General features: G+C 41.6%; 1 long non-coding RNA gene across 1 annotated transcript; it reads right to left on the reverse strand.

The window, feature by feature from the left end:
* Positions 1–7216: 7216 nt before the first annotated feature.
* Positions 7217–57607, reverse strand: LOC141991385 (uncharacterized). The gene is made up of 3 exons (XR_012640359.1): positions 57483–57607; positions 16925–17018; positions 7217–8304 (listed from the first exon to the last, which is right to left on the reverse strand). It is a non-coding gene; the product is annotated as an uncharacterized LOC141991385 (long non-coding RNA).
* Between the last annotated feature and the right edge of the window lie 14482 nt (positions 57608–72089).

Raw genomic sequence — 72089 nt, forward strand, 5'->3', positions numbered from 1 at the left:
CCACAAGAGGGCTTGTTTTGTTATATAACAAAAGAGGGATGATACACCACTGTGACAGTCTATACTATAATGGTCACCACTTTTACAAGACTCTGATAAATTGTGTACAAAGTATGCCTTGTGAGGTGGTATTTTAAAAGTCAAAATCTGCTGGATATCATTGTCCTGGAAAAATATGTGTATCAACATTGTATGTAAAGTTATAAGGTTATTTATTAGTCTCGAAGGTGCCACAAGTACGCCTGTTCTTTTTGCAGATACAGACTAACACGGCTGCTACTCTGAAACTTTAAGACTGTTACTGAAATATGTTGTAATTCAAGGTAACACCCACAAACCAGTTTCTCAGACACAGAAACACTAGCACACCAGACAAGTGTTAAATGGCCATCACCTACGTAAGCGGCCATTCTCCAGCAATGGGAAGTTGTAAACAAGAACTTTACATTGCATCACAGGAATGTTTGAAACCTCACATCCACAAGAGACTGCTTGTTGCCTACACCCCAGCTGGGGTGATCCTCAAAGAAGGGAGAGGGATATAAATATGAGCGACAGTAACCTCCAACTCACCCTCTCCTCCTCCTGTGTCTCTGCTCATGACATCAACAACTCTCAACAAGCTACTAATGGGGGAATGGGTCCCAGGCTGGAAGAAGACCCAGCCCGTGAAATTTACAGCAGTATGGTGAGACAAAAAATCTTTGCTTTCAAGGCTACATAGCTTGTTAAGTTAGGTAATAGCTTGTGTATTTCTTTTATTTTGCAACCAATCCTGACTTTTATGCACCAATATTTCTAATCACTTAAAATCTATCTTATTTTTTATCTTAATCAGTGTGTTCAGCCTAAAGTGTGTGGGAAACTCCATTTGGGTTAAGCAAGGCTGGTACATATATCATCTTCCCATGATGAAATGACAGACTTTCTATGAGGGTGCATTGTTCAGTAGTGTGCTAGACAGCATGAGACACACATTTCTGGAGGAACTAAGAATTTGCAGGGGTCGCCCTGTATGTAATTCAGAGTGCTCATGGTCCAAGTTCTCATGTATTTAGCTGGGAGTGGATTTATACGCCAAAGGCTGTGTGATCAGACCGGGGTGGCTGTTCTGATAGCAAAGCAGTATAAAAGGCACCCCAGGTTAGAGAGTTAAGGAGACACCACCGTGCAGTCCAGTTTGTACTCTGAGGAATGTCAGAACCACCAATTCACACTATGAAACCAGTCTGAGGTAACTGCCTCAATGCACCAACCAAAATTGGTTGCGTAACTGAAGTGGGTTTCCAAATAAAGATGAAGCAGTTATATATAAGCAGATAAGTAAGTTGGAGAAATGTGGAACTACCATTAAATGGATACATAATTGGTTAAACAACTGCAAACAAACCGTAACTATTAACGGAATGATGTCAGATTGGAGAGAGGTCTCAAGTGGGGTTCCACAGGGCTCTGTTCTGGGTCCAGTGTTGTTTAACATGTTTATTAATGACCTAGATGCAGGAATAGAGAACACACTGATCAAGTTTGCAGATGACAGAAAGCTGGGGGGCAGAGAGGTTGCCAACACTTTGGAGGATAAAGCTAAAGTTTGGAGGGATCTTGATAAATTGGAGAATTGGGCTCTAGCCAACAGAATTGAAATTCAACAAAGACAACCGTCATATGCTACACTGAGGGAAGAAGAACCAAATGCACAAATACAGAATGGGGGATAACTGCAGTGCTGCTGCCAAGACAGAGAAGAATCTGGGAGTTGTGGTGGATCACAGCATCAACATGAATCAGCAATGTGATGCTGTTGCAAAAAAAGCAAATACAATTTTAGGTTGCATTAACAGAGGCATATCATGCAAGTCCCGGGAACTGATAGTACCACTTACTTGGCACTGGTTAGGTACTAAATAATGTGTCCAATTTTGGTCACCATCATATAGAAAGGATCCAGAGGTGAGCAACAAAGATGATTAAAGGGATGGAATGCAGCCATATGAGCAAAGGCTGAAGGAAGTGGGTAGGTTTAGTTTGGAAGAGAGGAGACCATGATAGTGGTCTTCAGATATTAGAAAGGCTACATTAAAAAAAAAAGATGGAGGGCAGGGCAAGAGGCAGTGGGTTCAAACTAGAACACAGAAGATTTAGCTTAAATCTCAGGAAAAACTTCCTTACTAAGAACAGTTGGACAATGGAACAGACTGCCTCCAGAGGTTGTGGAAGCTCCTTTGCTGGAGGTTTTCAAAAAGGAGACTGGATAGACATTTGTCTTGGATGGGTTAAACACAACAAACCCTGCATCTTGGCAGAGTGTTACACTAGATGATCCTTGAGGTCCCTTCTAACCCTGTGTTTCTATTATTCCATATTCTGTTACATGGAGGGATACATCCCAACTGGTTGTGTTTCACTGTATTTACATGCAGTTCCAGAATAGAGGCAGGCTGAGAGATTAAACCATATGTCTAAATGGCAGCTAAATCTAAAAAGGAAGAGTGAAACATATGAAAGGATGAAGGAATTTATTCAAGAGAAAACAAACCCTAGGTAAAAGCTTCATATACAGTAAAGGAAGAATGCTCCAGGGCAAGTCTTCCTTACACATAGAGCAATTACTGCACAGAGGAGTTTGCTACAAATAGTTTTTATAGTAACCCTAGTTTTGCATAGCATTCAATACCTTAAATTTACTGGTAAATCTCCTCTAATGATAATTAATCCAATCTCTTCATATTGTACTTTGTGAATATCTTCCACTCCCCACTCCAATTCACCCTCCCCAATTCAAACAATTAACATATGGATGGAATTAAATTGCTGAGCTAAGGGTTGTCTAAATAATCCTCAGGTTCCTTAAAGAGTTTAAGAATCTTTCATGCATAAGAATATCCTAATGTCCAATGTTTCTGGAGAATATTCCAAAACCATCATGAAGCAGATGATGTTGATGGAAAATAAACAGTACAACAATAAAGGAAAAATCAATTAATGATTTTTTAATTATCTTTCCAAAACCTCTTAACTTTGCGCAGAAAAGTATCGAAGTTTTATTGAGCCATCAAACAAGTCATATTGTAATATTCATTACCTTTCAGCACTTCTTGTTTTATTCATCCTAAAATTGAAGGAAGAAGAGGTGACTTCTTTGGGAGATGCCAAGGTTTTCTTTTGGTGGTGCAGCAGAGGAAGTGGACAGGGAAGCAGATATTTTGGTTGACCTTGGTCCAGATTAACCTCAATGCAACCTTAATAAATAGAAGCTGTGGCATTGGCAGTAGAAAGTAATCAACCATATATTTTCAGCAACCAAAATGCTGATTTTCTTAAATAGAGCTCATCCCACTCACCCAAATGGTTTGGGGCTTCGGTTGTGGATACAAAATGGTGCGATGCTATCCTCCTGAGTTCTGTCACTTTCTTCCTATGACACAATTGCCATGAGGAAGACGGGTCAATCCTGGAGAGATCTGCCTGGTCATTTATAACAAGAACAGTTGTAACAAATGAACTTGAGTTATAGCCATGAAATAATGATTTGGCATGTATGAGTTTCCCTTTGGAACTAATAGAGGGCAAGGATTACAGGGAGATTTTTTGTGGATAAGAAATACTCAGTTCACATATTCCTAAGTACAAGACTGGGGAGGGTTGCCCAGTGAGCAACAAGTGTTTTGGCAGTATCTACAGGATGGGGAGCAAGTTAAGTCTTTTGATGATATTTCACCTCTCCCAAGTGAGCTCATAATTAAAGAATAGCTGCTATGGTTAAGTAGTAATATATAGGGAAATTTTGTTTTCAAGAGGTGCTGAAGGTTAGGTTCATAATAAGGTATTTAGAACAGACTTAAGTGACCTGATTTTCAAAAATGCAGAGTACCCAACAGCTCCCTTGTGGGTTTTGAAGCCTTATTTTAGGCATCCATTTTCTGAAATCTTGACAATAACAGATAACTCCAGTTGCCATGTAATTAATTTTAGGTTACATAAGTTGGTAATGCATAAGCATTATTTTCCATATATTAAGCTTGCAAAGACAGGTTTCAGGATGGAACTGGTACTAAGTGAGGTAGTCACAGGAAATGATCAGTTAATACTCCTTGACATTTAATAAGGATGTTAACTGATATGTAATCTACTGCAGCTAACTTTGCATATGATAACTAAGAGAACTAGTCAGATACCAAAGATTTATGCAGTTCAGTGACATTAGGTTTGCTTTTTTATTATCTTCTTGAGACAGTGTGTATTGTGTTTGTGATACATAAGATAAATGTACACATAAAACATGCAATTACTTCAACAGGCACACACTATCTTATTTATGACAAAATGCAGGGGCTTAACATTCCATAGAGCCTACAGTAAATGAAGTAAGTAAATCATTATAAGCCCATGAGCCAGATTACAACAAGAAGGTATCATGGTTTGCTACCATCCTGCCAAGTTAACAAGTTGCATGATTCTTTCTAAGGGATATCCAGCAGCTACTGTTAGGTAAACAGTAAAAGCAATGGCTGGATTCAGAGTTACTTACTGTTCATAAATGACAATAAATACAACAAGGACACATTGCTCTGCTGCTTAATGTGAGGCCTGCACTGACAGATGTCTTCAATAAAGTCCCCACCCCAAAGGCCAGAAGGAGGCAACAGGAAATTTATGCATGTGTAGGGGCTGCTAGTCCTTCCATTACCCCACTTCCTACCAGCCCTGGCCCCAGCACCCCTCAAGCCCCACCCATCCAAACAGCCAGGACTTTGGTCTGTTTGTAGGAATATACAAGCCCTGCCCCCAAAGAGCTTACAGTTTAAAAAGACAACAATATACAAGCTTGATCCAACACCCACTGAATTCAATGGGAGTCTCTCCTTTCCTTTATGATAGCAGTGACAGGTTACACCCCGCCCCCATCTGGGGTATTACCTGATGTGCTGGGGTCTCACTGAGCCCGCCCATTCCACCAGCCTGGGCTTACTAACCCTGCCTATGCTGTGCCAGGGCAGCAGGGCCTCAAGCCTTCTCTAGCACACAAACACAGGTAAGACCACACCCAGAGACACTGACTGAAGTCAGCTCTGTGTGAGAGGATTCAGCTCAGAGATTCACCCAGCACTCATGTGCACACCCCCTTTGGGGAGTAAACCAAAATAATATTGTCTTGTACTATATAGCAAAATCTGCACGGCGCAAGCTCATAAAAATCACCCTCTCCCTCAATGTGGAGAGAAAAGGAGTACTTGTGGCACCTTAAAGACTAATCAATTTATTTGAGCATAAGCTTTCGTGAGCTACAGCTCACCTCACAAAAGCTTTTGCTCAAATAAATTGGTTAGTCTCTAAAGTGCCATAAGTACTCCTTTTCTTTTTGTGAATACAGACTAACACGGCTGTTACTCTGAAATGTGGAGATAGATATGCACAGCTTCTTGCCCCTCCCCAAGATATGAATTGAACTAACTGGGTTATGTTATAAACAAGAAATAAGTTTATTAACTACAAAAGGTACATTTTAAGTGATAAGGGATAGTAAACAGTACAAAGCAGATTACTGAGCAAATAAAACAAAACACGCAAACTAAGCTTAATACACTCAAGAAACAGGTTAAAAATGTAATTTATCACCCTAAATGTTGTTTTAGGCAAGTTGCAGAGTTTCTGTATCATCGAGTTCCAGTTATTTCTCTTTACAGACTGGACCCCTATCTCAGCCTGGACTCAACCCTGCCTTTTCCTTCAGGCGTTTTTAGTCATCTTCCTTCCTGGGCAGACAATGGAGGAGAGTCCTGAATGCCTTCCTTCCCAGCCTTAAATAAAATTTACATAAGGCAGGAAGCCTTCATTTCCAGTGGAAAAGTACCAGCGGTGTCCAAGGTGGTATTTTGTACAAGGTGACATCACCACATCACCTTGCACTGTCAGGGCAACCACGAGACAAGGTTTATTTGCAAGGTCTACAGGAAGGAACTCCTGGGAAGATGGGGGATCCACACCTTTTGAAGACTCACTGTCTTTAAGGCTGATTGCTTACTGTATGGTGGGCGTTTCCCAAGCACATAACAACACAGTAGTAATTGTTACATAGACAATATTCCTCACTTTAGATACAGAAATGATACATGCATACAAATTGGATAAATACATTCAGTAAATCATAACCTTTCAATGATACCTCACATGACCCTTTTTGCATAAAATATATCTTAGTTATGCCATATTTATATCATAACAATATTTCTATGAAGAATATGGGGTGTAACATCACAATAGCTCTCTGTTTGTACAGCACTTTGCAGAATGGGGCCTAGATCCACAATATTGAATAATGATAAAGGACAATTAATAAGTTTGTGCAGGGGAAAAAAGCATTCCATTTTGGTTTTGCAAGTGCCTTATCCAACAGTTCATCTAAACAAGCATTTTCTTTCCCACTGAACTGCTGGCAGCCTACATTTTTAGCTACTCACAACTGAAGAAGAAGTTGCATTTCCTAATGCTGGCTCAGATTCTTACTTATACTAAGACCTCTTTATACAGCCAGAGCAGGCAAAGGGTTAGTTTTAGCTTGAAAGATGAAAATTCAGTCCCTTTAAATGCATCTACCTCCCATGGCAAGCGGCTGTTTGGAACAGATCATAACAAGCATATTTGCAAGGAACTGGCATAAATATTAGGGTAAATACAAATGACATGCCAGCATATTTGGCAAGGAAAGTGTTTATGTCCGATGCTGAGCACACACACAGCACTGTTCCAAGTAGTCTGCTTGTGCTCCCAATTATGGGAGCTAAACTCAATATAAATCTGAACATGACCCTTTCAGCATGAAATGCAAAGGGAACGTGCCAAAATATCTGACGCACGTTGCTTGGTGCTCTCAGTAAAATCCTGCCCAACTAGAAGTGCTCCAGAATCAGCTGCTGAAGGGATGAAAAGAAAATTAGCAATTTGGCGACCTGAAGATAAGCAGCAATATCTATAACCAAAAGAATCAGGGGATATGGAGCAGAGGGAGAGTGTTCCCTCTTCAGCAGTGCAGACAAGGGAGGCAGAGTTTGTCCCTGAGATGCTACACAGCTTGGTGAAGTCACAGGAAGGAAATGCCTTGTTGGGGGCTGCCCACCAGGCTTTTACCCACCTTCCCAAAGCTCCAATGGGGCACGCAGCAGCCAAGGAATAAACAGGCATGCAGGACCAAGCCAGCCACTCCCCACCTTTCCCCCTTATCCTTGACACACCCAGAAATACCAGTGCTGTGGCTCTTGTGGTGGAGGTGTGGCAGACTTGTTGGGACAGGCCTTCTCCTCTAAGGGTATCCTCTGGGATGGGAGGGTTATGATAATTGGGCCTACAAATTTATAGTAATTCTGAGCTCAACTGTGAAAAGTGTGTGAAAATTCACAAGATGTCTATAGTTGGGGCAGACACTACCCTCTCGTGAGCATTTCCTGTCAGCTGGGTGAAATCATGCACTCTTTCCTATTTCTGTTCCTGGCACCCCTTGTTGGTGGTTGTAATCATCAGACAGGTCTTCAATGGCTCAGCCCTCAGCCTAAGTCACAAATAGTTTAAACACACATGAAGGAACCCCTTCTGGGGTAACACAGTCCAACAAATGGTTGGCCATCTCCAGGGTCTTCAGCCCTGGCTCTGGGCCTGTTTAAACTCTAGCCCCTTTCTTGGGCTCCAAAATGGAAGTTGTTCTCTTCTCAGGACTTTGGGCACTCCACCAGTGGAGGGACCCACGCCTGCCCACTACTCCGGATCCCAACTCAGGGACCCTACAAGTAGCAGTCACATGCTGCTTTCTTTACTAGCTGCTATTGCTGCATTCCTTGGGCTTCTTCACACTCTGTCCCATCACCTTCTTGGCTTCTTCTTGCCTGGAGAGCTTCTCAGTCTCTGTCCTGGTTTCTCAGGATCTTATCTCAGGCCTCTTTGCCTGGAGAGCTTGTAACAGTCTCTTCCCCCTTTTAGCCGTGGTTCGCTCTCCTAGGCCTCTGCATCTGGAAAGCTTTACCAGTCCTATCCCTTCTTGAGCAGGGCTTCTCCCCAGTCTCTTTACCTGTGGAGTCTCACAGCCTTCCACTCCTTCTTCACCCTTCTGGTTCTAGCCAGCAACTACCCTGCTTAGGCCCGATGGCGCACTTTAACTGAGCCTGCTGAGCTCTGTTTGGCTGCTTCCCTTCAGCTTTTCTAGGCAGGCCTGGAGGACTCAACCTCACTGCTCCTTTTCCTGGGCTGGGGTATGGTAGGACCACAAGGCCTTCAGCAGGGGGCCTAAAAGGGCCTGGAACACTCCATCACAATAACCTATAACCACAAATGTTGATGGGAAAAGGTATTTAGAGGAGACAGAAAGACTGAATTAGTCCAAACAAAAACGCCTACTCATATAACTCAAGAACTGTGTTAAAATCATTCTTGGCCAACAAGAAAATCCATGTCCAGAAATTAATGAACCAAAATTGGTATGTTAGATATTAGGCCTGTTTGGTAGGCAAAGTAATGAGGGGATGGGCTAGTCTACCCATCACTGCCTTTTGGGTCCTTGAAAAAAGACTCTGGGGAGAAAAACTGGCTATTTGTGTGAACTTCACCATCATGTCTGACACCCCCACCATCTTCTGGGACTCCAGACCTTCAGCCTAATCTTGAGAGACAGTCCTGATTAAACTGAGTTAGAGAAAGGGACCCAGATGACATCATCACTTTTACCAGCTCTAGCTGAATTCCAGATACCACCAGAGATGAAAAAGGATCATACTTCAACAACAGCTCCAACCATCTCAACCAATTTCTTGTCTTTTCCCCAAAAAAACAGTTATTACCATCTTTGATACATCTAAGAGTCAGTCAAACAAGGGTTTTTTCCTTCTAGAAACTGTCTCCAGCAAAAGGGAAAGGGGAACAAGAGATGTTGTTAAAATGAAAGCCCTATTCAACAAATTCGAAAAGCTTCGACTGTTTTTCTTTCTTTTATGCATCTTTAATAAAAGGTTAAAAGGGATTTTTAATAGTGTTTCCCATGGTACTGAGCAGGCTGAAGTCTCTGTACACCAAACCCCAGGCCTTGTTTAACACCATTAAATGTTGGACAGTGACTGACTTATGTTAATGCCTTTGGCCCGTTTATTCCATCTAAATGAATACAACAGGTGGCGGTGATGGTTCAAAGACACCACTGGGCAACTGTGACTCAGGCCCCAGGAAAGGCTCTTTATCGTTGTGGTGTCAGAATATAAGGCTGGGAGGTCAGGGTACGTATCATTCAAAAGGTAATGTTTGGACTTTGAACTACAGCCTTGATATGTTGATTTGGATATTCTTAGTAAACCCATTCCTTTAATGGGTTCCTCCACTACACAGAGACAATGTTGACTGTAGCTTTAAGAGTTTTGTATAGTCTGATTAATCCTGAACGTGAGTAGTTATTTTGGGAAAAAATATCACCTGTAGAGATAAAACTTGCAGAAATTAGTGATAAATAACTTACACAAATATTCTGAAAACTCAAAGAGGAACAATGCCAGACCTAGAAGAAACTGAGGTGCAGTTTGGTAAGGCACCATTTAGAGAGGGGAAGGAGAGGTAGGAACCTCGGGGCCTGTATAATCTGTAGGTTTCGAAGAGTTTTATTATGGCAGCTCCCACTAGTGCCATTCTACAGCTGTGAAGTATAAAATCAATAGTGAAGCATCAACATTCCATTATAAATCCCATTTTGTTCAGGGGGTTTATAACTCAGCCCTGAAAATGTGTGTTGTGCTGCAGCTTGGCAAAAAAAGTTTTACGATTAACCTAGCAGGAAACTTCTCAAAACACACTTTGGAACTTGTGTACCCAAAATTGGTTTTGAATTTTTAGAAAATTGTGATTTAGTAGATAATTGGCCCATGATGTAGTGCTGCTCTGGGAAACCATTAAACTTTCAGTATATGGAGATTGATTCTGATCAGATTCATGCTAGTGCATTATTACTTGTATTAATGTAGCATCTAATGGCTAGCTGAGATTTGGACTTCATTTTGCTAGGCACTGTATAAACCAGAGTAAGAGACAATTCTTGCCTCAAAGAGTTTACAGTTTAAATAGACAAGACAGACAAAGGATGGGAAGGGAGACAGAAAGAGAGAGAAGTGGAATGGCTTGTCCAAAGTCACAAAGAAGGTCAGTTGCGCAGGCTGGGAATGAGAAGCCAGGTCTCCTGGGTCACGGTCCAGTGCCCCATCCACTAGCCAATGCTGCCTCTGGTGGAAAATAGGTGTAATTCCATTAAAGTCAAGGAAATTACTCCAGTGTGAAACTGGGTTTGGGACCAGAATCATGCCTATTTGCACTATATATGACAATAAAAATGGGCCAAATTCCGTCCTCTAATATATGCCTGGAGTTTCCATAGGCTTCTATGTCAACCCAGTTGCCAACCCAGTACAAAAGTTTACCTACTCAACTTATCACTCAAAAGATGATACCGATGGTAGAGAAGTCATTATGGTCTCATTGACTGTAAGTGTCTCCAGCCGAGAGAAGCCAAGTGCACTAAGCCTACTCTACTGTACTGGCCACAATGTTATTTTCTTTCCCTCTTCAAATCCTAAAAAAATGCCTGCAAAATATATTTCCTTTCAGAAGAAAGTAGAATGAATGAATATCATGTTGCAACACTGCAATTTTTAAAAATAAATCATGTCTCATAAATATTGGCCAAAGTATGCTACTCTGAACGGCATCATCAGCTGAAGAGTATGGCAAATTTATGCGCATTTCAGAATGCACATCCTGGTTCCTGCACAAAACTGAGGAACTCAGTTTAGTAATTTCACCAACTCTGCACAATGTCCCAGTGGAACCCCAGAAAATGCAATGCAGGGAGCAAAATTTTGAGCTGAATGCCCCATATCTGTCAGTGCTTCTGACTTCCTGGTTTAACTCAAGGGGCAGACCACCCTAATCATTCCACAGCCTGGAAGGATCAGGAGAATGGATACACTGAACTAATAAGTGGCCAAGATAATAAACTATAAATAATAAACAATAAACTATACCAGAACTCTCGCACTGTATGACCCCCACCCCCCAAAGCCTGAACCGAAGGCAAGGGTTAAAAAGAACTCCCACTGACCTCAACTAATTTTGGATCAGTCCTCTAGATCTCACTTCAGGAAAGCATTTAAACATGTACTTTAATTAAGTGGAACTTAAGCACATGCTTAACTACTGTCCTGAAGAGCAATGCTTTCCTGATAATCTCTACACACATTTTTTCCAAGAGGTGCAAAGCAAACAAACTGAAGTGCAGAACAGGGGGCAGATACCATTTCGTAAGAGCTGTCAAGCTGAGACTGCAGCCAGAAGACAATGTGAGTTAGGAAAGAGAAATGAGTTGGCCTATGGCACCAAACATTCCTCCCCTCCTACCCCTCAAGTGTTCACAGACCTTGTCTTAAGGATACTAGTGGGCTTTGGCAGGGAAGACAGAACAACAAAGATGAAGAATTTTCCTACGATGATAGCTGCAGAGTTTCATAATCCTAAGTCCTCTGGACCACCTTCAAGATGCTTAGAGACTCTGTGGAACTTCTACACCATTATCATCTGCTACTGCAGACATATTTCGTCACATAGGGATGCCGCAGTTGTCTCAAGCTGTTCACCATGGGCACACATGGACTTTTAAGAAACTCTGACAGCAAATCACTCATTTTGAAGACACAAATATATGGCCCTGTGTAAGTTCACAATAACCCACTTTGTTCATAAGCCAAAAGTAATAATTGGCCTGTACTAAGCTCCTGGGTTTAATGGTGCCTTACAATAAACCTAATGGGGAAGACTCTCTCCGTAAGAGTTGTGAATAAAATTGTTAGTTTAAGTATCCTCCTGTAGAATTTTGAAAGAGTTGAACTTCACCATATAAAATTCTGGCACTTCAGCTGTTAAATTATATGGCACTTTTACATTTGCTACAACTGCTAGAATAATATCCTTTGATGCAAGACTTCTCTCCATAATACAATAACGCTGGAAAAATCAATATTATCTGCACTCCATGCAGTACTGTGGCCTGTTTGGACTGTTCCGACAGTTTCATTGAGTGGTGACCTGACCCTCTCAAACACATGTAAAATACATTGCAAACAAAATGTAAAGCTTGCCTAGCAGACCAACAAATTTGCAACATGAAAGAATCAAGCCGCTTCATGCTGGACAGTTGAATTCCCTGAATCAGGGATAATGAACAGAATTCTAATGTGAAGATGAGCTGAAGAGTTCTGAGTGATTAAAAAATATGAGCACAGAGGAGGAACACAGTTTATACAGGCATCTGAATAAAAGAAACATTTGATTCTCCAATGTGTGTGGTTGTCCCTAGGCGTTATGGGCTAGATTGGAGCTGGCCATTGCATGGGTGTACAGGAGGAGAAGCACACATCTCCTTGTGCCTCCATGAAACAGCAGGTACAGTGACAGTCCTGATATTCAGGACGGCATAGGGACAATTCTATTCTGGTGCCCCAAGGAGTGCAAGCTTCACGAAGGCAAAGGGGAAGGGTAGAAATGTCGCAACTTTCTGTTGTAAAACTGAACATTTCTGGGTTTTCAATAAAAATGTATCTTTTTCAATTTCATCAACATTTTCTGCAGAAAAATATCCCATATTACAAACAGCTCTAGTCATAAATTCCTGTAAAACAACAATGATTTGAATATACTCTGGGATGTGATAGAAGATAGACAATACAAGGTCACCTAAAACTTTACACTATTGTTCTCCTAGCACCACGAACAACAGCCAAATTCCTTTGTTAGAGCTGGTCAAAATTTTTTGCACAAAAAAATTCACATTGGTTTTGTCAACATTGGAAAAGTGTTGATTGTGACTAAATGTTTTACTTTTCTAATTAGAAAACCTGAAATGAAAAATTTCATTTCAAACTGACATTTTGAAACAAAACAAAATTTTTCATTTTTTTTCACCTTTAAATGTTGTTGGGCTTCTTGAAAACTGAAAAACTTCAGTTCTTCATTTTTAGAGTTTTGTGTTCCGCACACCTCCCACCCCCACCCCCACCCTTCCTGCATTACTCCCTTTCCCCCTTTTTCCAAGTAATAAAAAAATAAAGTATGAATGAAAATGTATGTTTAGATTAAAAGAAAAAATACCTTTAGAAACCCCAAAAATTTTCTGCTGAAAATTTTCAGAAGAGGAGTTCTCCTACAGAATTTGATGAGGGGAGGGCGAGGAGGAGAGAGGGTGCTGCTTGTAAAGAGTTAAACAATTTTAATGTAACTTTAGTCTCTGTTCTCACTGCTCCACTACCAATTTTGTTTCCATGTTAGTGATTGATCTAGTTCACAAAGTTTGGGTCCAGTGCCATACTTCTCCCAAATCTGGGAATATGCAGATCCAGGGTTTCTGGTCTGGCTCTGACATAGAGATGGGACAACTATAAAGTCTGAATTTTCCATAGTATAGGTAGCATATGGATCCTGAGCATGTCCTGTATTTTGAAGGTGGGGTTACAGATACTTGTAATGTCCCACAGTTCAGGAGATATGCTGATCCAGTGACCAGGTATTTTGTACCTGGTATGGAATTTAAAATGGCTTTTGTGTGTCCAATTCACTGTAAAGGTGTAGGAATCACCAGACTACATCATACCGGCATGCTGAGGGCTGCAGAAAGTAAAGGCTTCCACCATCAGGAACGTATGTGTGGCTAGTAGATCTATTGGGTGGCAATCAGACTTGTAAATGGGACAGTTCACAACAGACAGCAAGCTGGAGATAGTAAAAATGAATAGTTCACATTTCACTGATTTGATGTGGTCAAATCATCTGTAAATTATATACTCAGCTGTTTTACTAGTTAGTCATTATTCTATCACTTGATTGGCTGCCAATTCTATCCTTCCTAACCATATGCATGGTTGTAAACCCTGAAAGCAGCTGTCTCCAAAGGAAGCCAGCTCAGGAAGAATAGGAAAACAAATTATATAAAAGCAGATTAACTTCTGTTTAACATCCTTTAAAATATCCCCCTTCCTCCCAACAGCCTTGCTAATCCTGCTTTTAAAGTGAATTCTATCTCTTTATTTGTTATTCTTATCAGTGTGACTTGAATTTAAAGCATTATACTTCACATTGCTGCCTGTGGGCCTATTATAATCTTCTGTTTATTAAATTGTGGGAACTGCTTTTTGCACAATCTTCTGCCTTTGAAATTCATGCTTTTTGGCAGCCTGGTGCCAAGTTTATATACCACTATTGGCCGTACTGCTCTCCAGTCATCACGACTGACATTCTGTCGGACACCTCATGATTTTAACCTAACCCTCAGGAGCCTGCACTGCCATGTGTTTTCTGCTTAGAATGGAAGAGTGAATTCACCCCTTCTTGAGCTAATCAGGAATCAGGCAGTAGCTCTATTTGATCTGTCAGCTATATATTGTAAATAGCCCTTCCCACCCGACTCTGGAAGTCTGTGGTCAGTAGGGCATCTTCATCATTCAAGGCGAAACAGCTAGAAACTTTTGAAAGTTGATGCCTTTGCCTGCTATTAGTAACATCAGTGTGTGTCATGCTTGTGTGCGAAAGGGATACTTCATTGGGATTCCCTGTTGAAGCCTCTGAAGAACGTTGCTATATGCTTCACTTAGATCAATGTAGAAGGGTCATACAGATGTTTGGTTTTTTAAAATGTATAGCAATTTTGGTAATTCCCATTTGGGGAGTTACCTACTGGTGTTCAGGTAACAAAAATAGCTAGCTCTTACATAACACTTTATCAACCGATATCAAAATGCTTTAAAAAGGAAGTCCGTATTATTTACAAATGGGGAAACTGAGGCAGAGAGGTGAAGTGACTTGCCCAAGGCCTTGAGTATATATGGGATGTCATTCCTAGAAGGACCTACTCCCAAAAACAATTTTTGTGGGAATGACATATTACAGGGTTTGAAAAGTTATTTGCCCTAATTTCTTCTTAGGAAAGGCAATGATGTAGAAGTGATACTTAAGTGATGCCAACTTTACAGATACTACTGTGTGCATATTTGCCATCGTTCTCTATTTTCTGGACTAAGCAGAGGATGGAACCTGAATGCAATTCTTCCCCCCAACATCTCACCACAATAACTTTGTCATTGTGTGTAAGAGGTTAAAATTGGAAGAATATTCTCCTCAGATGTTTAATGCTGCTTAGTATAGTATCTGAAGAACTTTGCCACCAAGGGCTAAATCTTGTCTCTAGCATACAGCCTGTGTAGTCAGGCTCTGGGTGGGTCCACGGGGTTGGGATGCATGCTGAGTAAAGGAATAGGCACCATACGGTCTGTGCCAAGGGCCGTAGCTGCTCGAATCATGTGCTAGAATCTCAGCTTTCATTTAAAGAAGATCTTGCCCATATGCTCAGGGTTTAGCTGATCGCCATATTTGGGGTCGGGAAGGAATTTTCTTCCAGGGCAGATTGGAAGAGGCCCTGGAGGTTTTTTGCCTTCCTCTGTAGCATGGGGCATGGGTCACTTGCTGGAGGATTCTCTGCTCCTTGAAGTCTTTAAACCACGATTTGAGGACTTCAATAGCTCAGACATAGGTGAGAGGTTTTTCGCAGGAGTAGGTGGGTGAGATTCTGTAGCCTGCGTTGTGCAGGGGGTCAGACTAGATGATCATAATGGTCCCTTCTGACCTTAATATCTATGAATCTATGAAGGCTCTAGCCCGCCGTAACCATGAAGAGAAGGTTGAAAACAAGTCAAGTGTAACAGAGGCAGCAATGTCTGCCTGAGTTTGCAGACTGCCTGGAACAATAGCTCAGATGTGTAGATAGCTTCATGCATCTAAATGGGGTGTTTAGACCAGGCCCTTTGCCTTGGGAAGTCCTGCCAACATCACTTCCAGAGGTCTGGGTGTATGGCAGGAAGAGAAGAGTCAGGTGGGCCTGGCCTATTCACCTATATATATAACCTGGCTGCTGGGGTAAATACTGAGGACTCAATGTTGCCACCCCTGTTTTATGGGGTGCAGAGGATCCCCATGGCTGCCTTTGCTGCTCCCAAGGAGACAGGGGTCATATGCCACAGACCCTGATTTGCTGCGAAGTGAGGAAAGCTCTATACCACCATGGCTCCATGTGGGGTTAGAGACAGGCAGCTCTGTGTCCTTGTGTGCCCTTGGCCCCAGATTGCCTTAACCCAGCATTGGCTGGGAGCAGTCAATGACTTTCACTAACCCCTCTCCTTGTGGGGAAGGGCCAGTGTATATGTATAGTAGCTGCTCTCCTGAGCCCTGCCTATTCTTCTCCCAGCCTGTTCCTGAAACACCCCTTATCGCTGGACTGCAGTGAGCCACAGTATGGTACAGCTCCGTGCAGGGCAGAACCCACACACAAGGATCCAATCCTCTGTTCCTCCTTGCTACACTGGAATCCCACCAGTGTCACTGTGTCAAGCCTTCCTGTGCTTTGAGAATGTGTGTGTAGTATGGGGGCAGAGGGGAAGGATTGCCCCTTATTAAAGACCAGGGAGATTTCTGTAATTTTGAGACAAGAAAAAAAGTGGGAAAAGTTAGCTCCTTGTGCCCTTTGCAATTAAAAGAAGCCCGAAAAAGCATTAAATGTAGCAACATCTTGCTAAATATCCCTCCTGCTGCAGTTCAGAAGAGTCTTTTTCCATTTTTTGATAGAGGATTTGGCTGGAGAAGAGAGCATGGTGATACTAAGAAAAAAAAAAAAGGAGAGTCTGAGAAGTTTTTGTACCTTTCAGTACTTTAAAGAACGTACAGGCAAGTTTGACAAACTTTACATCTAACCAGAAGGAAAGAAATCACACTTAAAAAAAAAAAAGATAATTAGAGCTGCCTAGAATGGTTTGCTCTTTCCAAACATGACTCAAATACTTGCAAACCTGGTGTTGCTTGATGGGTTACTCACCGTTTGTCACAAACAAGATTTTGAAGTTGCACATCAGCTCTTATCTGGTGCTTTTCTTCAATCTGTAATGAAGCCATTTGCTTTGTTACGCTGCCTGTGTGGGAAGATGCAATATATGACAGTATAAAATGAAAAGCAAACACAGCAAAGTAATTAATGTTTCATAGCGCATGCAGCCATGTGAACCAGCCAATACGCTAGTAGGGCCTCATCCTGTGATGTGCTGTGTAGCCCCTGAATACAATTTGAAGTGAAAGTACTCAGCACCTTTCAGGATCAGGCTCTCTGGGCATGCATTACCCTGAGAGAGTCGGCCAGAGAAACTGAAGCAGCATTTTTTCATTAAATGCTTTTTGTTCTTCAAAGCTCATCCATTCTACTGATAGGATTCCGCAGTGTGTTCTCCCCAAAATAGTTCAGCTCACATAAACTAACCTGTCATTATCCTCTTGCTTCCGTGCAGCGGTTGTGTCTGACACCTCCTTGGTTGATAATGCACAGGATAATAAACAAAATAATAATAATAATAATAATTTAAAAAAAGACGAAAAAGGGCTCCGAGACTCTACATAGGCTTTGTAACCTATTGGCTGGTGTAGAATGAGCTTTTCTGGATCCACTCAGACAATACAAATAAGCCCCTTGGAAGCCCAGGAAAGCTGCTGAGTTTCCCTTGGAGTTATCACTTTTCACTGAATCTTCATGGAAAAGCTCACAGGAAATATCCTGAGCCTATAGACATTCATGGGTGACGTACCCAAAGAGGACTTGCAGGAGGACCAACCACTTCTATTCTGAACAAAGTTTCATTACACAGCCAGGCACTGAGTCTTTAGTGCCATTTAATCTGGGTCAATCTTTGCAAACAACTCCCAGACCTTTAAAAATAAGAACTTCAGAATTGCAGACCACTCTGTGCAACACTGGTGCAAAGAAATTAAGTGGGGGTGCCTGGGACACATGTGGGATAGCAAGTTGGCTGCATGCCTTAGAGTTGGCGGGCCATGCTAACGGTGACCATCTGGCCTGCCTTTGGGACATGTTGAGGACAGCTCCTGTAAGTATTAATTTTTGTTGAACAGAGCTATTCTAACATACTGTTTGCATCTGTTAGTCTATTTATACGGTACAGTAATTTGAGGGGACCTGACATTTGGCTGCTCTCCTGAAACTTTGCTCATAATCACAAGTGGGGAATTCTGAGGGAACGGCCAGGAGGAAATATGGCAATAATGTGGGGTTAACAGTTCGAGGCCCCCAGGTCCAGTGAGGCAGGGTGAGACAGTGAGGTTATAAGAAGAAAAAAAGTAGAGAATGAATAATTGCATGAAAAGAAATATGTAATTGTACATAGTAAATAAGGAAGGCATAACAAAACAACAAAGAGAAAAGGAAAAAGGGATTCATATTTACCCATTTTCCACCCATTGTTCTTTATACAGGAAGACACTAATTCCCTCTAGGGAGAATCCTCCATAAACCCATGATACAAGGCTGTGGTATCAGTGGGGATTAATTCTCAGAGAGTTAAATGGCAAAGCTGCACTCATCTCTCTGAACCCTGACTAGCTGATAGCAGAAGTCATTCTGATATTGTGTTCATGGCAGGGAATTTAGCTGGTTTCAAAAGTTGTTTTTCACTCCAACACTTCTACCTTCTTTAAACTCTTAGGGCCCAATTCTCATTTACACTAAGGCATCTTTACACCCTCTGGCAACATGAAGGAGCCCTAAGAACAGGGCAAAGAGATGTTATTGTAAATAAGCATTAGGCCTTTAGGGCTAGATCCACAAAAGGCACTGAGGCTCAGTGTTGCAGGGCTTGACCTCTAGGCACCCTGCCAACCTGAATTTGGCACCCAGGCTCCTTATACAATGAGTGGGAGAGTTAGGTGCCTAAGAATGGGATTTACAGAAGCCAGCACACTGAACAGGCAGCCACCTGAGGGAGCCAGTAGGAAATGCTGAGGGAGAGCGGTTTGACCTAAGCCCTGCCCCTCAGCGGGACATAGGTGACTAATTCTGGGCTGGAGGAAGCACCTCCCTCCACACAGGATTCACAGCTATGAATTCCTCTCTGGAGGTAGGTGCCTAAGTCAGGCCAGCCCTTTCTCACCAAAAACAGAGGAGGTCATAGTGGCACCACCCACCGCCACAATCCCACACACGAGTGGTTAGAGCTCTCACCCAAGACATGGAGACCCACATTCAAACCCCAGGCCTCCCACACTATGAGTGTGATTGCATATGAGTGTGATTGCTCTCTATAAATATATCAGAGGGGTAAATACCAGGGAGGGAAAGGAATTATTTAAGCTCAGTACCAATGTGGACACAAGAACAAATGGATATAAACTGGCCATTAGGAAGTTTAGACTTGAAATTCGACTAAGGTTTCTAACCCTCAGTGGAGTGAAGTTCTGGAACAGCCTTCCAAGGGGAGCAGTGGGGGCAAAAGACATATCTGGCTTCAAGACTAAACTTGTTAAGTTTATGGAGGGGATGGTATGATGGGATAGCCAAATTTTGGCAATTAATTGAACTTTGACTATTAGCAGCAAATATACCCAATGGCATGTGATGGGGTGGGATTTGAGATACTGCAGAGAATTCTTTCCTGGATGTCTGGCTGGTGAGTCTTGCCCACATGCTCAGGGTTTAGCTGATTGCCATATTTGGGGTCGGGAAGGAATTTTCCTCCCGGGCAGATTGGCAGAGGTCCTGGGGGGTTTTCGCCTTCCTCTGCAGCATGGGGCATGGGTCACTTGCTCGAGAATTCTCTGCACCTTGAAGTCTTTAAACCACAATTCGAGGACTTCAATAGCTCAGACATAGGTTAGGGGTTTGTTACAGGAGTGGGTGGGTGCGATTCTGTGGCTTGCGTTGTGCAGGAGGTCAGACTAGACAATCATAATTGTCCCTTCTGACCTTAAAGTCTATGATTCTGTAACTACTGCGCTATTGGCTCTTCTGGGGTGGGTTTTTCAATCTCTCCTGTTAAAGCTGTTCCACTTTGTATAAAAAAAATTAACTATCTACTGCAGCAGGGACTGGAACTGGGGTTTTGCAGGAGAGTACACTAACCACTCTCTCTCTCAGGCCAAATGACTATTTAAGTATTTCATAGAAAGTGAAACAGATTCAACAGGAGAGATTGAGAGACCCATCCTAGGTTACACTATAGTCTCATAGCTAGGGCACTCTCCTGGGAGAGCTGGGTTCAAGGGCTGCCCCAAATCAGGCAGAGTCAGGTCTTCTACATTCCGGGTGAGTGCTTTGGGCCTAAAGCGAGAGGTGAGCACCATCCTCTGCTCTCTGTTCCAATAGGTGCTCCTGCCTTATAAGCAAGAAGCAGGGAATGTCTAGTTTGATAATGATGCTGGAGCAAAGACAGGATCATGCACAAAGCCTCCTAAGTCCTACCAAGCAGCAGGAATGTAGGTACATGGGGATTTTAGGCAAAAAAGAGGGTTAGGTGATGGCTAAGCAGGGGTTTTGAGGATCTAAATATTGTCTTAGGGGCCCCACAAGAGTTAGGTGCCCCAATCCTTTTGTAGATCTAGCCCTCAGAGTCTCAAGCCTACAATGAGATCCATGCAAGACTTCTACACCTGCACTGAGCCTCACTGAAGTCACTGTAGCACCACACAAGTACTGGTATCTGCCTATGGGGAAATCACTTAAACCTTGAGGCCTTGGCTCTTGCTATCATTAGCACAGTTGGTTTCCATACATTTTTAGATTTGTTCCAAAATTAATCAGGTCCTATGAAAGCAATGAAAGGGGAAAAATAACCACATTTACATTTTCCCCCTTCTCTTGTGAAAGTTTCCTCTGTAAATAGCCCTTAATTCTGCAGTACAAATTAGGCAGCTGTTGAGAAGATGAAATGTGGTGCACTCATGGGTAGCAGTTTCCTAGCAATGAAGGAGATGGAAAAAGCTCTCAGAATAGCTCCTCTTTCCATTTCCTCTCATATATTGTTTTTAATTTCTTACAGCAAAATGACCATCAAGTGCTTTGCTCATACCATGTTTGTCAGGTGAAACAAGGCAGAGAAAAGAGTGCTAGAGACTGCTTCATCTGAGAACACATGAATGTCCCAGGTGTTCTACATGCTGAACGCATTTTAAATCTTCTTGGTGCCACAAGAGAATGAGTTGTAACACTTTACCCAGACTGGCTAGGGCTAACAGTTTGCTCAGCCTGTTGAGTAGTATGAATATTTAGTGGATAACTCGAAAACAGAAGATAATCATTTTCATCACTTCCCCATATTTGGACATCAGGATTCAACCACTTAATTCAATGGAATTACACAAGTGGGAAATAGGTGTAAGATAAGAATCATGTCACCCAAGCTTATGGTTGTTTATTAGCAGCATTACATAGAAAAGGAACACAGTTTTGCAGGTTTCAACCATTTCCATTTGAGATAAATTAACTCAAATTTAGGACATCCTAAAGGGCTGCAGAACTGGGTCCCAGCGCTTCCACAATCATAAACCACCCCCCACAACTGAACTAAATTTGTTTGCGTCTTTAGAGAGGTAGCTGTACATTTTTCTGAACATTACACTAAGCTTGATATTCTGGTGACTGCAAGTTGGTAAATGTCTAAAAATAGCTCCACAATAGACTTCCAATGAGGTATACAACGGACATATGTTCTTGCATCAATTCTTAATGTTTACTTTATTTCGATGTCATGAGATTGAAACTCAGGACTTCTGGGAACAATCCCAACTACGCAATAGAATTCTAGGTCACATTGCTCCATCTCTGATAAAGCACGGGAGCACCTGGAGCAGCAGATGGCAAGACAATGAAGCTATCACTGGTGGTTTTAATTTTCCTGGATTAAGAAGTGAATAGAGTACATGTGGTCTGATCTGCTAAAGACACAGTAGCAACTGTGGCATAGGAAATCCTTTTGGTATACTCATAACTACCTGTTTTATGTCAGTTTCTGTAAATACATAGTCAGCTCGACCCCATTGCTCTCCAGTTATTTCCATTTTTATCACATATGGATCTGTACTCAGACTATTCTGCCAAAAATGACTATTTAAAATCTAAGTGCTACAGAGTTAAGGTGTCATGCATTTTTCCATGTGACTGTAAATAGGGGGAAATACAGATCCTTGGTCTGTTTTGTAATTTTGTGCAACTGAACCTATTTAATGCTACAAATCTGAAGACTTGAGCTCTGTTAGATGCATGAAAGATAGTTTAGCACTAAAACAGCGGAAAAAATAATACCATTCAATTGAAAGAACAAACTGCATGCTACTAACTAGAGGGCTGATACTACTCATATGAGTATCCCATACTATTTCACATTACTTTACTGTCTAGTACACTGCAGCCAATGGGGCAACTCACATGGGTCAGGACTATTCACGTGAACAACAGTTTGCAGGGTTTGCCCTTGGATGAAGCTTAACTATTTGCTGCTGGATGCTGAACACTTTTTTCTGACCCTTAGAGGTAAGTAAAGAAAAAATATTGCGTTGGAAAGATAGGAAAGATATTTCATGCAAAGAAAATATGAGCTAGCATTAAAATTAGCCTAGTTCATGCTTTAAGCAAAGGTTAGCAAATATAGAGTCACGTATTTCATATGATGTTATAATGGGCCAAATTCGTCTCTGGCACAACTCAATTGGCTTCAATGGAGTTACACAAAGAATAGATTTGCTCCAGTATATATATAAAAATCTCCACAGGACAATTCTTAAAATAGATAGACAGATGTGAAGATTACCAGTAAGGGCCTAGATTTAGAATGTATAGATGAGTTTCTTGTTTTCCTATAAAAAGGGTTATGGCAGGATTATTTAGAGAAAATTACATGCATTCATACTAAATTTTATTTAGAAGTGTCTTCAAGTTTTATATTAATAAAATTAACTGGTCCCACCAAATGCTTTATTCTAGCACAGCACTCGTCTTTGATTAGGGGAGAAAAATCATATTACTCGTTTTCACAGCTATCAAATTTATAAGAAGGAAGAGCTTAGACTGTTACTTATGTGTATTATCAGGACAGTCAATGAGACATGAAACAAGGACAAACTCCATTTGCCTGGGCATAACGCCCAGTTTGGAAGTAATTGCTGTAGTGGAGTAGCAGCTGCAGATATAGTCAGATCAAATCCAAAGATCAAACGCTTATTTCATTTTGATAAAAATCATTAAACCACAAATCAACTTACTCTGGACTACAGTCAGGAAATGACTCTGTATATACCATCTGCACATAACTGTCCCCTAATAAATTAAAATGGCAACAGTGGCTTTTCTTATATAAAATCCCAAGATATAGATTTCATCAAAATATAAACATTTATCATTTAGATTTTGCTTAGCAGCCCAAATAATGCATTAAAGTTAAAATCAGCAATGCAGATCTCTCAACACACTGAATTCTCTGCAATACTTTGCTATATTTTTTACTTCAGAAACTCTAATGGGCAGAACTGAAACTTCTAAGAGTATTTGAAACACTTCTCCTTCCCTTTCTCATTTGATCTCATGGTGATGGCTACAGAGAAACAAATGGGTTTATGATAAATTCATGAAATACAAAGCAAGTTTTGACCTTGAGACCTTCTTCAGGAATGGTCTAAAATGGGAGGAAGAACATGAGAGAAAGTAAGTTTATATAGTGTAGCAGATATTTGACTAATTTAACTACTAAAGTGCATTTGTCAATTTAATAAATTTTATTTTGAAGAGCTTTGTTGTTGACCATTATGCAGGCTGCTTATGTATACACAGGGCTCTACCCAGCAGATTTAGGATGACACTATACATAAAACCTTAGAGGTTTACTCAATGAATGGACATTTGCAAATGTGACTATCAGTGTCTGAAAGGAAATCTAACAGTATTTAGCTGACACCCAATTTCTACTCTCTGAATCACTTCCAAGATTATAGAAGTCATCACTACTGAAAAGTATGTGATCCTAACAAGGACAATGAAGCTACTGTGCATCATGATTTCTTTATTGTCTGATCTATGCATCCTAACTAAATCAGATTGAATTACAGTGCATTATGACTTCCACATTAGCTGATATGCAATGGATAGCATCAAGGAGATTTCCTAAAGCATGAATAAATACAGCAAGGCTATGCAAGAATTTGGGATTGTTGTAGCAGGGCCAGATTCGGACACCCTTACTCCTACTGAGTAGCATCTTACTCCACCATGTAGTTCCACTGAAGCCAGTGGGGCCATTTTTGTAGTGTAAGAATATCAGAATCTGGCCCTGAGTTAATTATATCTATAAACAAATCTTAGCCTCCATGATGACTGTATCAATGGATCTCAGACTCTTTCCCTACAAAATTAGCTGGATGTTCTGTACTTTCCCATCTATGCAGCTTCCTAATACCACCAATATTGACAAAAGATCACAGCTCTGTCTAATTTTAATCATTTTCTTGGACCAAGAATCAATTTGATTATTTAACCTTAGCCGACCTACCAAGAGAGGTTATTTCACTGTTGCTTGCATCCTTCAGAAAATCCTTAGACCATTGATTCATGGACACAGAGATAGAGGATCACTCCTAATGCCACCAATAAGGAAATATCAAGGTAATTCCATTTGACCTTCCCAGTAGAGCTGTGAAATATTCACTTTCTTTGTTTGAAATGTTTGATGTTTCATTTTTGAATGGTTTTGCAACCCCTTGATACTTCATATTTATGATATAAATGCTATGTTTATTTTTTTAAAGTGACACTTTAAGTTCTAAAAGTGGCCAGTTCTCCCTGGTAAATGGGTCCATATGTTCTAAAATTTAATCTGAGTGTGCAATGATATCTGAAGAACCACGAATTTTGAGTACTTCCTCTTTTCATTGTAATGATTTAAAAAAACCAAACACATCTACTATAGAGAACACAATATAATTACTCATTTTTAATACTAAGAATATGTATGTGCTTTGACCATAATTATAAATATGATGGGCCAGGTCATTACCTATCTGGGACAAACTCACGAGACAGGGCACTCCATAAAGTGCCAGTCACCAACCTTCAGTCTCATCGCTCCTTCAGGGCTGGAGTTTCTCCAGCAATACAGGACTGCTAGGGTATTCAGACCTTTAAAATCCATGCATTCCACAAGAGCTACTTGGCTAATTGTGTCAATGGCCTATGACTCTGCACTGCTTTGTGGCCTACCACTCCATATTCCATGGAAGCATGGTTCTCGAGTCATGCGGCCATGGCTTCTCTTTCAGTCAATTCCTTTGGGATGGAGGTGGAAGGGAGTGCATTGTATGTTTGTTGATGCACATTTGTTAATGCATCCTGCACAATACGAGGTGAGGGAACAATGTGGAGAACAGGGCAGTCCCCCACCAATCCTATCCCTAGCCCTCACCATACGACTTCATGTCCCCCATTCCCTACAGGGAACCCACAGAGGAGCTTCCACGGGGTCAAAGAAAAGGATGAGGATCACAGCTCCCTTTCTGCCATTATCACCATATTCCTCCAATCAGGTTCCCATCCACTTGCATAAACAATGAATGATTTGAGGAAAATATCTCTGCTGTATAAAACTTGGAATTATTGCAATTCTTGCAATCTACATAGAGAGTCCCAAGATAAAAAGCAAAATCTAAAATGAGTTTTGAAGTGCTATTCTCTAAACTAATGTAATAGTATAACTATTGGGCAGTTCTTTTTTAAACCAAACTCCACCAATGTATTTCATCTATGCTAAGGCTAAAGCTATTCTTACTCCAGGCCACACTTTTCAAATATCAACCAGAAAGAAAGGTGGTTATTCTGCAGTTATCAGGAGGCTGAAGGAGGTTGGTCTTCTAAATGTGATATTAATAATGACATTTATGCTGCAGGAATTAAATTAGACTGAAAAAGAATTTGGAGTAAAGCGATCACAATAACTCAAGATAATGTGAAGTCAGTGCAAAGGCATTCAGGTCTTTAATCTACTACCTCCCACACTAATTAAATAGAAACCTGGAAGACATGGCAGAGTGACTGGAAATTAGGGATCACTAGAATGCATGCTGTCAGATTAGATTTTCCACTTTTTGATGCTTTGTTTAGATAAAGCTATGTGTAAAGTACTTTGAAAACATGGGTGTGTGTATTTTAAAAAAATATAAAACATGCTTGCTTTTAATAGAACGAATAACCGTTACAAGGCTTGGCTGTTGACAGTGATCTTTTTTTTCTAAGCACCATGGAATAGTGACCGGTAGGACACCTAAATTGCAGTAAATTGCAGCTACTTGTAAGGAGGACATCCAATTTATTTGTATTGTCTTTTGAAAATGAGAAATTTTACTCTAGTGGGAAAAAAATCCAGTGTATTTCTGTTTCTCCATGATAAGTTCCATTCCAGATACTGGCTTGCACGGTGTGCAACCCATGTACATCAAAAAATATTAAGGCGGATCCTTCTGAACTAAAGCTTAGTAAACTGCACTCCATGTAATTATACTTAGCAAGCAGGTAAGGAGCCCCATGCAAAATATTTCACGATGGTCAGTAAAAAGATCTTTAAAGACTTATTTGTAAGTCCTTTTTTCAGCAGAACACTTAAACTCATGCTTAACTCCAAGCACATGGAAAGGCACCATTTTATATTCTTACTGTGGGAGGAAACCTTTAAAAAAATGGTCCAAATACCTAATATATGTACACAACTCACTACTTATGTGTACAAGCGTGCGCGCGCGCACACACACACACACACACACACACACACACAGTTGATTGCCTAACTGGCCACATGCAAATACAGTACCTGACTGTCATGTATTGATTGGATATTTATATGCTTAAATTAGGCAAACAACTGCATGTGCCAACCTGCACAACGTCATCTATTCCTCCCTATTCTTGTCCTTATTCAAGGTCACAAGTTTTTTTCACAGCATTAAAATGCTGTTTTCAGCTTTTCAGTGTTCAGTGCATATGGCACTCCCCATGTCCATTTCCTATTGCAATCTTTCTGCCACCTACCAGTCTGGCCTCAGGCTTTCTACACAGGTGCTGTACCACACTCATTCTTTATTGCTGCTGTGGGTGTTGCTGGTTCTGCTGCAGTTTGCTCTCTGTTCTTCTCCTTGGTACTATATATTCTGTTTTCTTCTGCACTAACTTGTCACCCAAAGTATGTATAGCAAGAATTTGAATAAAAGGCATCGCTGAGTCAGTCAGCTTTTTTTTTTATCCCCAAATGAGTAGATTGAAGGTCTTTTCACCAATATCATATTACTTTATAAGAGCATACAGTGCTATTCTTGCCAAGATATCACTCTTAGAATCTAGTGGGGATCAGAAAATCTAATGTAATACCAAAAATCAAATCAATTTACACACCAGGATCTAATGATCCAGTTACTGTAAGTATAACAGTGAAAATATGAGCTCTGCCAATTGGTTTGATTTGGATAACTGAGTAGTGGTAACCCAACCTTCTTCTAACACTTGTAATAACAGTACAAGAGATCTCATTGATTTTAACCAAGAATTTGATATAACAATATATTTCACCATGGGAATGTACTACTAGAAGTTGGGACTAGATGACAGGATGGATGGATCACTCAATAATTGTCCTGTTACATTCACTCCCTCTGATGCATCTGGCACTGGACACTGTCAGAAGACAGGATATTGGGCTAGCTGGATCATTGGTCTGACCCAGTATGGCCATTCTTATGTCCTTATGTAAGAGCTCTGTGTAAGTTCAAAAGTTTCTCTCTTTCACGAACAGAAGTTGGTTAAATAAAATATATTACCTCACCCACCTTACCTTTCTAGTATCCTGGGACCAACACAGCTACAAAAACACTGCAGTACCATATATAAATACTAGGGCTGTTGATTAATCACAGTTAACTCACATGATTAGATAAAAAATTAATTGCTATTAAAAAAAATCAATCGCAATTAATCACAGTTTAATTGCACTGTTAAACCATACAATACCAATTGAAATGTATTAAATATTTGGATTTTTTTTACATTTTCATATATATTGTATTATGTGTTGTAATAAAAATAATATACACTTTGATTTCAACAACAAATATCTGCACTGTAAAAATGATACACAAAAATAGTATTTTTCAATTCACCTGATACAAGTACTGTAGTGCAATCTCTTTGTTGTGAAAGTGCAACTTGCAAATGTAGATTTTTTTTGTTACATAACTGCACTCAAAAACAAAACAATGTAAGACTTCAGAGCCCACAAGTCCACTCAGTCCTACTTCTTGTTCAGCCAATCGCTAAGAGAAACAAGTTTGTTTACATTTACTGGAGATAATGCTGCCCTCTTCTTATTTACAATGTCACCAGAAAGTGAGAATAGGCATTTGCATGGCACTTTTGTAGCAGGCGTTGGAAAGTATTTATGCGCCAGATATGCTAAACATTCATATGCCCCTTCATGCTTTCATTCCAGAGGACATGCTCCCATGCTGATGATGCTCGTTAAAAAAATAGTGCATTAATTAAATTTGCGACTGAACTCCTTGGGGGAGAATTGTATGTCCCCTGCTGTTTTACCCGCATTCTGCCATATATTTCATGTTATAGCAGTCTCGGATGATAACCCAGCACATGTTGTTTACTTTAAGAACACTTTCACAACAGATTTCACAAGATGCAAAGAAGGTACCAATGTGAAATTTCTAAAGATAGCTACAGCACTCGACCCAAGGTTAAAGAATCTGAAGTGCCTTCCAAAATCTGAGAGGGACAAGATGTGGAGCATGTTTTCAGAAGTCTTTAAAGAGCAACGCTCTGATGCAGAAACTACAGAATCTGAACCACCAAAAAAGAAAATCAACCTTGTGCTGGTGGCATCTGACTCAGATACTGAAAATGAACACGCGTCGATCCGCACTGCTTTGGATTGTTATCAACCAGAACACGTCATCAGCATGGACGCATGTCCCCTGGAATGGTGGCTGAAGCAAGAAGGGACATAAGAATCTTAAGTGCATCTGACACGGAAATATCTTGTGACGCCAGCTACAACAGTGCCATGAGAATGCCTCTTCTCACTTTCAGGTAACATTGTAAACAAGAAGCAGGCAGCATTATCTCCTGCAAAGATAAACAAACTAGTTTGTCTGAGTGATTGGCTGAACAAGAAGTAGGACTGAGTGGACTTGCCGGCTCTAAAATTTTACATTGTTTTATTTTTGAATACAGGGTGTTTTTTTACATAATTTTACATTTTTAAGTTCAACTTGCATGACAAAGAGAATACACTACAGTACTTGTATTGGGTGAACTAAAAATTCTATTTCTTTTGTTTTTCTACAGTGCAAATACTTGTCATCAAAAATAAATATAAAGTGAACACTGTACACTTTGAATTCTGTGTGGTTATTGAAATAAATATATTTGAAAATGTAGAAAACATCCTAAAATATTTAATTTGATACCTTTTTTTATTAACAGTGCAATTAATCACGATTAATTTTTTTAAGCACTTGATAGCCCTAATAAATACTATTATGGCAAATAACTTGTTTCCAGTGTTAGAACTCCCAAGAGTTTGTAGCTTTCTTAGAGTAAACTACACATATTGTTTCTTGTCTTTACCATCTCTTTATTAGACCACTTAAACAACACTGTTCTTCACTTAAATGTGCTGAATATAAGTATGGACCCTAACTCTTATGTTCATGATATACACACAGAGAAGTTAGATTAAAAACAAATATTCTTGCTGGAAGATTGCAATGTAACAGTGCACGCAAGAATAAAAAAACAGAGTGATAAAGCAGGCTGCTCCCTAAAACTCACCCCACCTTACTATAGATTGGCTGGCTGCACTCCTGACTCCTGTTCCCAGATTACATGGTTCACTACAGATTACAGAGACCCCAGTTTAAAGCAGGACCCAGAACCACCTCTGCCCCCACTTGCAATTCCAACACAGTCCACAATACACCACTCAAACTTTGCAAAATAATTGTAACACAGTGGGTTGGTAGAAACCCACGTTAGCCTTGAACTGCAAGTCTTCAAATGCTACACAGCACAGTGTGGAAAGTTGTTGCATCATCTTAGTGGGAAATTTTGCTCTTCGACCTCCCTCCCACTATTAGGCCAGGAGCATCTTGGTGCCCCTATAGCAGAGCTCTCATTAATACGGAATCAAGTTCCTGCCTGCTAATTGTTTGGTTATTTTTTTCAATTCACGATGGGAAGGCTGAGAACTTCAAACAGCTATTGATGCTAGGATGTTTTGTTTCAACACTCTGACTCGAGCATCTATGTAGTGTGGTAGGTTTTGAGCATATACTATATTAGATGCTTAGTAACTCTTGGTACAAATATGTCATGATCAAGATGACAGCAATCATATAGACTCCCAGTAGCCTACCAGGCTAATGATTTAATATCTAATTAATAATACAATTTAGTTCTTGACCTTCTAATCATACTATGCGAAGTTCTAATTAATTGATAAAAACTGAAATTGCCAAGCATGTTCTTAAATTTTGTTGAACCAGTAAGTCAACTTTGATTTGAACCTGCTACAAGAAATGATCTCCAGTTTATCTGTAAAATTTGGTGGTGCAGATTGACAGGGACCAGGTAATGAACTGTTGTTAATATAATTTTTGCTACATTATAGTCATCATGTAGCATGATCTGCAGCCCCAGCACCTCATGCTGATATAACGTCAAATCTCACAAATCAAGCTACACAAGATTGAGTAATTACTTGGATTGGAGGCCTTCAAGGAACACCTAGATGCTCCAGGAAGTGGTACTCATTATTCAGTAGGTGGAATGCTATCTTCAGAATCAATAGCAAGCCAATGTCCCAACCTGGGAGCATTGATTTGCTTGATCTGCTATCTTATAGATTAATGGTAAAAATCAAAGTCATAACTATAATCATTAGACATCCTATCGCATGTTTCCCCCTAAAAAGTAGGAGGTATGCCTTATCTTCTGGCCAAAACAACAACTCTGGTTAATGACACAGGGTGGATTTTAGAAGCCCAGATTGCATGGAGTTTGAAAGTCTCAGCCACTATACCTGCCTAAGTCCACAGTGCTGTTTCAACGTAATACAGAATTCTATACGCCCTGCTTTAAAGTGGTGCACAGTGTTGCCGTGGTGGGTTTTTTTGTTGCTGTTTTTTGTTTTTAACACACAACCTGCTATTTTCACACGTCTGCATTTCCTAGGTTTGTGAAATGATCTCAACATACAGCTAAGAATTTTTAAGGCACTTTGGGATCCTCAGAGATGAAAAACACCTTGTGAGTGTAAGCCACCTTATACCTTAAGGTAAAAGCTTTATAAAAAGTAGTATGGTTATTATTTTGGAGCAAATCCCCTGCCCTGTCCTGTGCTGTGTGAGTGCCTTACAAGGATATACAGGAAGCTTCTTTCTGTCAAAGCAACAGTTCAGGAGCTTCACTTAACCCTCAGGAGAGTGCTGGAGGGGACCTGGAGTGAAATTCTGACCCCACTGGTGTCAACTGAAAAACTATGGAGCCTGGATTCCTAGCCATGTCTCAAAGGGATGTTTTTATCCAACGAAAGTACTGAACCAGGACCCCATTACCTAGAACATATGCTGTCATTTGCAGCACACGTAAGCTAGGGATGCATGCTACTCCTTTTGTAAAGGAAATGTAAAATGCACAGGGCAGAACTCTTCCTTCTTGCCCTCCTGGACCCATCCTGGCTCTAGGCCAGCAGAATGGCTCTCATGTTACCATGAAAGGCAATAGCCCCATACCTCCTTGTCCCTCCGTCACATGGAAGGCAAGATTCTGTTTTTCCTGTCCTGCCATGGGCTGAAAGTTACTCACATACATGTTTGCGGGGTTGGAGTCTCATTCTGTACTAAGAAAGCAGATGTAACTGAACAGACACAAGATGTTGGGTTAGTAAATATGACACCACTTTGGTAACTTATGAACAGTAGAACTGCACTTTTGATGTGAAAACTAGCATCTCACTGGACTAGCTGATTTGCATATATTCAGATTTTCCATGGATTCCCTTACTTGATCTTTAAACAATTGCTATTTTAACAAGGTTTTCATTACTACCCAGTTGTCTAAACTTTCCTTTATTTTAATTGTTAAAAAAATCAATAACTCGGTAGTTTTTAATCAATCAATTTCATTCCCCTGCTTATTTATTAGTAGGCCTGCTTTCTCTCTAGTACTACTTTCCTCCCTGATATATTTATAAAAAAACCCTTCATATGCAACTCATTCCTTCGTCAAGGATGATTATAAAAGCTAGCATTTCAAAAATATTTCTGGCCTCGATCATGCAAGAGCTGTGCTTGTGTAAAGCCCCACCAAGCCCTTGAAGAACCCCGCTGACTTCAATAGGGCTCCATGAGACACTCTCTGCAGGATCAGGGCCAACATCTGTATTATAATCATAACATGGGTTCTAAAAATGAAAGGGGAGGAATAAGAAGCAAAGCAATGGTTTGGAAGATGTCTGCTTCCCAATATGGATTTTGCTTACTTCTTTCCTGGGGCTCTCTCTCTCTCAATTGCTCCATTTATTGACAGATGCAAAGCAAGACTAATGAACTACTGATGACCCCAGCACAAAGGCTTAGGAATCAAAGCATTTTTATTCTGTGGGTATTGATTTAAATGTTGTAACTGCTGTGCAAATGAAAATCGTAGTTTAAATAAAAGAACTGAAATACTAAATAGGTTGTGACCAGTTGATTGCTTGTCACTGGACAGTTCTCTGCATATTTATTCAGTTTTTGGAAAGTTAATAATTTGAGATATTTTAATGACAAAATGGAAACCTAGGCCAGCACAAACATTATAGCACAGAAGGACATGGCATTGGGCAGGCCACAGTAATAGAGCTGCTGCCCTTTCTGAAGAAACATGATGGATTAAGATACACCACATTGCCATCCTGAGGCCACCAGTTTCAGACTGGCCTGAGAAGGAGAGTGGGCTGGAGGTGAGAGCTTGGGAGTAGATGCATATTACATCAGGCTGTGATGGTCATCCCCCTGAAGTGACATGTGCAGCCTCCAGCTGTCATTCTTTGGAATCCTGAAGGTTGTCCAGGGTAGGGACTAGGTACTGTGTCTTGAGGGTCAGGCAGAATCAGCACTGGAATTTATTGTTTTCACCACCCATAGTATTCATAGGATTTTTACTTTGGGAGAAGAACAGCCTAGATTGAATTAAGATCATCTACAGTGATGCAATCTGTTCCTTTAAAGTGGTGAGCCTGGGGCAATTTTTAGAGGCACCGATGGCAGTTAGGCACCAAGCTTGAATTGAAGGTCAATGGGAATTAGGTGTCTAATGATTATTTCCCTTTGAAAATCTCCCCCTATGTTCTTTCCTAGTGCTTTCCTCCTACCTCTGCCGGTTTGATAAACAAGAGTCCCTTAATCAAACCTTCAGGTTGCCTTTCCACCTTCATACTTAATAATCAAATCCCCTTAGATCATGACAAGTTCAGGCACAATAATATGAAGTGTGTGTACACAAAGGAACCAAGGCTGCACTTTTTAATTAAGTCAAGGAGCCCATCTTTGTTGAATTAGCTCAACTAAGGTAATAACAATCCTCAAGGCCCATGAAGGAAAGCCTGTGCCACCGTACAGTGTTAGTCTGGAGAACGAATATGGAACTCGATTTTAATAATCTATTGGGGGGAGGGGATTTTTAAAATATAGTTCAATTCATCAGAGCAAGATAGCTCTTGAGCCTCATGTTTAACAGTGCCAGAGGGGATTTCTCTCTAATACTGCAAAGATAGGACTAGCTCATGAAGAATGATTCCTCACTATCATTATTGCTGATGTAAAGCTGTAAGTTTGTCAGGGTTGGGTTTTTTTTATTTTTTAATGCTGGTAAAGATTCAACTGGTCCGTCAGGATGCTGAGCTACAGTTTCAGCTGAGCTCTGTAGTTCACAGAGATTAAACAAAAATGACAAAATTCAGCATACAGGGAAGTATCACGTAGCACATAAGGTCTCGCAGAGATGCAGTAGTCACAGCAAAGGGCAGCCAGGAATGTGGGAAGCATTAGAAAAGGAAAGATTTACTGCCTGAAAATAAAGAGACCAAAACAAAATGAAACTATCCATCGGAGCTGGCCTTCAGTAGGTAAGCAGGGGTCAACCCTTGGCCTCCTCAAAATGGAAAGGCAGGTAGAAGCAGCTGTAAATTTAAGGTGCAGTGGTTGTCATAAAATCAACTTTTATCAGCAGTTACTGTACCATAGTCTCCAAAATGCAGAAGTTATTTCCTGTTTGTTCTATAGGGAAATACCCTTGCATGGTGTGATAATGGCTAGTAAATGTCGACTTTTTATTGGTGACAACTCTGCTTGTTTCCAGGTTTTTAATATTACTGAAATAGTGACAAATAACAAGTATTTGTTCTCATTGCCTCTCTGAAGCTCTCTGTGTCACACACATATATAAAGCAAATGAATCATTGTGAAGTATTTGGAAGATTCCAGGATAAGAGCCACTGATATATTCCTGATCTTGGAGCAGCAAATATTTATGAACCACAAAATCTTTACATGCTACCTTCAGTATGCTAATCCACGCTGTCTACACAGATACTCACTGCTGAGAATCATTCCACCAGTTCTGCTAAAATGAATACATTACAGCGTACAGTGGAACACATGTACCAGACAGGGTTAGGATCGCCTCATTTTTAAGTCAATGCCAAACCTGTCATTGACTGCAGTGGGAGCAGCATCAAGCCTGATGTTACATATGGTGACACTCCATTTTACAGGGAAGTAAAATGAAGGAAGTTTGTGATTGTTTCAGTGACGTGTGTGATTTGTGATTACGCTTTGAGGGCTTAGATTCCCTTTTCCTCTCAATTCATATTCCTGAAGTAAACATGTTTCCAGTACTTAATCTGAATAGCTGGTTACCTTCATGGTATCAGATGTTTCGAGATACCACCTTTCTGCCCAACTATGTTATATTTAGGGACTGAGGACTCTTGAGGCAATCTAGGTTGTCTCTCTCGATTTAGCTGCCTTAACTTTCCTCCTGGACAGGCTGCTCTCTGAGCACATTAAAAAGCACCTCCTACTTGTTTCCCCTTTGCTAGAAAGAGAACTGTTCTTTTTCTTCCCACCTTTTATTTAGATTTATTTAAAAATCACTTATCCCAAGGCTGAATGTGGCAAAAAAATATACAATGCTTAGAAAATCAATATCATAGTACGTCAGCTTAGCCGTGCTCCCCAAGGCCACCCCATTATGCCATTGCATCTAGAGTTGGGGATTGGGACAGTAAATATATTGAAAGAAAGAAGTTATATTATTTTGTGACACAGGGTCTGTCAAGGTTCCTTCCCCACTCTGAACTCTAAGGTACAGATGTGGGGACCTGCATGAAAAACCCCCTAAGCTTATTTTTACCAGCTTAGGTTAAAACTTCCCCAAGGTACAAACTATTTTACCTTTCGCCCTTGGACTTTATTGCTGCCACCACCAAGCGTCTAACAAATATATAACAGGGAAAGAGCCTGCTTGGAAACGTCTTTCCCCCCAAAATCCTCTCAAACCCTACACCCCCTTTCGTGGGGAAGGCTTGATAAAAATCCTCACCAATTTACATTGGTGAACACAGACCCAAACCCTTGGATCTTAAGAACAATGGAAAAGCAATAAGGTTCTTAAAAGAAGAATTTTAATCGAAGAAAAAGTAAAAGAATCACCTCTGTAAAATCAGGGTGGTAAATACCTTACAGGGTAATCAGATTCAAAACATAGAGAATCCCTCTAGGCAAAACCTTAAGTTACAAAAAGACACAAAAACAGGAATATACATTCCATTCAGCACAGCTTATTTTATCAGCCATTTAAACAAAACAGAATCTAACGCCTATCTAGCTAGATTACTTACTAAGTTCTAAGACTCCATTCCTTTTCTGTTCCCAGCAAAAGCATCACACAGACAGAGAGAACCTTTGTTTCTCCCCCCTCCAGCTTTGTCTCCTCATTGGTCATTTTGGTCAGGTGCCAGCGAGGTTATCCTAGCTTCTTAACCCTTTACAGGTGAAAGGGTTTTTCCTCTGGCCAGAAGGGATTTAAAGGTGTTTACCCTTCCCTTTATATTTATGACAGGGCCAGAAAGGGTTATACAACTAGCAGGCTAATTGACCCAGATTCAGCTTTTAGGGACATATTAGTAGATGATAATTGTGGTTTTTGTGTGTGTAGTATGGAAGCAGTTGTCCCTCCCACTCTGGCTTGGAGGGATGCCACCCCGCCTCAGTACATCACCAGGATCGCGGCCTACTATTGGGGGAATTAGCAGAGTAGGTACAGCGTCCCAGCCTTCATACGAGGGTTACTTCCCAATGGTCAAGAGGCCTGAGGCCCCTAGGCAGGGTAGAGCAAGTAAGCAGTCTATAGCGCTAACCTGTAGGCAGGGGAGCACGGGCAACCAGTGGCCAATGGCGGGGAGGCTGCCACCCGAGAGGTGGGTGCCAGGAGTAGGGGAACACAGACCCACCCGGCTACACTGCGTTGCAGCCCAGGGGCCTAACAGCGGCGGGTGTCCTGCCACTGAGTCAGCAGAGATCCTCCCGTAACTTGCTGACCGGCTGTTAAGCTGCAACACCATCAAACTAAACCCTGGGCTACTCCTACCCAAGTTCCAGATCCAACTCCGGTTCCTCAGGTTCATCAGAGTATTTGGCCACCGGCAATCCCACCAGCTCCTCCTCGGGCTCGGGCCTCTCCAGGTCTGGGCCACCGCCTGGCTCAGCAGCAAGTTTGGTGGGCAGCAGCAAGCAGGATGCGTCTGCCTCCTTCCCTGGCTCAGCCTCCACTGGGCTAGAGGCTCCGCCTTTGGTACTTCCTCCCCGCTTCTCAACTTCCGATGGAGGGGGGTGGGCTTGGCCAGACTCTGCCCAGCTGGGCAGAGAGAGTGGTCCCTCCCTCTCTGGCTCGGAGGGATGCTACACGGCCCCACTATAGTGCATTTACATATATACTGCTAGAGGTTGCCAATGTAACCGAATGGTTCCTGTCTGTCACTGTATTCTGTTAATTCAGAGATCAAAAGGAGATGTTAACATTTAGATGAACTGTGAATGTAGTAATATCATTGTCTTGATTTCTCTTTGAAGTTTATAGTAAACTACCTAGCAGCTAATTACCAGTGGTGCTTAGGAAATAGAAGGTTTTTATTTCAAAGCCACAATGTTTCACCCAAGGAACATCTGTTCTCAAGAGGTTGTCAATAGCCTGTCAGGAATCTATATAAAAAATTCTAGGACCCTGATCCTGAATCTTAGATCTACTTAAGCTTCAACAGGGGAAGTTTGAGTTGCAAGACTGAGGTCTCCAGTTCCACTCTGGATTGCCCTGATATTGTACATTGGACTATAACCTGATGAACTGATTCTGAAAGAACTCTTTGCAACTCTAAAGCTCACCATCTCTACTATGAAATTGACCTAAGAACTCTATTTATATCTTTATGTATTATGACCTTTTAACCAATACTCTCTCTTTTCTTTTGCAATAAATCTTAGTTTACTTAATAAGAATTGGCTGTAAGCGTATATTTGGGTAAGATCAGAGCTATTCATTAATCTGGTTGGTAAGTGTCCAATCCTTCTAGATTTGTAGAACTTTTTATATGATGAACAAGATTTTCAGTAATCTTCCTCATATTTGACTTGGCTGTCTGGGTGGGAGCCCAAGACTGGGTTGCTTTAATGGAACTGTATTTCTGGCTTATGGGTAACCAGTAAAGTACTGTAAAAGCTGTCTGGTTGCTGGTTTGTTGACTCTAAGTATTAGAAATAACCACCAGTTTTGGGGATTCTCTGCCCCATTCTTTGCAGTGTGCCCTGACTGAGCAATTTCAGAATGGCCCCCTTACAACTCTGGTCACAATTATATAAAATTATTATTATAAAATAATAACCTTGTCTGACAAGGAAGCTGAATTCCTCACAGCAAGAAAAGTCTGACAATGAAAAAGGACATTGCATATACCCTAATCTCTTGGACAAAGTCGGGGAGATAAATTCTAGGAAGCTCTTAGTCTTCATTCCCCTCCCCCCCTCCCCCCCCAAAAAAAACCCCTTCTCAAAAGACACTAGGGAATGAGGCACACAAATCCAAAGGAAAGTCAGGGGGGAACAGGGGTACACAACCTAACTTCACCATTTAACCACTTGCAATAAATATAATTTTACTCTCTGCTTCATCTTACGGACCTGAATGTATTTCCTTTGACCTATCTTCTGATTTACAATCATATTGCACTTTCATTCCTCTTCAGCAACTTCTGATGGTCATCATGCCATTATCACGTCTACATTTCAATAAGACTTAAGCATGTGCTTAAATACTGTATTGAATATGGCCCCTAAACTTCTAGGATGGAGTAAGCGTCTTGTATAGAATATTTGGGCAGGTGAACTAGGTGTGCAGATCTGGCTATTATGAGAGAGCAACTGATGGTGTATCTTTTTCTGTCCCACAGAGACAGAGGTGCAGTAATTATAATGCATCTTTCGTACATTTATTACATTCTCTTTCATGGTGCACAATCTGTGTGGCACTTCTGCAAAATATTGAAAATAAATTCATTAACTCCCAAATACGGTGCAACGTGCCATCTTCCTGTGGACTCCATTGATAGCATATATATTATATATGCTGTACTGCATCAGTTAAGAAATTGTTAATTTTGTTGCTATGGGCTACACTGAAATGATGTCATCCTCATCTTCTTTCTTTTGTAACAGTTTCCTCACTTTGCTAAAACTAATTTTATAGTTATATCATTTAAAAACTAATTTCATATTAGCAATATATATATAAAACACCATCTGAAAATCCTGAAAATGTCTCTTATCAAGGTTAAGATATCTGATGTTGGAATGAGGACTATGCAGTTAAATTATGCTGACCTTTCAAAAGAAGTTAATTTTCCTTTAGGATACACAGATGTTTTCTTTCCTTATCCTGGCTGTACTGCTAATGATTAAACATGAAAAGCAAACACATAATAATATAATGTAGACTTACATAGGAATATGACTGACATCATTAGTGAAAGGTATCTTCTTTCCTTCTGTTACCTCTCATAAAACCCCCCTACAACCTTCAGGTTCAAATAGGGTCAAATTAAGCCCTATGATCTGTTTATGCATCCCCTATTGGAATCAGTGGGAGTGACACATGCCCATCTGATGGTAGAATGGCTTTTAATGTATAAAAATGGTGCTGAAGGAGTTTCATGAAATGCAAGTGTGAAGGGGTCAACTCATCTCCTCAAGGCCAGGCATGGCATAGCAGCTCTCTCTTCACTGGAGGTCTCCTGCCAAAAGTGGCCTGTCTTTTCCTGTGTCTTGGCTCTCCAGCCAGGTCATTTCAAAGTCTCTCCTTCTTCAGGGTAGCCCATGAACAAAAAGCAAGGGCAATTATCACAAATAAACTGAATTAGTAAGAGATGGAGGGGAATGACTCCTCCTCTGGGTGCATCAGGAATTGGCCCTCCCTTCCCTCAGGGAGGGGCCTTCAGGCACTGGCTGTCTGGGAAGTCTTCCCTCTGCCCTTTCCTCAGGAGCTGAAAGGTGAATGTCCGCTCTCCTTCCTAATCTACCCACAAGTGAGCTGTTCTGGTCCCCTTTTAAGTTCTTCCTCCAGCCTGTGCATGCCTTGCAGTTGTGATGGACAGAGTCTGCTGAGCCCAGAGCAGCTCCTTTACCTCTTATTGTCCAGTGTGGGGTTTGTATACCCATCACAGTAAGCAATATGCATAACATGTTGGAGACACATAATCATCCCTAAGCAATGACAATAGGTTGTCTAAAGTGAGGATAAACTTGCAAAAGTGGTTCTGTGGGGTAGGGATGGCTTTTCGATTTCATGCTGTACAGCACCGAATTCAGTGGGGTCCTGATTCCTGATTGGGATCTCTAGGTGCTACATTAATACACACAAATAAATACTACTAATAATGCTAAAAACTACTGCATTTGGCAAAATTCACAAGTTATGTCATAACTGTTTCTAGTTTCATCCTGAGAATTTTCATGAGACAAAACATAGAAGGTTAGCTTTGCACTAGCACAAAAATCATATATTAACTTGAAACAAACCTTGGTTGACTGAAAAAATGCTTTCTCCCCAAGTGAGAAGTGTGTGTACATCCATGACAATTCTAAACGATACTGATGTAAAAAAGGATGTGTACTGGCGCCTTGCAAAGTCTCTAGCAAAACCACAATTTTTATCATATGATGTGCTGAGATACGTTACACAATCCAGTATTCCGTAAGCCTCATTAATTTAGGACCCTTGTGTTATTATATTTTATATGAAACAATTATTACTCTGAACAATAGAATATCTTCTCCAGATATTTGGTCTAATCTAAAAAAGAAATGATCGTTGCAAACTTCAGGACTCAGGGATCCGATGGTTGTAATATTTTAGTACTAAGTCAGAGGATATCAAATTATGTTCTATGAGCCTTAGTACAGCATTTCTTAAAGGATAAAAAAGGCTGAACTTGAATATTGGTTACGATATTATATTACTAATATTGGAATATAAGCCATCTGGATTCAGAAATTGCTGTTCATATCCACTACATCCACTGCACTGGTATCTCAAAATAAAAACCAATGGGCCAGAGTTTCCACTCCCTGCATCTTATGTGGTCGTTTAAAGCCGTGATATGGAGGTGGGGGATGGTGCTATTAGTCTGAATGGAAAAATCCAGTTTAGTAGCATTTTGCATGCCCCTTACACAGGCATAGGGCCTCATTCCAGGAGGATATCAAAACACATGTAATTAAAGATAGCAAAATGACTCACATACTTAAAGCTATGTGCACAAATACCTTGCTGAATCAGGGCCTAAATGACTATGAAGCGTGCAAGCTGGAGGTGAATCAGGCCCGTCAGCTTGGGACCTGACTCTATTCCTATTTAAGTCAATAGCAAAGTTCTCAGTTACATCAATGGGATGAGAATGAGGCCTTCGGTGTGCATTTCTTAATTTAATATCTGGCGTTTACGTATCCTCTTGCACTCAAAGGATCCCAAAGCACTTTGCAGACAAAGGTTCCTATACCAAATGTCACATTACAGGAGGAAACAAATCTTGGAAATCCAATGGAAATAGGCCTTGGAGCTGATATGAAAGGAAATGTGTCTCTAATAATTTCTCTGCCAACCTCTACCTTCCTGCCTCAATTATCCGCAGAGGAAACGAGCTGAATAGGAAAAAAGAATCTTATTGGCCAGACAGCACAAAGGAGAAATTACGAAACTCCCCTCCCCCCCACCCGACCTTCAACAGCTTGTTCCCTTTTCTACATAACCCATTTTCTACACCAAAGAGGATTAGTTAATGCTGCGAGCAGCCATGCTAACTTTTCTTTCATGACTCACATTATACACAGGGCACAGGAGCAGTGGGGCATCCAGGCCAGCTTTGCTGCCACATTCAAGATGGAAGCCTGAAAGGATCAAGGAGAGAAATGCCATGTGTGTGTCCAGTCAGGGATCTGCAGACTGTTAGCAGAGCTTTCTGTAGTTCACTGGTTTGCTCAGGCAGTTTAGGCCCCACTTTCAGGCCCTTCTGCAGGCCTTGCATGAAGATGAGATGAAGTAGTGGAGATGACACAAAACTATCCAGGTTTTGGAGTAAATACCCCTGGCCTATTCATTTTGGATTAGTGTTGGGTCGCCCTCAAAGTTATATAAGTATGATAGAATTATAATTATGTATAGTAGAAATAAAGATAGACAAAAGAGTATATAGGTATTGTAAAAAGGTATGAACTTTAGTTCCATGCTGTTGAATTTCACTCTGTAACAAATGCAAGGCCAAAGTGCTAATTATTTCAGGCCGGTATAGGACAAAGAGTCTGTGCTGGAAAGTGATAAGAACTTTGAGGAAACAATGCTGTTCTTTAAAACAACACCCTGATGCTCTTCCCCTGCGGGGACACCTTGTCATGCCTAGGTAAATCTTGGTATCCAAAGAGGGAAAAAATAGATAGTGGGATAAAACTTGTTAAATGAATCAAAAGTCATAGATTTTGTTGTTAAGTAAAAGAATGAATGATGAGTGCATGGAATTGAGAGCCTGAAGCAGGGAAATAATTGGTTAGTAAATGGTACCAGCCTAATCCTAAGAATTTCAACCTTGATATCGATGGGCCGAAGAATATGCAAAGTGGAGATAACTGGATGATCCCCGGAGGGCGAACTGGAATCCACCCAAAACGCATCAAGGAAGAACAAGAAGATAACACCTAGCCATCATGGAGCCGTCATGGATGTACCACCTGCTGATTGAGCTGATTGATGGTCATCTCAATTGTAAATTCAGCATGATGAAGCAACTCCCATAGACTTGTATTGAACCAGAGACCTATAAAAATTGGGTCCAGGGACTGTGTTCTTTGAGTCTGGTTCTGTGACCACCTTCCAGGAGCATCGGATGCACATCTGACAATGACTCAGCTCCACTCTCGTGTCCAGGCCACCTGGCCAGTGTGTGTAATAATTCTTATAAATATTCTTAAAATATAGATAATTGCATGTGCTACGAATAAAAAACTTCAAGTACATTTTAATATATATTTTAAAGTTCTTGAGACTTATAAATACAGAGCTGCCTTGCATATGAACCACCATTTTTTAAATCTTACTTTCAATTTCTTTCCTTGAATTAATTTCTTAATTTAAAATAACAGCTTTTTGTGTAATAAAATATAAAAAGCAAGCCTCTCAGTGGTGATTTATTGCCAGTTTTATGTAGCACTGTGTGCTGGCCTTTAGTCTGGTAATTAACAACTTCAGAAAATGGCACTGATCCCACAATTCAGCTATACAATACCGAATCAGAAATCTGTTGATCTGGTGATATATTACCTTAGAACTTCATTTATTTTCCACATTTTATATTTAAAAAAAAAAAGTGGTATCTCCCCACCTCTTGTCAAAAAGTGTGCCATCAGAGGCTATAATGTGGTCTTATATTACTAAGATTACATTTTTTTCAGAAAAGTCTTACAAAACATTTAATACTATTTACTATTGTACTATTAAGTATCATAATAAATCATTAAAATTAAAAGACATGGTTATTTCTTCTTTGTGGTTTTTCCTCTTACTTGCTAATTCATCTGCTCTAGCAATTTCAAATTTCCCTAGTCATTCATTGCTATTTAGAGGGGCAAAAAGAGATGGAAAATCAAAACAACATAAAAAAGGCCATACTGGGTCAGACCAACGGTCCATCCAGCCCAGTATCCTGTCTCCTGACAGCGGCCAATGCCCGATGCTTCAGAGGGAATGAACAGACCAGGTAATCATCAAAGTGATCCATCCCGTCACCCATTCCCAGCTTCTGGCAAACACATGCTAGGGACACTTCAGAGCATGGTTTTGTATCCCTGCCCATCCTGGCTAACAGCTATTGATGGACCTATCCTCCATGAACTTATTTAGCTCTTTTTTGAACCCTGTTATAGTCTTTTTTGAACCCAGCATACTCTCACAAAGTATTCCACAGGTTGACTGTGCATTGTGTGAAGAAATACTTCCTTTTATTTGTTTTAAACCTGCTGCCCATTAATTTCATTGGGTGACCCCTGTGTGTTATGAGGAGGAGGAGTAAATAACACTTCCTTAATTACTTTCGCCACACCAGTCATGATTTTATAGATCTCTCACCTCTCCCCTTAGTCTCTCTTTTCCAAGCTGAAACAGTCTCAGTTTTAGTAATCTCTCTTCATATCGAAGCTCTTCCATACCCGTAGGCATTTTTTTTCCCTGTTCTGTACCTTTTCCGATTTCAATATGTCTTTTTTGAGATGGGGTGACCAGATGTGCATGCAGTATTCAATATGTGGACGTACCATGGACTTATATAGAGGAAATATGATATTTTCTGTCTTATTATCTATCCCTTTCATAATGATTCCCAACATTCTGTTCGCTTTTTTGACTGCCGCTGCACATTGAGTGGATGTTTTCAGAGAACTATCCACAATGACTCCAAGATCTCTTTCTTAAGAGATAACAACTAATTTAGACCCCATCATTTTATATGTATAGTGGGGATTATGTTTCCCAATGTGCATTACTTTGCATCTATCAACATTGAATTTCATCTGCCATTTTGTTGCCCAGTTTTGTGAGATCCCTTTGTAACTCTTCGCAGGCTGCTTTGGACTTATCTATCCTGAGTAGCTTTGTATCATCTGCAAATTTTGCCGCCTCACTGTTTACCCCTTTTTTCAGATCATTTATGAATATGTTGAACAGTATTGGTCCAAGTACAGAACGCTGGGGGAAACTGACACTTCTCTCCATTCTGAAAACTGATCATTTATTCCTACCCTTTAACCAGTAACTGATCCATGAGAGGACCTTCCGTCTTATCCCATGACTGCTTTCTTTGCTTAAGATCCTTCATGAACATTAACTCTAATTTGGAATTATTTTGCAATTAGGCCATGAGCATTTGTGTGGATGGATGTTTGCTCACCTGAGTGTTGGGAAAAGATCTGTTCTTTATGCAAACACCTTTATGCACAAACACACACACACACACACACACACACACACGCGTACCAGGATGTACCCTACTTGCATTGCAAGTGCTTCCCTCATTAGAGTCACTCAAAGCAGCAGTAGCAATACCAGGTGCCTTAACTAACTAATCTCATATAAAAATAATTAATCAGCAAAGATATAGTCAAAGTTTATAGATTGCAAACAACCTATCAGCTAACATATATTAGCATAAATATACTATCTAAAAAAATCGCAAACAATGAATAAATCTGTAGAAATCAATGTCTGTTTTGCAGATAACACAAACTACTTCACTGCTGATCATTTTAGCCAAGACTCCCACAATCTCAAACCACTTCCCAGGCCTCCAGAGGTGCCAAAACCTACAGCTTCTCCCCTGACAATTTCCATGAGCCAGTGATGCATGGTCAATGAAATCTTCTGCAGCACACTGAAAAATGAAAATGCAGGACAGCCTCAAATAAATTGAATTTATTAACAAAATGCATACAACAGAGGTGACTAAACTGACTGCATTGCTAATTTTCATAATTAATCCACATATACATACATATATACACACACACACAAAACTTCCTCTATTTTTAAAATTTACGTGATGCTGCTACAGAATTTCCATTCTATTGCACTAGAACAGTGATTCCCAAACTAGGGGCACTGCTTGTTCAGGGGAAGCCCCTGGTGTCCCTCAGCCCGCGCTGCTTCCTGCAGCTCCCATTGGCCGAGAGCGGCGAACCACAGCCACCGGGAACTGCGATGGGCCGAACCTACGGATGCGGCAGGTAAACAAACTAGCCCGGCCCACCAGGGCTTTCCCTGAACAAGCGGCGCCCCTAGTTTGGGAACCACTGCACTACAATGCTAGAAAAACTAAGGATTTTACAACAGAGTTTAGGTCCAACTTGCCCCCGAGTATATAGGGTCTTGGTAACAAGCCACCGAGGCTAACAACTAGAAGATATGACATATACATTGGTGTTTATGGGGGGGCCTGTTATGGGAATGGGAATTATACAATATGGGGAAACTCAGTTGAGTTTCAGCTGTAATGATGCTTAGGTTCACTGAAATTTACATTACCTCAGTGAACATTTTGGTCCATTTACCAGTTATAGGTTAGTAAGAAAATCCCAAACAATGGAGAAGTTGTTTTTTTTAATCTGGTTTTATTGCAAAATCCTTTGTACAGATTAAGACTGCAAGAAGGTATTCGACTCTGGTCTGTGACACAATCACGTACAAAAATGGGAAAGAGGAAAAATTGTGTCAACTTCTTCAAACACCAGTTTGGGGTCAGTTCTTATTTTAATGATACCAAGTTTGTCAGCCTTATTCTTAAATCACACTTCCTCTATAGTGCTTAGAGTATTTGGGCCAAGATTTTCAAATGTGATTAGTGACTAGTGTTTACGGTTGGGATAACAACTGGGATAACAATTTTTCGGTGCCCAATTTGTAAGGCTTTAAAGGACCTCATTTCAGAGGATAGGTACTCAGCACGGTTTGAAAATTAGACCTCTTTTAAGGTATCCAAAGTTAGGCACTGAAAATCACTAAACAATTTTAATAATCTTGGCTTTTCGCTCCCTTCTTTTTTCAACCTAAGGATAATTTGCTGTTCTGCAGAGAATATTATTATTTCTCATAATTGCAATACTAAATTTGTGGAGTCTACTTTTTTTGCTCCTTTTGGAGTGATTTGCTGTATTTTCTCAGTGCAGATGAATGAATAGTGAAACATTCCACTGGATTTCTGTTCCTCTAGAACTCATAGAATCTGGGGGCCATGGACATAATTGTGCAGTAAACAAAATAATCCATTGTTGAGGATTCCTTGAGGATTCCTGATGATGAAGCAGCTAATAAATGACTCATTTTTAAAGGAAGGTTGTTGTTTCAAGGTGTGATATCCTCAAAGCAGAATCAAGATAGTTAATTTTATGTTCTCCCATCCTTCAATACCAAAATAAGGGATATATAAATAGTAAAGCAAAAGGATTCTGCTAAATGTATTTTGCATTGTGACCCTTAAAGTTATTTCCTTAACTGTAAAAAAATACACTTTTATTCCCCTGATAATACAGAAGAACTTGATTAAAGTGGGTTAATTTAAAAATTTTCTGCTGGTTTGAAAGCTATTACCACTAATACTGGTATTTACCATTTTGGGTCTAAATTGAACTCCCATTCAGGTAAATCAGGTATCTTCTTTCCATTGTCCCAAATGAGAGTTGCATTAGGCCCTTGAAGTGTTGCATCAAATCTTTCAAACAGGAAGAGGCTTTTTAATCAAGACCTGCGTAAGCCATTGCAAACATGCACATTATTCGACCAGTACTATTTTTAACATCCACAAAAGAATTTTCTGTAAGTAGGTTCAGATCTAGATAAGGTTTGAAAGGGCCAATGTCAGCTATTCGTACTGTAGGTCTTTGAGATACAAAAAATTATTCGGGGGTAGCCATGTTAGTATGTATCCACAAAAACAACAAGGAGTCCGGTGGCACCTTAAAAAGACTAACAGATTTATTTGGGTATAAGCTTTCATGGGTAAAAACTCCACTTCTTCAGATGCATGGAGTGAAAATTACAGATGCAGGCACTGTCATACTGACACATGAAGAGAAGGGAGTTACCTCACAAGTGGAGAACCAGTGTTGACAGGGCCAATTCAGTAAGGGTGGATGTAGTCCACTCCCAATAATTGATGAGGAGATGTCAATTCCAGGAGAGGGAAAGTTGCTTTTGTAATGAGCCAGACACTCCCAGTCCCTATTCAAGCCCAAATTAATGGTGTTAAATTTGCAAATGAATTTTAGTTCTGCAGTTTCCTTTGAAGTCTGTTTCTGAAGGTTTTTTTGTTCAGGTACGGCTACTTTTAAATCTGTTATAGAATGTCCAGGAAGATTGAAGTGTTCTCCTACTGGCTTTTGTATGTTACCATTCCTGATGTCCGATTTGTGTCCATTTATTCTTTTACGTAGACAGTGTCCGGTTTGGCCAATGTACATGGCAGAGGGGCACTGCTGGCACATGATAGTATATATCACATCAGTAGATGTGCAGTTGAATGAGTCCCTGATGGTGTGACTGATGTGGTTGGGTCCTCTGATGGTGTCGCTAGAGTAGATATAGGGACAAAGTAGGCAACAAGGTTTGTTACAGGGATTGGTAATTTACATCCCAACTAGTCTGGACCAAGGTACTATACAGACAAGTCCAAGGGAAGAGTTGCAGATGCAGTCAAAATGAAATTCGTTTTCAAATTTAAACAAATACTTGTGAAAAATGTGAAAAATATTCACTCTGCTCAGTGAACAGCACTAACCAGTTTACTTTATTTGTAGTTTAACTCTCATTGGCTCTTCAAGTTGCCAAATCTTACTACTTATGTGGAAATTTCCTCCTACACTTTAAACATTTTCCCTTACTGATATGTGATAATGCTTCATATCAGCAAAGATTACTTCATCTCAGGACTGGCAAACACTGTTTCTGACCTGATAGGTTATTTGGAATACATTTGAAAAAAATGTAAGACACATGCTGACAACATTTAAAACAAATCATGAGGTAATAAAGAAAAGAAAGAAATGTTTTTATCTCCCACGGAGTAGCTGGGAAAAGAGAGAATTCCTACACTGATTATCTTTGGGTTGTGCAATTTTCCTCAGTATACCTGGTGATAAAGCAGTTATCTCAAAAGAGTGAATGTTACAGTCCAATGGATTCCCAAGGTCACTGTAATTGGCAGATGGAAGAAGTTCTATCCTATCAACTTTCAAAATGGCACAGACTGTCTGCTTGCTTGACAGAACAGTAGAATAGATGAATTCTGCTTATACTGAGAGTGGGCTGCATAGCAATCAGCCAAATCCGTCAAACTGTATTATTTTTACACACAGTGTGCTTTTCTTCCTGTAAAGCACCGGCTTGCCTTTGTTTTCTCATAGAAAAAGTATATGCATCTCTCCTCTCCTTTGAAATGTTCTCTCAGCTCTTTGCTGCAATTCCAGATTGCACGAGCACCTCCAAAGCTAACTCATGTCTTTCTGCTCCTGCGGACTATTTGAACTGGTGCAATAATCTGGCCATCATGGTTGTAGACGCTCTTTACAACAGTATTCCACATGAGGATGGACTACAAGCTGTCAAGAACTGTATCCCTGATGAGGCCACGGCACACCTGGTGGCTGAGCTTTGTGACTTTGTCCCCACCGACAACCATTTCAGATTTGGGGACAATTTATACCTTCAAATCAGCAGCACTGCTATGGGTACGCACAGGGCCCCAGAGTATGCCAACATTTTTATGCATGACTTAGAGCAACGCTTCCTCAGCTCTTGTCCCCTAGCACCCCTCCTCTACTTGCGCTACATTGATGACATCATCATATGGACCCACGAGAAGGAAGCCCTTGAAGAATTCCACTTGGATTTCAGCAATTTACACCCCACCATCAACCTCAACCTGGACTAGTCCACACAAGAGATCCACTTCCTGGACACTACAGTGCAAATAAGCAATGGTCACATAAACACCACCCTACACCAGAAACCTACTGAACCGCTATACTTACCTACATGCCTCCAGCTTCCATCCAGGACACATCACATGATCCATTGTCTACAGCCAAGCTCTGAAATACAACTGAATTTGCTCCAATCCTTCAGACAGAGACAAACACCTACAAGATCTTTATCAAGCATTCTTAAAACTACAATACACACCTGGGGAAGTGAGGAAACAGATTGACAGAGCGAGATGGGTACCCAGAAGTCACCTACTACAGGACAGACCCAAAAAGGAAAATAACAGAACACCACTGGCCATCACATACAGCCCTCAGCTAAAACCTCTCCAGCACATCATCATTGATCTACAGCCTATCCTGGAAAATGATCCCTCACTCTGCCAGATCTTGGGAGGCAGGCCAGTTCTCGCTTACAGACAGCCCCCCAACCTGAAGCAAATACTTACTAGCAACTACACACCACACCACAGAAACACTACCCCAGGAACCTATCCTTGCAACAAAGCCCGTTGCCAACTGTGTCCACATATCTATTCAGGGGACACCATTATAGGGCCTAATCACATTAGCCACACTATCAGAAGCTCGTTCACCTGCACATCTACCAATGTGATATATGCCATCATGTGCCAGCAATGCCCCTCTGCCATGTACATTGGCCAAACTGGACAGTCTCTATGTAAAAGAACAAATGGACACAAATCAGATCTCAAGAATTATAACATTCAAAAACCAGTTGGAGAGCACTTCAACCTCTTTGGTCATTTGATTACAGACCTAAAAGTTCCAATTCTTCAACAAAAAAACTTCAAAAACAGACTCCAATGAGAGACAGCTGAATTGGAATTAATTTGCAAACTGGATACAAATAATAAAGACTGGGAGTGGATGTGTCATTACACAAAGTAAAACTATTTCCCCATGTTTATTCCCCCCCCACACACACATTCTTGTCGACTGCTGGAAATGGCCCACCTTGATTATCACTACAAAAGTTCTCCCTCCCCCCCCGCATCCTGCTGTTAATAGCTCACCTTACCTGATCACTCTTGTTACAGTGTGTATGGTAACACCCATTGTTTCATATTCTCTGTGTATATAAATCTCCCACTGTATTTTCCACTGCATGCACCCGATGAAGTGAGCTGTAGCTCACAAAAGCTTATGCTCAAATAAATTTGTTAGTCTTTAAGGTGCCATAAGTACTCCTTTTCTTTTAGTCTCTTACAATGTGATTATACAACTGTGCCTAACGCAATGAGGCTCCAAGCGCTAGTATATATAATGAATAAATAAAACAACAATTTATTTGACCATGCAATTTAATCACAGAAGTGGTCGGGCATTTAGTGGTCATTTAGTTCAGCCTGCAGCCTTTGTGTGTGCATGGGTGCGCTTGTGCAGTACTCTGATTGTCTAGACCATCTCAAATTGATGTCAAACTGTCACAAAAAATTCTAGAGCTTCTGACTCAACCGCTTCTATTAAGTGAGATAATAGAGATAACTAGGGCTGTCAAGCGATTAAAAAAGTTAATCACAATTAATCGCACTGTTAAACAACAATAGAATACCATTTATTTAAATATTTTTGGGTGTTTTCTACATTTTCAAATATATTGATTTCAATTACAACACAAAATACAAAGTATACAGTGCTCACTTTATTTTTGATTAAAAATATTTGCACTGTAAAAAATCAAAAGAAATAGTATTTTCAATTCATCTAAGTACTGTAGTGCAATCTCTTTATCATGAAAGTTGAACTTACAAATGTCAAATTATGTTAAAAAAATAACTGCATTCAAATATAAAACAATGTAAAACTTTTGCGCCTTCAAGTCTACTCAGTCCTACTTCAGCCAATCACTCAGACAAACAAGTTTGGTTACATTTACAGGAGATAATGCTGCCCGCTTCTTGTTTACAATGTCACCTGAAAGTAAGAAGAGGTGTTCTCATGACACTGTTGTAACTGGCGTCACAAGATATTTACATGCCAGAAGCACTAAAGATTCATATGTCCCTTCATGCTTCAACCACCATTCCAGAGGATATGCATCCATGCTGATGATGGGTTCTGCTCGATAATGATCTAAAGCGTAGCGGCCTGACATGTTCATTTTCATTAGCTGAGTCAGATGCCACCAGCAGAAGGTTGATTCTTTTTTAGTGGTTCAGATAGTTCCCATATCTGAGTGTTGCTCTTCAAGGACTCCTGAAAGCATGCTCCACACCTCACCCCTCTCAGTTTTGGATGGCACTTCAGATTCTTAAACCTTGGGTCAAGTGCTGTAGCTATTTTTAGAAATTTCACATTGGTAGATTCTATGCATTTTGTCAAATCTGCAGTGACCGTGTTTGTAAATCAAACAACATGTGCTGGGTCATCTGAGACCACTATAACAGGAAATATATGGCAGAATGCCGGTAAAATAGAGCAGGGGACATAAAATTCTCCCCCAAGGAGTTCAGTCACAAATTTAATTAACGCATTTATTTTTTTAACAAATGTCATCAGCATGTCCTCTTGAATGGTGACCGAAGCAGGAAGGGGTAAACAAATGTTTAGCATATCTGGCACATAAATACCTTGCAATGCCGGCTACAAAAGTGTCATGCGAATGCCTGTTCTCACTTTCAGGTGACATTGTAAATAAGAAGCAGGCAGCAGTAGTTCCCGTAAATGTAAACGAACTTGTTTGTCTTAGCGATTGGCTGAACAAGAAGTAGGACTGAGTGGACTTGAAAGCTCTAAAGTTTTACATTGTTTTGTTTTTGAGTGAAGTTATGTAACAAAAAAAAAATCTATATTTGTAAGTTACACTTTCACGATAGAGATTGCACTACAGTACTTGTATGAGGTGAACTGAAAAACTCTTATTTTAAAAGAGCAAATATTTGTAATAAAAATAATATAAAGTGAGCAGTGTATATTTTGTATTCAGTTTTGTAATTGAAATCAATATATTTGAAAAGGTAGAGAAACATCCAAAAATATTTAATACATTTCACTTGGTATTCTATTGTTTAATCGCAGTTAATTTTTTGAGTTAATCGCGTGAATTAACTGCAATTGACAGCCCTAGAGATAACTGTTTCAGGTTTTCAACATAATGATGCAAGAATGACACACAATATTACTTTTATTAGAATACTAAATTAATGGAAAACTAATAACATTTAAACTGTTTAAATAGTATATAGATGTACTGGGTGGGAGGTAACAATCCAAAGAGTGAATATGAGGAAGATGTGTTTACTTGTTTTCAAGGGCAATTTCCTTATATTCAAGTAGTCAGGCTTTTCCTTTTTGTTACTTTACCAAGTTGAACTATGACAGTTGCAATGTAATTATATAATTATATATTGGTCAAGCATGCAGTCTAATACCATTTAATTCTTTATTTTTTCAAATAGATACAATTGTGTTGGAAGCAGTATGTGGGTGGCTAATTTTCTTCCTCACGTTTTCCATTAATCAAACACTATAGAAAAACTGAAGGAAATTAAGAAGCCCTCCAAGGTTATGGATGGGAGGTAAGAAAGTAAGTCTTCCACATAACACTTCGATTATTCACATTTGTGTTGCTTTATACTGCTACTGTCTGAGCAAAAATGGAAGACTAATGGGTATAACTCAGCATGACCAGCAAATTAATATTTTAAACAGAAATATCCCAGGTTGTAACTATTTCCTAACATGGGGCCTGATCCAAAACCCACTCAAGTCAAAAGAAAGAGTCCCATTGATTTCAATGAGCTTTTGATTGGGCCCATGAGTAGTGACGTCACTTACTCACAAGCCTCAGCACAGGTAGCGTGCGAACTGCTAGCTGAGGGAGGCTAGCCCCCAGCCCTGCCCCTTCCACCCAAGGCCCTGCCCCTTCTGCACCCCCAAAACCCAGAGGTCCCCCCCACACACACACACACCCTGCGGCTGCCGGCCCCCGCCCCAGGCTGGCTTGTGTCCGTAGCCCCCCCACCCACTAGCCCTGGAGTACCGGGAGGGAGAGCATGAGGCACCGTCGCAGACCCCAACCCCAGAAGGGAGAGCGCTCAGCGGTGACACTGTGGCCTCCCCAGCCCCAGAGCGTCGGGAGGGAGAGCGCGTGGTGCCACTGGAGCCCCGAGAAGGCAAGCGGCATAGCCCCAGCTCTTGGAGCCCAGTGACACTGCCTAAGTGGGGCCCTGGGGGCAGAGTGTGGGTGGGACCATGCCTGGCTGTCTGGGGAGGCACAGCCTGCCCCAGCCTCCCCCACCCGTGGGTCTCAGTGTTGTGTAAACCACTGGTCCATGTATTTTGTGTGTCCAATCCACAGAGGACACGTAATAGCGAACTCTAGAGCCTGGTCTCACTCCTACTGAAGTCAGTGACACTCCCCCTATTTACTTCATGGGGAGAAGGATCAGGCCCCTAGAGTGTGACTAAGAAGAGGGATTGGAAGCACGCCATAGTTAAACACTGCTTGCAGGTTCTGATTCCTACGTTTAAATACTACAGATGAGCTTCATTATATACCAAACATACCATTTAAACATAAGAAAAACTAGTTAAGCAAATGAAAGCGAAAATGTTAACAAAAATCTAAAGGTTGCCATGACCAATATAGGGAGTTCTAGCTATAAAAAGGAAAAGAGGTATCTGTTGTGGGAAGCACATAAACAGCATCAAGCAATTTAAAAAAAAGTAATAGAGAACGGCTTCTTCTGAAAGATTTGCAGTGGGATCCAGTGCTGCACCTCAGAGATGCAGCACAGACCTTGCAGCTCGTGGTGGGGGATTTGGTGATTTGTGCCCTCTCAATCCTTTGCTGTTCTGGGCTCTGGAGAGGCCTCTGACATTATTTAGACAGCCCTGGGGAATCTGTCTAAGTTACAGCAGCCTTTTGGACTTCGAATGGGCAGCAACACTGTTCAGAAACTCCACAACACTTTATGCTACCTCCTGGCCTGATATACCCCATCCATCTCTGGCTCTGCCCCTGACAAGCCCCTCCAGCTCCTGGCAAGCCCCTGATGCCAGGGCTTGCAAGGAGATCCTTAGTGCTGTGCCTGCAATTGTGTTCTGCAGTTCCTGTGCCAGGGGAATTCTCTCCACCTAGAACTGGGGCTTTTAGGGCCTCTTTCACCACTCTGATGCCTTTATCCTGGCTCAAATGGGCCAGAGCAAGGATGAGAATCTCACCCTTAGATCCAATCAGAAGAGAGTAAAAATATTGTTTCTAACAATCAGGTCACTGTCGTTCTGTAATATTTAATGCGATCCAATTTTTTAAAATCATGAACCACATACCGTACTGCTGAGTTGCTTTAACATTTTACCTGTAATGAGGACGGATCAGATCCTTCATCCCTTTCACTGCACACACTCACATTTCCCCTGATTGTAATGAGGACTACAGTTTCATTCTTATTTTATGTACTTTATGGGCTTCTCTGCGTTTTTTGCTTTTCCAATTAAACCCGTCTCACGAACCTAATCGTGAGACTGGCATTGCAATTTTCCCAGTACAATTACCTCATCTCTAATTAAACTGAACAGTGTCATATCCAGAGTAGGTGGCACAATGAGGTAATTCAGTGTGTTTTTAAACCAAAGACAGCTGACTTGAGTCATCAGCTAACTTAGGTAAACAGGTGAGAAGAAGCTCAATGATCTCACCCTAGTCGCCAGAGCACACTGCATAACCACCACATAATTCAGCACAACTGCCCACATCTACTCAAAGGCACTGCAGCAGTGGGGTAAGAAGATCATTACAGGTCCTGTCCACCATTAAGGTGGACAGGAAAGACTTTGTTCGCTTATACTGGACCTGATTCATTGGTGTGCAGTGGTCCCTTCATGGCACCACAAAGTAGTTAAGAGTCCCTTGGTGCAGATTTCAGCTCTGCACTCCCTCCCATAGCAGGAACCCTTGGTGCAAGGCATGTGTCAAAGGTGGGAGGGAGCAGGCCATGCGAGGGAGTCTTAAATGCACATCTGCTGCAGTCTTAAATGCTGGCTATTGCCCAGCTATCATATGTCCATAGGAGCCAGGCAATGTTGTTGTAGCCATGTTGGTCCCAAGATATGAAAGAGACAAGGTAGGTGAGGTAATATCGTTTACTGAACCAACTTCTGTTGGTGGAAGGGACAAGCTTTTGAGGTTCACAGAGTTCTTTCTCAGGTCTGGAGAAGGTAACCAGAGCATCTAAGCTAAATACAAGGTGGGTCCATTGTTAAGCATAAAGGGTTGACATGATAGCACAGGGGTGAAGCAGAGGGGCCATGCTAGCCAAGGTGCAAGTTAGTTCAGCCCTCAAAGCATGCTGCACCAAGCCCCCATGACAGGCTCTGTGTTTGTTTGAATTTGGCCCACTCTGCCTGATTCAAACCTCAGTCTCAGAAGTATTAATTCATTCATAACACATGCACAATTCTCCCAAAGCTTAAGCAATCCCCCTCTCTTTCGGCCTGTTCATTACTGTGCCACGCTTAGATCACAGCCGGCAGCCCAGTGTCAGTTTGTTGTATGCAGGGGTGAAAGTAAGTTAGAGGACTTACCAGTAGGCCAGAATCCTGAGCACGGGGCGTGGCCTCAGCCGGAAGAGGCGTGGCCTCAGCCGGAAGAGGCAGGGCCTTAAATCCCCAGGCCCTTTAAATCACTGAGGAGCCCTGGGGCCTCCCGGCTGCCACTGCTACCCCGGGGCTCTGGCAGAGCTTAAAAGGGTCTGGGGCTCTGCTGTGGTAGCAGCTGCCGGAGCCCCGAGCTCTTTAAATCCCGGCCTGAGCCCTGCTGCCCGAGCCCTGGGATACTGGTGGCGGGGCTCTGGCAGGGATTTAAAGGGCCCCGGGGCTCCAGCCGCCACTACTGCCCCGGGGCCCTTTAAATCCCCGCCGCCGCTACCCCAGGGCTTTAAATTGCCCTCTTGGAAAGCCGGGCCTGGTACGGCGCACCGGCTCTTACCGGTACGCCGTACCGGGGCGTACTGGCTTACTTTCACCTCTGGTTGTATGGCTTACTAAAAAGAAAAAGATTAATGTCTTTCTTAGTTTCAGGTGCCACAGCAGGTGCTGCAGCATGTGGGGAATGAGAGAAAGCAATCCTCGGCATTCTGTTTTCAATACCCAACTGAACTCATCAGAACTGAGCAGAGCTTCGTTGCTAAGCTCTGATTTACTTGGTTTTAAAGATTTCCAAAGTTAAGGGAAGCTTAGATTTTTCACAGAAGTGATTCGCACATACCTCAGCTCGAATACAATTAATAACCAACACCAGAGCGGATTTATTTTGAAAAGTAATTACGAAAATATGGAGCTAAGGAACTCTTTAATGAAGACACTCATGCCCATTTTAGAATACTGTGAGATTTCATGGTAATTTGTTGATTATCTCTTTCACACGATTCATTCCACACTAGTATTAACAAGGAAGAGAACCCAGACATAATGTCACAAAGTATACTTATGCCATAATTCATACTTATTCTGCTGCTCAATATTGAGACGCACACCGCATAGAGATTAAACATAATTTGTGTCAGTGAATGGGCATAGATATGATCCATCTGATTTTTTTTAATATTAAAATCAGGGTTGTTTATATAAACCTGAACAGGCCAGTTTTTAATCCTGTTTTCTTTAAGACATTAAGTTCAAGATCAAAATCAAGATTTCAAATATGCAGACACCAAAGAAAAAAAATGCATGTACAGTGAGAATGGCAGAGCATCCAGCTGACAACGCCTATCTAGTAGCTAAAGCATAGCGCTGGCAGTCAGATGGATTCTTTTTCTGGCTCTGCCACCAATATATTGTGTGACCTTGGGCAACTCTGTAAAAGAGCTTAACTTTCAGAAGGGGTAAGCTCCCACAGCTCCCCTTTGCATCATCTGGGGTTTCAGGAGCTCAGCACCTGAGCAGGCAGACACCTGAACTCTCAGGCTCTCAGTTTCCTTGTCAGTAAAATGGGGATAATAACCCACCTCAAAGGGGTGCCATGAGGCTTAATCATTATTGTTTGTAAAGCAGTTTGAAGTTCTCAGATGGAAGGGCTGCAGAATTCCAAATTGGTGCTTGTATTAGAGTCTTGCGACCTATCTGTCTTAGGCCTTGTCTACGCTACAGGGGAAATTCGATCCAAGCTATGCAATTTGACCTACGTGAATAGCGTAACTCAAATCAACGTAGCTTAGATCTACTTACCACGGGGTCCACGCTACATGATGTTGATGGGAGATGCTCTCCCGTCGCCTCCCCCTACTCTTCTCGATCCGGTGGAGTACAGGAGCCGACAGAAGAGCGATCTGCAGTTGATTTAGCGAGTCTTCACTAGACCCACTAACTCGACCATCGATTGCCGATCCCCCAGTTAGTGTAGACAAGCCCTGAGGCACATTAGAGATACTTACTTCCTTGGTTCAAAGCAATAGTTGAGAAGACAGAATGAAATGTCCAACAAGGGGTTTTCTCCTCTTCTGGGGTTTCCAGTGCACATTTAGAAGTGCATGTTAAATAGCTTTGTTTTCATTTCATTTTTGGATAGTATGTATGTGGAATGGCTTTATCCAGACAGAACAGTTTTCTGCCCAGCTTTAGACCAAAAATGTTTTTATCCCTAAAGAAGGTAACTGGTTGTTTTTCCAGAGGTCAGATGCTGCAACCTGTTGACAGAATAGAAGAAACCAAGTTTGGTTAAAACCATTCAAGGGGCAAGTAAAATCTGCAAACAACTTGTTGAACCCTATTGTCTTAGCTCAGTTTAGAATACCCACATGTCCAATCAGATAGAAACAGACATGGGATGAGCTAGAATAGCTTTATGTGAAGAAAAAGGTTCCCGTTTGGAATAAGGTTAAAAAAAATGGAACAACAGGAAAGTTTTTTTTCCCCTCATTGGTCCCCCAAAATAAAATGTAGTTAGCAAAAGCCACTGTACAGTAGGACAGAGACTGACTTAGTCTGAAATGTAATTGGCAGGAAGCATGGTTCAGCTCTCTAACTTTGATAGTTTAATTTACATGTAAGCATTAAAAGCACATGTTCAGGGGATCTGTATGTCTTTTTTTTTTTTCAATATGTTGCAGGGGCACTGGACACCTTATTACAGGAACTAAACTTCCACCAAAAAGCAGATTGCTCAAGACCAATGTGTCATGGAGAAGGTGTGTGGGATGTTCAGAGGGAAAGTAACAGGCAATGACAGAGCAGGCTGTGACAGGCACTGCTGCATAAACACTGTCGCAGGTTCCTCCAGCAAATTGAATTTACCAATTTGGGCCTGTCCAATGGATGAAGAGAAAGAAAGCTGCTGGAAACTCTGAAGAAGGAAATTCTATTAGGAGAGAGAGTAAGTAATTGTTTTCAGGGAAAACTGACATCCTGCAGTGAGTTATTGTATTGTCTCATAGCTGGACTCAAAAGCTCTTTCAGGATCTCAGGTAAGAAAAACGGTTACCACATTATTACTGAAATTCAGTTAGATTTGCAGAAAGATAAAAAAGTGCCTTTCCAGGGCGCTAGGTGCCTTTATCATACATTAAAAATACAGCAACAAATACAACTAAATTAAATGCAGAAGCCTCCCTGAAATCAGCTCCCCCTTTCAAAAAACACCATTAAAAAACAACCTACTCCTGACATGTACATGATAACAGACACCTGTACTCACACTGACTCGCGAGCCATTTCATAGACTTCCTAATTATTGAGAACCAAATATTTTGCTGGTGTAACTCTACTCAAGCCAATGGAGTTGCACCAGCAAACAGTTTGGCCCAGAGACTAAGTTTTAATAATCCCGAATTAGGCACTGAAATCTCTTAAGAACGGATATTGGACTACATTTTGCTCTCAGTTTCATCCATACAAGTTCACTGAAGCCAGCTGTTACTGAGAGCAGAATGTCCTATTAACTAGTGGTCATATCGTGATGCCTTTAGTTGCACTGAGTGATATCTTACTCCACTAATAGTTCCATTGACTTCAGTGGGACTATTTGTGGAGTAAAGTAAAGTAAGAGCACCACAAGCTGTCCTTAGAAGCTTTACAAGTTATCTTTGATTGCCTTAATCAGGAGAACGGTAGCACCAAGGCTATTATCAGATGCTGGAAACATTCTCTTTCCCCAAGAGGCTGATTTTTGTCTGAGATTTGAGCAGTCTCTCATTTTATATAGCCCACAGGGTCATGATTAGGGCCCTACCAAATTCACAGCCATGAAAAATGCATCATGGACCATGAAATCTGGTCTCTTGTGCGCTTTTACCCTGTAAGGATTTCACAAGAAGACCAACATTTATCAAATTTGGAGTCCTGACCCAAAAGGGAGTTGCAGGGGGGTTGCAAGGTTATTTTATGGGGGTCGCAGTATTGCCACCCTTACTTCAGAGCTGGGTGGCTGGAGAGCGGCGGCTGTTGGCCGGGCACCCAGCTCTGAAGGTGGCGCCCCACCAGCAGCAGTGTAGAAGTAAGGGTGGCAATACCATACCATGCCATCCTTACTTTTGAGCTGCTGCTGGCGATGGCTCTGCCTTCAGAGCTGGGCTCCCAGACAGCAGCCGCCGCTCTCCAGCTGCCCAGCTCTGAAGGCAACGCCGCTGCCAGCAGCAGCGCAGAAGTAAAGACAGCAGTACCGCAAACACCCCCACCCCCAATAACCTTGCTACCTCCCCATATCTTCTTTTGGGGTCAGGACCCCTACAATTACAGATTTCAATAGCTGAAATTATAGATTTCAATAGCTGAAATCATGAAATTTACAATTTTTAAAATCCTATGAACATGAAATTGACCAAAATGGACTGTGAATTTGGTAGGGCCTTCATCATGATTAACCTTTATTTAAAAAAAAATCAATTTCTCCCCACTCCCTATTTACTTTAGATTAATGAGTGTTGTGTCGAAAAGCATCGAGGAAACTTGCATGCCAATTAAAACCCTTACTGCTCTATGAATTATACATTTTTATATACACTTTATAAAATAAATGTGACCAATGCCACAATGTTCTCATTATTTCCTTCATAAACTACCAAATTAAATTTTAAGAAGCTGAAGACATTATCTTTTATTACGTTTAGACTGAATTTGGAGATGTAACTTTTAATGAAACTTTCCACGGTTTTCTTTTAGTAATTGTAAGCATTTTCTGCAACCAGCTGTGTACCATATATTTTTCAAGATTATTAAGTTTCGATTTTATTTTATTGCAATGGATTTCTTTTTTAAAAAAATGTGAACCCTTAGGAATTTTCTCTTATGTACACGTATAGAGCTCTACTTTCACCATTAGCAAATTTCTAATCTGGCCTAATTCTACAGCTCCCTATTGTTGCTCAGATTTGTGGTAACTTCATACCTATGGAATGTACAAAATCTTGAGGTGAAGGTCAACTAGATCCAACTGTTTAGGAGTGAGGGTCTCTCTAATGGCTGTACGCCATGTTGTGCGTTATCCCACTTGGAAAGTGGAATGATTGATTCCATGCTTTAGAAAAAAGTTCCAGATCACATCTCTGTAGTCCTATCATCGCACAGACTGGGACCCTATTTATGTGATCAGATTAGATTTTGGTCATACCTGCTTACTACATAATGAGAGCAAGTACTATGCTATAAAAGTGATTGATTTTAATAGTAACAATATTTAAGCACTTGCTGAGCCACATCATTAAAAGAGAGTTGTAATTTTTAGCTGAATTTTTCTACCCATATTTGAAGGCAGGTGAAAAAATGTCGGTAGGAAATTAGAGGCAAAAATTGCTCCACTGTATATAGCTCTCTCCCTCCTCAGAGCACTTGATACTACACTTCTTTATTATACTACCTTTAATAATGCTAACTGCCTTGGCACCCAAGTGCATTTCTACCTCAGCTAATTAGGCTACACGCAACCACAGTCCTAACATGCCTGCTCTTGGTACCCCCTCAAAAATCTCTTGCGTCACCCCCAAACTTGTCTCCATGATTCTAAGGGGTACCACATAAAGAGAGAGGACACACATGGTCCCAATGTAAAAAATCAGCACATTCTGGAGTGCCAGCAGCTGGAGAAGAAAGCAGTGTCAGTCAAATATGTCCAGGCCTACAACAGGGATTTGATGACTTGGAGGGTGTCTATCAATACAGCTTATGAAATGTGGAGTGATGAAGTTGTTACTATAAAAACTTGTATCACTGAATCCCGCAGAAGCACCATGGGATGGCAGGTCTGCGCCACATCTCTGCCAGACCAGGTACAATAGTGCGTCATTAGACTTTGGTGGACAATAGGGATGCAAAAGAACTTGCCTGCACAGGGAAACCAGTTCTTTCCAACTTCCCTCAGTTTGAAGATTCGAAAGTTACCAGCAGCAGACCAAAGACACTACGGTGATGATGCTAGCCTTTCGAGAGGACTAAGAGGGGAAGACCCAGGAAGCCATACTGGAAGTTTGGGGCAGAAGGAGGAAAGGGGACAGGCTAGCCAAGACAGAGGTGAACTGGGGAGGGAGAGCTCCATTTTTCAGAACATAAGCAATGCATACTGCAGAAGAACTCTGGATATCCCCAGACATTCTGACCCCAGCCCAAAGAATGTTCTGGAGTAGTGAGGAAACCGAGGCAGGAAAATACATGTAAAGGTTTATTATTTTTGTATAGATTTGTGCATTTCTTGTGTGATTAAGTAAAGAGCCATGATTTTAGAATCCTATGCAAAAAGTGTCTGTGTGTTACACTATTCATTTGCCCCTTGAAAAAAGTAAACTGTGAACCAGGACACCACATGGCTACATTGAGAGTCTGAGGGGTCAGTCAGTACTGATTCCAGGGCCTGGGCAGCCGAATCACATGGTTGCAATGCTTAGGAGGTGGTGCTGGCTAAAAAATCTGCACCTTGAGAGTGTGCCTAGAACTCCAATACAGGGACAATGCCTCATCTCTGTTCAAACTCCAGAGGCTTAAAATACATGGGATTCGGTGGCTAGATCACCTTTCAGCAGTCTGGTGAGTGGCCAAGAGGTGGTGCTCGTCTGGACCTGTGACAAAGGACAAAACACTTTTGGAGGGTAGATGCTAGAAAGCAGCACAGGACCTGATACAAAACCCATCACAGACAAAGGAAAGAGTCTCACTGATGTCCGTGAGCTTTGGATCAGATTCTTGGAAAATGGGGCATGAATGGAGGAAAAAGGCAGTTTGGTAATCAAGAAGGAGAGGGAAAGAAAAAACAATAGAAAGAAAGAGAGAGAGAATAGAGAAACAAAGAAGATGAGATGATAAAGTTGGCAGGAAAAAAATGGAAGGGAATAATGGAATGAAAAGCAAGAGACTAAGAAAAGGCTCAGTTTATGCATTAATGTACTGGGGTGGAAAAGGGGAGAATCTATGGGCTGATCACAGCCTTAGGTGGGTGTGGAGCATACAAGCCGGTTTATTTTTCCATTTCAAGCACTGCCAGTCAGAGCAGTTCTTCATGATTAGTCTCTCACTTCCATCTCATCTGTCCTTGTGCGTCTCATTATAAGTGATCCATTGACCAGGATCTTTTTTGATCATACAATGAAAGGCCTGAGGGCTTGATGTCCTTGTCCTTCTTTTGGCCTGTGATATTAAAATGAATCAATAAATCACCATAGCTTACTGGAGTCACTAAGCTTAATAGCCAATTTTCCAAAAGGTAATTCCACGTACTAAGATGCGGAGCTTTTTATCTACGAGGTAAAGTGACTTTGCATGTTCACAAACACAATTTGTCACTGCATTATGAACAGCTGGTCGTTCCAGGAATACCAGCATTCTTGCAGCGTTAGATAGGCCTGACCTTCCCAGGCAGCATCACAGGTATTCTATTAAAATGAAGAAGAAAAAAAACTTTGTTGTTCTTGTTTTGATTCAATTCTCTCAAGATTAGATCATGACTTTAAGGAACAGCCATGGTAATGGATAATGCAGAACAGCAGCATCGCAGAGGAAGCACTGGGAGCAGGTCTGAATTCTGCCTCTGAAAAGCAGAATACCCTTAAAGTGCTTTCTCTTCAAGTCCAAGAACACATTAATACAACTACCTTGACAGGGCACAGCTTACTCCATCACTGTGCTAGTCGAATTCTGCAGCGCAAAGAGGGCAGAGGCAGAGCCCTACATCCTCACTATCCTCTTTGGGGCACCCTATATTCCCAGGGGAGTAGAGAAGGGGAAGTCCCTGTGCTCCTAGAGAGTAGGGATTACAATTCTACCTGAATCATAAGTGAATTTGCAAGCGTTGGCAGTGGAGAAGGCCCCTCCACTACACAGACACAGATTTCACCCTTACTGCAGATAACCCATAACAGCCCAGCATGTTTCTGCTCACTCCTCTGCAACTGCAGCACCTACAAATGGCTTCTGATGCACCTTCCTTCCCCAGCACCCATTTATTCCACATAGAGATTGCCTCAAGTCAAAATATCCAGATCCCAAAATTCAGGTTTTTCTCAGCAGGGGCAGGTAGGGTTGGTTCAACCCATTATAAATACTGACTGCCTGGGCAATGTTCTTCCAAACGGATGACTCAAAGCAGCTTCAAGCAGAGGATATTCTGAGCCTGAATCAAGATATGGATTTTAAAATACACTAAAAATGCTTTGAAACTCCTTCTGGCTCCACCCTCCCTAGCAACAGACCAATCTGGGGGTATATAGTGTAAGAAACAGAGCACTAAGGGTGCTAGAAAAACCTCTAAATTTGCCTATTGCCTCATAGCAACTGAAAAGGACGGAGGAGTCAAGAAACAGGATCTCAAACTTCAGAAATTCACTCTCAAATGCAGCTGTGCAATGGAATGTTCTTGCCATGACGAACCCAAATCAGGGCTTTACAACAAAAGTCTGTCAGTTTTTCAGTTATTTTTTGGGGATCATTCCTACTCTTTAACTTGACCATTTAACCAATTTTCTAATATGGCTGCTTTTCTAGACATCACATGCTAAATTCAAGTCTGGTTTAAGTGGATAAAAGGTGTATTGATTTCCGTGACATTTGCGCATGCTTCAGAGATAAGGTTGACCCTACATTTTCATAAAGCTGAAATGATCTTTTCCTAATTTGGCACACATGAACTATTTTGGATCAGACTGTATAAAACAGTAAAGAACTAGGAAGTTGGGGACAGTGAAGCACTGTGCCTACATCTGTTGGCAGCCATTTACTGTGGCTCAATAGCAGATTATACACAAGACATAAAAGCTAAACTTCCCTTCGTTTCCAGTTTGCAGAGAATGACAAATATCCAGAGTGACTTTGGGGGGATTTTGTGTGATTGTTCACTTGCCCTCGGTCTCAGAGAAGAAGATGAAAACGATGTCGTCATTGTAGCAGACACACTGGATTATGTCCATGAGGCATTAAACATTTTTTTTAAACCGCTTTACAAGTCCGCCCAGAGACAGAAAGAAAGTGAACACAGTAATCTCAGCTGGTGTCCTACTAGATGGTAAGGCCAGGAGTACATGTCATACAGAGTCAACTATTGCAAACTCTATTGCACTTTCAACACAACAGTGTGTAAAATGATAGTTGGACTAAAATAGCTGAACTGGTGAAGGAAACACTAATGTAAGGCCCTCTTACAGACTTATGAGGTGTGAGCATTTTCCAACCAAATACATTGCAAACACTAATGCATTTTCAAGACAACAGTGAGTGAAATGATACACCCTCTTAAAAGAGATGAACTGATGAAACAAAAGCAAAGATTTATGGGCTTTGAGCTTCTTACTCCATGCAAAGGGAACTGCAAGCAGTCACAAGTACTTCAGTTTTTAGTGCTACTGAGGTATAGTCATTACTTCTCTGACTCAGGTGTTTAACTAAATCAGTCACAACTTTGTAACTGGGTAAGCAGTGGCACTAGAAGGAAGCACCACTCCAAAATGCCAGAACTGAGTGTCTCCAAGCATAACACATGTACAGTGGACAGAGGTATCAGTCACCTTACATTTTATATAAGGCACTGTAAGAGCGTTATGAGAAATTAAAAGGCACTTTTGTAAAGAGGCCATAATGGTAATGGAGAAAATGGAATGACTAAGGCTTAGTTATTCTTAGTAGAGCAAGAAAAAGAACCCTTCAACTTTAAAAAAAAAGAAAAGAAAAAAGAGTCAAATACATCTGTAATGTTACTGCTTTACCTTCTGATGTACATAGATGTTCCATATTCCAGTTTATTTATGTGACATAAAAGTGACCTCTTCTAAATAAAGGGCTCAGACAATGATAGTCAGAATTTAGCCCATTTACCAAGAAAGATTATCTTTTCTGAAGAAATATTAATGACTGCCCACTGGCTGTTTCTTCAATTTTTCATCACTGGAGAGTGAAGGTTATTTTCATCTCTTAATTGCTTAAAGATTTGGCTACAGAGTTGTGAAACAATAAATTATGTCTCACCTTAATCAATAGTCACTGGGGTATTCTAGCCATATGGGCAATGGCCAGGGATAAGTGAAGATAGAATCTGGGCCTTACCATATTTACAACACTTTGATTTCACAATTTTTCTTTGAAGATGTCATCACAGCAGAATGAAATATTATATTCACAGTACTCACCTATATAAAAGATGAAGTTCCACCAGTAATCAACACAAATGTCCAAGAAACCTCTCCAATTTGACACAATAAATGTCAAGTGTTAGGAATCTGGGGGTAGGCAGTCAGACCTAATGATCAGAGCAGGAGCCAGAGTCTGGACATAAGCCAAGGGTCAGAGCCAGCAATTGAGCTAAAAGCCAAAAGATGAACAGGGGTTGCAGCCAAGACAGGTAGCCAATAGTCAGGAGTGGAGCATAGGGTGGGAGCCAGAGATGAGGCACAGATCAGGCATGGAGCAGGAGCAAGATAGGGAGAGAGGCAAGACCAGGAACAGAATAGGAGTGGAGCAGGAGCTGGGAACCGGAGTTAGATGCAGATTGCAGGAGACCGGTAAGAGTGGGGTCCGATGTGGCAGCAACAGAATCTGTGCAGTTGCTCAGACATCCCAGTTGGGTCACCTCCTGGCTTAAGTAAGGGGTGCGATCCAATCAAGTGTCCGCAAGCCTTGGACATTCTGATGGGACTGCCTGTGGAGCCTGACCTCCCAGAATTGGTAAAGTGCTGTTTTGTCTGTCCCCTCTGGTGGCAATAAGGGACTGTCAGAGACCCAGGGCCTCCATGACTGCAGATTCTAGACACCCCAAAACCGAGGACGCACACCCTTACACCACCATCCCCTTCATGTGCGCTCCCCTCCCGGGAGATTCAGGGCCTGGTTTATCAGAATGATCCAGGTGACATTTTTTAACATGCTCGAGAGTTTGGACATGGGCCACAGGTTCCCAGGATTATTTCTTGGGACTGTAACCTTCCCAGTCTATGAAGTATTAGAGGCCACCTTTCCACATATGGGAGTCACGGAATTTGTGCACTATATAATTATGCCCCTGAATCTCAGGCTGGTGGAGGGGGTTGTTTAGACTGACCCAGAAAAAAGATTCCCTATGTAGGGCTTGCAAAGTGATGTGGGGAATTCAGGGTGGATGTGGAGGTCACTGGGAAAATTTTGCAACTTAAATGCAACTGGGCTGATCTGTTTGCAGATTTGGAAGGGACCAAGGAACTGACAGTCTAACTTTTGAGAAGTCCTGCTCCTGCTGAGATGTTTTATGCTGAGCCAGACCTTCTGGCCCACCATAAAAACCAGACATTCTTGCCATCGCCGGTCCGCAAATTGCATGTAGGCTTTTTTAGACTCTCCAGGTGACTTCAGAACTGATCTTGGATCTATAGTGAATTCACTGGACCCAGTCAACAGCCACCAGGTTTGGGAAGTATGTGGATAACACAGGGTGGAAACGGGGATGATATCCACAATTTGAAAAGAAGGGGCTCTGCCCAGTAGAGACATGATTGGCATTATTGAAGATAATCCGGCCTATGGTAACAGGAAAACCAAGTTGCCCTGATGGAAGTTAATAAAGCACAACAAATAATGTTCCAATACCTGATTAATCCTCTCCAACTGCCCATGGGTCTGGGGGTGATATGCTGTGGAGGTGGATGCACGAACATCCATTTGGTGGAGTGTCTCGTGCCAGAAGCGAGACAAATTGAGGCCTTCAACCACAGATTAATTGATCTGGGAGCATGGGGGCAGACAATGTGCATTACCAGCAGCTGGGCTGTCATTTCTGCTAAAGGTAGGTGGTCACAGGGAATGAATTAGGCCATCTTAGTCAGTCAGTCTATGACAGTTAGAACTAAGGTGTGGCCCTCAGAGTTTGGGAGCTCCACAATGAAGTCCAGAGTGATTGAGATCCAGGATCTGGTCAGAGTCTTCAGAACATTAGAGTAGCAAAGGGTCTCATGCAAGGCATCTTAGTACAAGCACATGTGGTGCAGGAAATTACATAGGCCGAGACTTCCACAAATAGAAGAAATGAGCGAAGGTGCGAAAAGTCTGGAGGCAACCAAAGTGGCCCATGAGCATGGTGTTGTGGCATAAGTGTAGTGCCTCTAACAGGGAGCACCCTGGCAGAATGTATATGCGCCAGTTGACATATGTCACCCCATCCTGTATGGAATTCCTTTGTCAGGTGGAGCTTTCCTGGCAGAGGGGTCTTCCTGAGCAGCTGTCTGAAGGAGCGTTGCCAAGGCAGATTGCAGGATTAACTGAGTTACAGGGCTTCTGCAGATAATGTGGTTCCAGGGTGGTAAATCAGAAGAAAAATAATGCCCACTGGAGCCATCTTTGGTTCAGGATCTGAGCATTCAAGGAATACGCAAGATTTTTATGGTTGGCAAAGACTTGCACTGGGTGTCAAGCCCCCATCACAGAGTGTCGCCACTCCCTGAAAGTAGATTAAATAGGGAGCAGCTCTCTGTCCAGTATTTCATAGTTCCTTCTGGCAGTTGTAATACTGAGTGAATAGTACATGCAAGGGCACAGTACTGATGTATGTGTGTCCGTCCGTCCCTGTGTTTTATGTCTGGACATTTACGTGCATGTGTCTCTATCATACTTGGAGAATTCCCAAGAAAATCAATGTGAAATGGATTCTAAACTGGTATTGCACACAGTACAGTCAGTCTAGTTGTTTTGTTCAATTTCAAATGCATTTTTTCCTTCTTTTTAGTGAATTCTGGTTTTTAGTGGAAACCATCAAACCACCAAGCATAATAACCATAACAACTCTTGTTTTATCTTTTTTTCAATCTAAAGAAAAGATATGAATAAAAGTTTGGAGACACCAGTTTCTTGCATGTTGTAGTACAAGAAACATCAAGTTTCTCAGTCCACGAGCTGTGGGACTTCTGATGCACAATGGAAGTAACAGGAGTCGTCCAGGGACAGTGATGACTGTTGCTCCTGCCAATTAATACAAAGAGAGCTATCAGTCTAAAGTGTTGTTCTGCAGTGCACAGGAGAGAGTGAAGAGAAACTAAAACTATTATTCACAGAATTATTAGGTAGGAATCTTTGGACCTTCATTTGATTCTGAACTAACCAGAGTTGGGATGGAGGCACCTCCACATTTGAATGCATGTGGTTTCAATGATGGTGACAGCAAACGGACAGACATAAACCATCATCAGAAGCAGTCCACTAACTTTTATCTTCTTCCCAATGAAATCGTTAATGGGGATCTACATCTTGTCCTTATACATCTATTTCTCAAATGGACAGCCTTGTTTTCTTCGGGTCTGTCTGGATTACTAATAATCACCTATACCTTTCTCTGTGAGAGATAACACAAAGAGTGGAGGACGGGCTCTTAAACCGTTCACCCTAGCAGGAGCATTTGTATATTGAGAACGACAGATCCCCAGTCCTTGGTTACTTCTAGGAAACCGTGCAGCTGAATTCACTGAGGCTGTTGCTTCTAACAAGTTGTTACTCAATATTAGAAGAATGAGCTATTGTAACAGAAATTGGTTCAGAGGATTAGCAGGCTGCGTTCACTGTGGGAGCATCCAAAAGGAAATGGACTTTTTAAAAACCATTAAGTCATATATGCAACCTCAACCATCTGTAGGTTCCTGACTTAGCACTAAGTCCAGTTCCTGGGTTAAGTACAAATGTGAGAGAATCAAACTCAGGAGGTGTAGTCCCTAGTGTGGAAGCACAGCCAGTGTATCTACTCTTACCAGCTTCTCCAGGCAACAAAAAAGCTCTGGCACTTGTTTTTCCACTTCTACTTTCTCCTTGTTTTGTGGCTCACAGCATGTGGCAGCCATATGTTGGTTGAAGTTGAGTTAAAGGTAATGGCAATTAACTGTTATTTCTCACCAGTTATAGGCATTTCTAACTTGCCCAGTTATTTGGTTCTGAGAATGGGGAAGCAGCTTTATAAATAGGGAACCCTTAATTTACCAACTTCCCCAATTCTGGGTGTTAGAGCACACCTAAAAAATACCATTTCTTTCAAAAAATAAAAATAGCACAGAGCAGCAGGCTGAACGTTGGACTCCCTCCTCAGGGATCACTGGTTCTGAGAATAATGGACACACGGTCTCATTACTGTGCCCGTCAGACAATGAGTGAACAGCCAGTACATTCGCAGCAGTTTTAACTCAATCTCTGTTTATTAACAAATTGACCGAGCATCTGATTGAGAAACAGTGTTTTCATTTCAGAGGGAGGGAATGCAGGTTTGAATTAATTCTATGTGGTTGTGACAGCAGGATGGAATGAGTTTCGGATCAGGGTTGTGCGGTCAAGGTGTGCCAATGTTTTTAAGCAAAATTTGGATAACTAGATGGAATTTAATAAATTAAAAGGTTAGTAGTCATAGTCAGGAGTTTTGTTAAACCCTCCACAGAATTTCTACATTTTAGATGCTCAAATGCATTCATTCTCCTTTGACTTTCCCTAAAATTCTGACGCCTGTCTTCTGGCAGTCACTGATTGTGATGTCCTGCACTCCTAATGTGTTCCTAAACTGCTCATTCATACCCTTAGGGATTATTATTGTTATTAGGATTGCCAGGTGTCCAGTTTTCGACCAGAAAGCCTGGTCAAAAAGGGACCCTGGCAACTCCAGTCAGCACTGCTGACCAGGCCGTTAAAAGTCTGGTCGGTGATGCAGCGGGGCTAAGGCAGGCTCTTTGCCTGCTGTGGCTCCATGCAGGTCCTAGAAGCAGCAGCATAATGTTCCCCCCTACGGCTCCTAGGCATAGGGGCAGCCAGAGGGCTCTGCACGCTGCCCACGCCCCAAGCGCCGGCTCTGCAGCTCCCATTGGCCAGGAACCATGGCCAATGGGAGCTGTGGGGGCGGCAGCTACGGATGGGGCAGCGCATGGAGCTGCCTGGCTGCACCTTCGCGTAGGAGCCAGAGGCGGGACATGCTGCTTCTTCTGGGAGCTGCTTGACGTAAGCACCTCCTGGAACCTGCACCCCCTCCCGTGCCCCAACTCCCTACCCCAGCCCTGATCCCTCTCCTGCCCTCTGAACCCCTTGATCCCAACCTGGAACCCCCTCCTGCACTCCAAACCCCTCATCCCCAGCCCACCCCAGAGCCTGCACCCTCAGTTGGAGCCCTCATGCCCTGACACCCCAACCCCTTTCCCCAGTCCTGATCCCCCCCTCACACCCCAAACCCCTCAGTCCCATCCCAGAACACCACTCTCCGAACCCCTCCATCCCAGCCCGGAGCACCCTCCCACCCTCTGAACCCCTCATCCCAGCCCCACACCAGAGTCTGCACCCCCAGTCAGAGCCCTCACACCTCCCTGCACCCCAACCCCCCTGCCCCAGCCCAGAGTCCCCCCCTGCACTCTGAACTTCAGCCACTGCCTGGAGCCCCCTCCTGTATCCCAAATCCCTCATCCCTGGCCCCACACCAAAGCCCACCCCCAAACCAGAGCCCTCACCCCCCAGCACTCCAACCCCCTTCCCCAGCCTGGTGAAAATGAGCAAGTGAGGGAGAGTGAGGAGAGAGAGCAACAGAGGGAGGAGGAATTGAGTGGCTCACATTGGATCATCTCACATTGGATATGGAGGGGAGGGGTTTGTGGCTTGGTAAAGAAATGTTTCTGCTTTCACCTGCTACAGTCAGCCAGAGTTCAGGAAGACTGTTTTGTCATTAAAACATAATAGACATGATGGGCCTATGGTCTGTGCCTGTTCCTACACAACTATGTAATTGTAGGTCCCTCCTCTAGACCATACCAAAGATGGCGGTGGGGAAGAGATATAACCAGCACCTAAAAAGTATGAGAAGAGACAAAGATCTGCACTGAAAGGAAAGAATCTCACTGTCCCTGAGTCAGGGGAAGGAAGTGACAACATTGGCTCTAGCTCTGCCTCTGAGTCATTACTCCAGATGATTATACTGGCAGTTAGTGCCTGTTGTTGATGACAACTCTGAGTTTGTTGACAGCGGTGTGTGACATCTCCACCCTCCACCCCTGCCCCCCAACACCTGGCTAGCTGGCAAGTTAAGCAGCATGCTAGATATCTGCAGCTGCACCTTGGAGCTCTGTGCCGCAGAACCACCTGCTGCACATGCCACAGCCTAGTTGCTTTATTCAAGGTAGATTAGGACTAGCAAATAGGTTTATTCAAGATTGTGTTTTGCACACACACTATTGAGATACTTCCTTGTAACTGTTTTTTGATAGGAGTGGTTTTCAAAACATAATCAAGAGCAGGTCCTCAAGGAATCCATTTTGAAGCACTTGGAGGAGAGGAAGGTGATCAGGAACAGTTAACATGGATTCACCAAGGGCAAGTCATGCCTGACCAACCTGATTGCTTTCTATGATGAGATAACTGGTTCCGTGGATATGGGGAAAGTGGTGGACGTGATTACCTTGACTTTAGCAAACCTTTTGATATGGTCTCCCATAGTATTCTTGCCAGCAAGTTAAAGAAATATGGATTGGAAGAATGGACTATAAGGTGGCTAGAAATCTGGCTAGATCATCAGGCTCAACGAGTAGCGATCAACGACTCGATGTCTAGTTGGCAGCCGGTATCAAGTGGAGTGCCCCCGGGTTGGTCCTGGGGCCAGTTTTGTT

The sequence above is a fragment of the Natator depressus genome, chromosome 7 (genome assembly GCF_965152275.1).
Source record: "Natator depressus isolate rNatDep1 chromosome 7, rNatDep2.hap1, whole genome shotgun sequence".
NCBI lineage: Eukaryota > Metazoa > Chordata > Testudines > Cheloniidae > Natator > Natator depressus.